The sequence below is a fragment of the Hibiscus syriacus genome, unplaced genomic scaffold (assembly GCF_006381635.1).
Source record: "Hibiscus syriacus cultivar Baekdansim isolate YM2019G1 unplaced genomic scaffold, ASM638163v2 tig00110328_pilon, whole genome shotgun sequence".
In the NCBI taxonomy this organism is placed as follows: Eukaryota; Viridiplantae; Streptophyta; class Magnoliopsida; order Malvales; family Malvaceae; genus Hibiscus; species Hibiscus syriacus.
In genome coordinates this window covers 4,503,323-4,575,411 of record NW_024062685.1, presented here as the reverse complement: position 1 = coordinate 4,575,411, position 72,089 = coordinate 4,503,323, and the positions used below count along the sequence as shown (strand labels likewise).

Here is a 72,089-nt window from a genome sequence, read left to right as displayed (position 1 = left end):
TATCACTTGTATCATTCTTATATTCAAATCGTTTTTCTTATAATCACATGTTCATTCTCTTCTGTCATATACCACATGTATGTGTAAACATATATCTCATGTCATATAACACGTATCACATATTACATGTAATCATGTAGATCATTTCATATTGCTTATATCATTTCTTATTTGTTCATGTACGTATGTCATATCTTATTCATATATACATCATATAGCACATAGAATAACATATTAGACATATCACCTAGTTGATATCATATTTTTCATATATCCATGTAGTTCAGTATCATATATCACATATACATGTAATCATATAAATCTTGTCACATATAATAACATATGACACCTATACTCATTTTCATGTACTCATTCACACCTAAGCATCATATCAAATAACATTTTAGGAGTCACTTCTTACCATAGTAACTCTGTCATTGGTTCATCACAAGCCAATGTTTGATCAAAAATATAAGTACAAATAAATTGCACTCACTTAGCCTTGCTTTGATTCGATCCTAATTATTTGATTGTTCTGGAACTTGTTTAGGCTCAATATCTACATAAACATAAATTCTGATACGATTATCACAAGCCTAAACCTTACAACTTTATGTTAATAACTTAAGCTAGTTTAATGAACCAAAATTTCATTTTAACTTTAGGGGTGTATCGATGCACTATGGGTGCATCGGTACACAAAATAGCTTCGAAATTCCAATGCATCGATGCACCTTCAAAAATTATCTTAGTGCATTGGTACACACTCATAGTGCATCGATGCACCTGCCCAGAATAGACTATTTCATCCGAAAATCATCAACACTTTACCTAAAATATTTTGTATAAAATCCTTATTATGCTACTAAATTCATCTATAACAACTTGTTGAAAACATTTTGATATTTCGATAGAATTATTCGAATATCAAAACATTACTCCAAATCTTTCAAAGATCATTTTTAATCCTTACTCAAAGTGTAAAATTAAGTTTTAAACTTAAAACAATTTCAAAATAATTTTACAAAGTATTTCAAACCATTTCAAAGCAAAAAAATTCAAGATTGCTCAGAGCGAACCGATTCCCCCGAAGGGGGTACCGATTCCCCCTGAATGGTTTGGCTCCGAGAATTCCAGTATGCTCGGAGGGAACCGATTCCACCCAGGGGGTACCGATTCCCCCCTTGTATAACGGTCGAAATATTTGAATTTTAGGGAACCGATTCCCCCCACGCTCCAAACTGTTTTATTAATTGTTTTCACACTAAAACGACTATATTATTTTCTCTAATCATCCCCAATGTTCAGAAGTAATTCAAGGTGTATTTAAGCAAGCTTAGAAGCCATTGATCAATAACAAGAAACATCAAGCAATTAGAATCAAGAGAGAATCAAAGAGAAAGCATCAAACCTCAAGTTTGAGCATTTCAAGCCTATTTTTCATTCAATATTCATTTTGCTTTCAAGAACACTTATTGTGCTCAATTGTATTTATTCTTGAGTGTTCTTTCTTTGTTCTAGAATTGTGCAAACATATTTGCCTTGTGAGGTTTTTCTTGTAAGTTTGCAAATTTGTATTTCTCTTTGAGAAAAGAGTGTTCTCAAGAATTGATGTATATTCTTGAGGGAGTTGTAAGGTTATCTCTTTGGCCTCAAAAGAAATAACAAATTAGTGAATTTGTTGGAAAATCCTTAGTGTGGATAGCTAAGGTAGTGGACGTAGACTTTGGTTGATAAAGTCGAACCACTCTAAATCGCTGTGCAATTGCTTCAATTTTCTGCAAAAGCTTTCACAAAAATTTTTATTGCCAATTCACCCTCCTCTTGGCCGATTCAGTCAATCGATTAAATCAACAATTGGCATCAGAGCCTAACTCATTTGAAGGTTTAATCGCCTCTTGAGTCGATTCAGGAAGAGTTATATCGATAATCAAAGTCATCAATGGGCTCCGCTTCAAACTTCGACTCCGGTCTCGATTCGATGCCCGTCAACAAGCCTCATTTCTTTAATGGAGCTAACTATGCCTATTGGAAGAATATAATGATGTACTTCATTCAAGCAAGTGACATGGGAGCATGGAATGCTGTAGAAGAAGGATACATCAAACCTCTCACTCATCCAAGGTTGTGGAGTGAAGGAGAGACAAGAATGTTCTAGCTCAACTCCAAAGCCATCCATATCATTTTTTGTGCTCTTGGACCAGATGAATACGAAAGAGTTTCATCGTGTACAACCGCCAAAGAAATATGGGACAAACTTCAAGTCACTCATGAAGGTACCGATGAGGTAAAGAAATCTAAAATTAGTATTCAAATGCATAGCTATGAAAATTTCAGGATGAAACCAAGTGAAGATATCAAAGCTATGACGGATAGATTTTCAACGATTTTCAATGGTCTTAAATCATATAGAGAGATCATTTCAAATGAAAAGCTTGTGAGGAAGTTAGTCTACTCCCTCCCAAAATCGTGGCAATCAAAGAAGACGGCAATCATCGAGTCTAAGGACTTAACGTCCTTAACTCTTGAAGAGCTAATTGGGTCACTCCTCACTCATGAAATGATGCTCGAAGATGAGGTGGACCTCGACAAGATTGACGAGACACTAAAAGAGAAGGAGAAGAAGAAAAACATTGGAGTTGCTCTCAAATCCACAAAAGATGAGAGTGATTCGAATAACGATGATGATGACGAGAAATGGCATTGTTTGCCAAACGGTTCAGAAAAATGATGAGACCTTATCGAGGAAGAAAATTCAAACGAAATGAAGGCCTCAAAAATGAACCGAAAGAGAAGGACCCAATCATTTGCTACAAATGCAAAAAGTCAGGGTATGTCAAATATGATTGCCCACAATTAAAGAAAAAGTGTCAATCAAAGAATAAGCACAGGGCTCATGTGGCTACATGGAGCGATGAAGAAAGTTCCGATAAAGAGGAACAAGAAGTAGCTAACTTGTGCTTGATGGCATTTGGGGAAGATTCTAAGGTAACCTCTAACTCATCCAATTTTGATGATTTATCCTATGATGAGTTATTAGAGGAATATAATGGGTTGGCTTCGGATTATGAGAAATTATTTTTAAAATATAAAAATGATGTTTTAAAATTGAAAAATGAAAACAAACTCATATCCAAAACCAACAACGATCTTGAAAGTAAAATCAAAGATTTGCAAATCAAACTAGAAGAGTTTGAAAAGAAAAATTTAGATTTGCAAAATTTACTTTCAAAGATCAATGATGATCTTAAAACTTCTTTTGATAAAGTTGGAACAAAACATTTTGAAAAAGGTGGAAATTCAAAATCCAACTTTGTTAGAAAAAGTTTTAGAAACTACAATCATAGAGGTCCCCAAAGAACCTCTAATGGAAAAATCGTTAGAAGTATGTGGGTTCCTAAAGAACTCATTACTACTAAAGATAAAAATATCCTACACAAATGGATACCTAAGGGGACTAGGATTTTGGAAACTAATGAATATGGACCCAAAAGAATTTGGGTACCAAAAATCAAAAATTAATCTATGTTTGTAGGGAAAGGAGCATTGCTACAAGGCACGGGAAACAAATTCAAATTCATGGTACCTTGATAGTGGATGCTCAAGACACATGACCGGAGACAAAAGCCGGTTCATTGAGCTTAACGCCAAAAATGGAGGAGAAGTGACTTTTGGAGACAATTCAAAAGGTCACATTGAAGGTATTGGTACAATAGGTAATACCTCTTCCATACAAATTAAAAATGTTTTATATGTGAATGGATTAAAGCATAATCTATTGAGTATTAGTCAATTATGCGATAAAGGATTCAATGTCTTATTTGAATTAATGGTTGTAAAGTCATTGACATTGCATCTAATCGGATTATGCTTGTTGGTCATAGAATAGGAAACATATACATGGTGCATTTAGATTCTTTTGATATGACTAATTTATGCCTAGTTGCTAAGGATGAACATGATAGTTGGTTATGGCATAGGAGACTAGGACATGCTAGTATGAGTGTTTTGTAACGGTTAATTCAAGGAGACCTAGTAAGAGGGTTGCCTAAGCTTAAATTTGATAATGATAAAATCTGTGATACTTGTGCTAAAGGAAAACAAAAGCGAGTTTCTTTTAAATCCATTAATGATGTATCAACTAGTAGAGTTTTACAATTGATCCATTTAGATCTTTTTGGGCCAACTAGAACTACTAGCTTGGGTGGAAAACAATATGCATTTGTCTTGGTAGATGACTATTCTAGATATACTTGGTTCTATTTTTAAGTACTAAAGATGAAGCATTAGAACAATTCATCACGTTTTCAAAAGTAATCCAAAATGAAAAAGGTTACTCTATAACTAGTGTTAGGAGTGATCATGGAACTGAATTTGAAAATCTTGGATTTACTGAATTTTGTACCTCTAACGGTATTAGCCATAATTTTTCAGCACCTAGAACCCCTCAACAAAATGGAGTTGTTGAGAGGAAAAATCAAACTTTAGAAGAAATGGCTAGAACCATGCTTTGTGAAAATAATTTGCCAAAATATTTTTGGGCGGAAGCCACAAATACCGCTTGTTATGTTGTAAATTGAGTAATGATTAGGCCAATTTTAAAGAAAACTCCATATGAAATTTTCAAAAATAAAAAGCCTAACATTAGTTATTTTCATCCTTTTGGATGTAAATGTTTTGTTTTAAACAACGGTAAAGAAAACCTTGGCAAATTTGATGCTAAAAGTGATGATGGAATTTTTCTGGGTTATTCCTTAAATTCTAAAGCCTATCGTGTATTTAATAAAAGAACTTTAGTTGTAGAAGAGTCTATACATGTTGTTTTCGATTATAATCCCCTTCCGAGGAAGGATTCTTATGTGAATGATGATGTAGGTGTTATAAATACAAATGACGTTAGACATGACGTTGGAGAACCATCATCAAAGGAAGAAACGAAAAATGAGGAAACTCATGATCCTCTTGAGAATCCAACCATTGAAGAAAGGGAATTATCTTATCCAAGAGAGTAAAACTATGTCAAGGATGGTGAAATTATAGGTGATTCATCCAAAGGGGTAACAACTCGATCTTCTCTTAGAAATATTTGTAATTATGTTGCATTTATCTCATGCATAGAGCCTAAGAATATTAAACAAGCATTAAATGATGAACATTGGATTATGGCTATGCAAGAAGAGTTAAATCAATTTGAGAGAAGTAAAGTATGGACATTAGTTGAAAGGCCTAGTGATAAATCTACTGTAGGTAATAGATGGGTATTTAGGAATAAGCTTGATGAGAGTGGTAATATAGTGAGAAACAAGGCTAGACTTGTTACTCAAGGGTATACTCAAGAAGAGGGCATAGACTATGATGAAACATACGCTCCCATAGCTAGGATGGAAGCAATTAGAATGTTATTAGCATTTGCATGTTTCAATGAATTTAAATTATATCAAATGGATGTTAAAAGTGCATTTTTAAATGGTTTTATAAAAGAAGAAGTGTATGTGGAACAACCTTCAGGTTTTGAAGATTCAAATTTTCCGGATCATGTTTTAAAATTGACAAAAGCTCTTTATGGTTTAAAGCAAGCTCCTAGAGCTTGGTATGAAAGATTGTCAAATTTTTTAATTGAAAAGGTTTTTCAAAAGGAAGGTTGACACTACATTGTTTTTTAAGCATAAAGGTAAAGATTTATTAGTAGTTCAAATTTATGTTGATGATATAATATTTGGTTCTACAAATGATGTTCTTTTCCAAGAATTTTCTAAGCTAATGCAAAGTGAGTTTGAGATGAGCATGATGGGGGAGCTCTCATTTTTCTTGGGACTCCAAATCAAGCAAAGAAAAGATGGCATCTTCATCAATCAAGCTAAGTACGTCAAAGATATGCTCAAGAAGTTTGGACTGGAAAATGGGAAACCTCATGACACTCCAATGAGCTCTTCAACAAAGCTTGACTTAGATGAAGGAGGTAAATGTGTAGATGTTAAATTATATAGGTCAATGATTGGATCTCTACTTTATCTAACTGCAAGTAGACCGGACATTATGTTTAGTGTTTGCTTATGTGCTAGATTTCAATCATGTCCTAAGGAATCACATTTACTAGCTGTTAAGAGAATCTTTAGATACCTTAAGGACACTCCTAGTTTCGGACTTTGGTATCCTAGAGACTCTAGCTTTAGCTTGCATGCTTTTTCTGATGCGGATTATGGAGGATGCAAATTAGATAGGAAAAACACCTCCGGTACTTGCCAATTCCTTGGAAATATGCTAATTTCTTTGTTTTCAAAGAAACAAAATTGTGTTGCATTATCTACCACTGAAGCCAAATACATTTCAGCTGGTAGTTGCTGTGCACAAGTTTTATGGATGAAACAACAACTTTTTGATTATGGAATTGAAGTAGGTACCATTCCTATCAAGTGTGACAATACTAGTGCTATTTGTCTCACTAAAAATCCCATCCAACACTCTAGAACTAAGCACATTGAAATAAGACATCACTTCATTAGAGACCATGTCACTGAGGAAGATGTAGTTCTAGAATTTGTTGATACTTTGCACCAATTAGCGGATATCTTTACAAAACCTTTAGACAAGGAACGATTTTGGACACTTAGGAGAGAATTAGGTTTGGCCAATCTATCTTCACTGAGTGTTTAAAATAATTTTAGCACTTTTAATAATAAATGAAAAATGCTTATAATAGTAATTTTTGATTGCATTCACTGCTATTAGTTAGGGGGAGTTTATGATTCTTGATGAAAAATTAATTTTATGTTTAAATATCGTTTAAAGATTAATTGAATTGTTTGAACATGATTAATTTTCAATATATGAGTTGCCAATACCACTAGAGGAAATTAATTTAGCATTTTAGGTGTTTAAAATCGGATTTTAGCATTTTGGTGCAGAGGGAATCGATCCCCCCTTGAGGGAACCGATTCCCCCCACAGGGGAATCGATACCCCCCTGGGGTTCTGGTTAAACACGGGCAGAACCTTTATTTTTGTTCAAAACCCTATATTTTCTTCTTTGCCGCCAAACTCTCTCCCTATCTCTATTCTTGCCTCAAATCATCGATTTTAATCGGAATTCACTTCAAATATCATCTCCTAAACTTGCAATCATCATTAAAATCGTGCAAACAACATCAAAATCCACTCAATCTCATCCTTCAAGGTAAAATTTTCTAAACTCCCTATTTTATTGATTTTGAGCATAGGACTTGTTTTAATTAGTTCTAGGATGAACTTTAGATCGGGCATTGATTGTTTAGTGATTAGAAACTAGATATTACAACCAATTTCATCAAAAACACAAGAATTTTCCAAATTTTTTAAATTTTCGAAATTAAAAAAAATGTCAATTTTCAAATTATTGTGTTTTGATTAAATTATGTTGTTGTTATGAAAACTATACATATATTGTTTCTCAAAACCATATTTTTCAAAAGTTTTTTTCAAAATAAAAACTTTGCCCATTAGGATTGATTTAGAGAACCTTGAAATATTGAGGACTTAATTGAGTTTTGGGATTGATTAAATTGCATACATGTGTTTTCTAAATTGCGGGTTATCAATTCTATTCCGATTTCCTAAACCATATCAAATCCTAAACGTGCTAGGTCATCATCTAGTCGCTCATACCGTCAACCAAATCCACCTCCAAATCCTCCTCCTATTCCAATTTCTAATCCTAATCCCATTGATCCTAATTTGACTATCCAAAATTCGTGTTTCAATCATCATGGTCCTAAAAATCATCGTTTTTGGTATTATCAATATTTCGACTCTTACAAAATCCGGGAAGAACGTATTCCTTCTCGTCAAGCTATGTTAGCTATCAGTTTTAAATATCTTCCTCTTTTACAAGAGTGGAAATTTGATAAACTCTTTGACCTTGAACCCATCATTTATCATCAACTTGTTCGTATTTTCTATTCTAATGTCGTTTGTGTTAAAAACCAAACTGAAACCGAAACCATAGGAATTCGTTCCTACCTCCTAGGACAATTCTTATATATTGACTCGGCTTACATAGCCAATACATTCGGACTAGATAATGACGGTATTTCAAATGAAAAATAGGTTTTAGGATCTCGTTATAAAAGAAGGGATAGTGCAAGTGTCTTAGACCTTCATGAACGTTTTCTTCATCTAATGATTTCTTGGTGTTTCGACCATCTGGAGGTCGTTATTCTACTCTTAGAGCCTTAGATCTTTGGTGGTTACATTGTTTCGAAAACAATATTAAAATTAACCTACCTCAGATTATTTTTGCTGAAATTGTTGAAACCGTAAATCTTGTTCCTAACAAGAAACTCTGTTCATCTCTTGTTTACGGTTGCATTTTGAGTAATCTGTTTTCCAAAGCTGGGCTTAGAGTCAGTCTAGATGTTGTTTTCCCCTTAAGAGAAACAAATTAACCTTCTTTCCTTAACGAGAGCGAGATGGATTAAGGATAAGGAAACCGATGAATGGGTTCGATCTTCTGCAAATACTCCGGGAGCTAGTTCTTCTCAAGCTCCACCCGAAGCTGACGAAGATCTCGAGCTTGAGCAATTAATGCGAGACATCGATGAAGCCGAAGATGAGCCTGAGCAGCCCGAGGAGCAGCCCGAAGAGCAAGCACAACAAACGCATCAAATGCCTCGATATTTCCAATCCTTTATGGAGACATTCAATTTTCGATACGCTACCATGGATTCACGCTTTTCTTCTATAGAGTCCAACTTATCTAAAATGGGAGCTCAACAATTAGAAATTCTTCGGGAGATGCGTGCAAACAATGAAGCAACCAACGCGCTTATTAATGACCTCACTAACGAAATGGCCGCTATGCGAGCTCGTTTTCCTCCTCCTGATCCTGATATGTGATTCTATGTTTTGCTTTGAACTCCAAACTTATTGTTTTAACATTTTGAATATTTTGGAATGTTTGAATTTGTGGATTGATTGACTTTGAATTTGTTTGGATTTATGAATGGTTAGAAATTATCTATTTGGTGTGATTAAATTTATTCATTATTTCATCATTTATTTCATGATTAGATATATGACCAATTTTGCCATTTCACATTAATTATGAATATTGATTATGAAACTAATGGCTAACGTTTCTCTTGCTTGTGATCTTAGCAGCTTATATTATATATAATCAATTGGCTAAATGATTTCAAAACCTTGTTTAAATTCTTTAAAATGTCTTTTTGATTTAACAAAAAGGGGGAGAAGTGTTAAATGTGTTTTTAAATGATAAATGGGAGAAGTGTTAAAGTAAGGGGGAGTAATTTCAAAATCTTAAAATTACTAAAATGTTTTGTTATATCAAAAAGGGGGAGATTGTTGAAAACATTTTGATATTTCGATATAACAAATTAAGTTAAATGAATTTTAAGTTTTTCCAAATGATTTTCTAAGTATATTCGATAAAATTATTCGAATATCAAAATATTACTCCAAATCTTTCAAAGATCATTTTTAATCCTTACTCAAAGTGTAAAATTAAGTTTTTAAACTTAAAACAATTTCAAAATAATTTTACAAAGTATTTCAAACCATTTCAAAGCCAAAAATTCCAGATTGCTCAGAGGGAACTGATTCCCCCCCAAGGGGGTACCGATTCCCCCTGAATGGTTTGGCTCCGAGAATTCCAGTATGCTCGGAGGGAACCGATTCCCCCCAGGGGGTACCGATTCCCCCTTGTATAACGGTTGAAATACTTGAATTTTACACTTAGGGAACCGATTCCCCATAGGGGGTATCGATTCCCCCCACGCTCCAAACTGTTTTATTAATTGTTTTCACACTAAAACGGCTATATTATTTTATCTAATCATCCCCAACGTTCAGAAGTAATTCAAGGTGTATTTAAGCAAGCTTAGAAGCCATTGATCAATAACAAGAAACATCAAGCAATTAGAATCAAGAGAGAATCAAAGAGAAAGCATCAAACCTCATGTTTGAGCATTTCAAGCCTATTTTTCATTCAATATTCATTTTCCTTTCAAGAACACTTATTGTGCTCAATTGTATTTATTCTTGAGTGTTCTTTCTTTGTTCTAGAATTGTGCAAACATATTTGCCTTGTGAGGTTTTTCTTGTAAGTTTGCAAATTTGTATTTCTCTTTGAGAAAAAAGTGTTCTCAAGAATTGGGGTATATTCTTGAGGGAGTTGTAAGGTTATCTCTTTGGCCTCAAAAGAAAGAACAAATTAGTGAATTTGTTGGAAAATCCTTAGTGTGGATAGCTAAGGTAGTGGACGTAGACTTTGGTTGATAAAGTCAAACCACTCTAAATCACTGTGCAATTTCTTTCAATTTTTTGCAAAAGCTTCCACAAAAATTTTTATTGCCAATTCACCCCCCCTCTTGGCCGATTCAGTCAATCGATTAACTCAACACAACTTTAACAAATTCCTATCATTCCAATACCTTATAATCTTCCATATTTCATCCAAATTCTTAAGGCTAAGAATCATACCAAATTTTCCATGTTATCCAAACTTTGATTTAACACTTATAACTTCTTATTCACACCTATGACAAGTCAAATTTAGTTTCAAATTCAACTTATCAACTCTTTTCCAAGAATTCACTTAAAACCTCATTTTCTTTAATCTTTCATAACTTCTTCATCTTTTGATTTTAAGATAACTTAAGCTTAGTTATCATCTAATGATCAAAACCTCACTCTTAAAATTAACAAATAATCAACAAAGTAGAAAACTCACCTTTGCTCTAGCTTGAGCACGTTGGAGAAGAGAAGAAAATGAAGAATGAAGAGTGAAGAGATTTATGGAGAAATCTCTCAACCTTATCCCCATATATATCATTATCTTATTCATTTCTAAGTTAAATGACCATTTTGCCCTTTAATTCCTTTAATAATTACTAACAACTTTTAGGAAATCTCCACATAAATCATTGAACTATTCAACTATTCTACTTTTATCACCAAATTCTGAAATTTTATAATTTAGTCACTAACCCAGTATTGAGGATGTTACAAAAATATTTACAAAAACAAATAAAATTTTCAAATTTTCAAATTTCAATACTTATTTGTAAATAAAATAATTTTTAAAAAATCGTGGCACTCATCATGCCCACATGGCGGGTTCCAATTTGATTTAAAAAATTCAGTCTGTTGCCCAAGGGCTAATTTTTAAAAATCCAAATGGTACTCGCAATGTGGCCATGACGAGCCCCGTGATTTTTTAAAATATATATATATATATATATATTAAAAGAACTTGTCATACCCACATAGCGAGTTTCAAGAAATATATTAAACAACAATTAGGTTCTACTGGACCACAAACTTGGATCCATTTAAAACTTTTCTGGGATAACTCGCTAGGTGGACATGACAAGTTCGTTAAACACTTTAACATTTATCGTATGTTCCAAAATAAATTTGGAGTAGGCTTATTTGACCAAATAAATAATCCAGATAGATGATTGGCCCAATTTTACTTAAAACGCAACTCAAATAAAAACTATACCCTATATATTTCCCTGTCAGGCACCATTCAGACTATATTTCTTGATCTAACACCCTTTACAGTAAGGCGCACCCCTTGCAACGCGCTTTACGCTGATCTAGCGCCACGTGGGGTAAGGCGCTCCCCTTGTAGCGCGCCTTATGCTGACATTGATACACGTGTGTAAAGCGCGGCCCCTGGGGCGCGCCTTACACCGCGTAGGGTTATAGTGCGGGGCAGGGGCCGCGCTTTTCAATTATCACATGCTCAATTATCAGACATGCATAATGCAAGGTGCGGTGCAGAGACAGCGCCTTGTATAATTTACCCGAACTTCTCGGCTTTAAAGCATCCTCTCTCGGCTATAAATAACCCTCTTCCCGTAAACTCTCTCACAATTCCCTTTCAACCGAGAAATTAATACAACAATCCTTTCAACCAGTAAATAACACTCGGCAACCCTCATATCTACCTATGTGACCGAATCTAGCCTCTACTAAATACGGCAATACACGGCTAGGTATCACTAACTTAAGGTTTCTAATAAAAGGATCTAATACACAGTCCATCTCCTAAAATAAAATACAAAAATTAATTTTTAAACTAATAATCATGCATTAAATAAATAATAAATTATTACTAATAATTTAAATTAAATTAAAACGTTAAAATGTTACCGTATCAGCAACATATCGATATATATGATTTTCATCCAAGTGAAGTAGACCGTCTTCCATTTTATATCTGCAAAAAAATTAATTAAATAAAATATTAAAAAATTTAAATACTTAAATAAATTACAAAATATTAAATATAATAAAATATACCTTAAACAGTTATAAGAAAATATAAGAGTATTTAAGAGAAGTTAAGATGATTTGATGTGATGAAAGTGATTGAGAATGGAGTATTTACATGGAGGGATGAGGGTGTGAACGGCCGGGGTAGGTGAATAATTAAACGCGCGCCGCGGGGGCGCTCTTTAGACACGTGTATTCATATCAGCATAAGGCACGTTTAAGGGGGCACACCTTACCCCACGTGACACCAAATCAGCGTAAAACGCGCTGCAATGGCGCGCCTTACTACAAAAAATGTTAGATCAAAAAAATAATCTGAATAATGTCTGATAAGAAAATATATAGGGTATAGATGATATATCGAAAAAACGCCGATTTTTTGTCAATATACTAAAGAAAATACGAATAATACAAGTCTAAACTAAATAATGATGGTTCATGGTAAGTGTGGACTAGTCTAAGGCTGAGAGTTGAACGTGGACTATTCCAACACATTTTACTCCACAAAATGGCAAACTACATTACTCGAGGGACCCATCCCTGACTTCGGATTTTACTGCTCAGTCACACGCAAATTCATTACCATGATACACAAGTCCTCTAAATTAGGGATATATTGTGATTTGTGAATGTTTTTTTTAGGGAAATATAAATTATAGAAAATTGTTTCGAAAAATAAGGAAAATGTAATATTATGTGGTAAAGTCATTTACAGCTGAAAATAATTTTGGTTAAATGCATAGCTGTCGATGATTTTTTCCCCAATATCTCTTTTATAATTTTAGAATTAAATTATACAGATATTAAAATATAGCAGTTAAAATATGATTTTTTAAAAAATATCTCATTAAAACTAAACAATGAATTTAATTAATTAATTGATTTTGTTGTTTGAACTATAATTATATTATAAATTTTTAAAAGGTTATGATTATATATTTGAGCGTTCGATTAAAATGATATTTTAATATATATATTTTTTTAGATATGCATTCTGATAAAGAGTTCTAGACATCTTATCTTGTCCTACTTGAAAAATATTATTTTTGCTTTAAATTTAAATTTGTTATTATTGATATTTTTTAATCCATCAGACTCAAAAATTTTGATTATTATATATAGAAAATATATCATTATTCGTAAAGATTCGATATGTTTAATTTTACTTTAAAAATTTAGAAATTTTATTATAATCACTGTAATTTTAGTTTTCTTTGGCTTTGGATCTTAGGGTATAAAATAAAAGGTAAATTACACCAATCATCACTGAACTTTATTATCTCTCCTATTTCACTCACTGCATTTAAATCCATTCAATTTTCTTATTGAACTTAACATAATTAGTATTTTTTGCCATTCAACCATTAAATATTTAACGGTATTAAAACGAAGCCGTTTAAAAAACAAAATTTTCACCAAATCGACTTTATTTTGCATCTATATAACATCTCATTTATAACGCCATATAGTGAGTTAACGGCTGAGTAAACAAAAATGCTAATTATGTTAAGTTTAGTGAAGAAATTGAATGAATTTAAAGTACAATAAGTGAAATATGAGATAAGATAAAATTCAGTGATGATTAGTGTAATTTACTCTAAAATAAAATCAGAAACAAAGTCAAACTCACTCGAAAACTATCACTGGCTCGGCTCCAATGACAAGTTAAAAACAAATAAATATTATATTTTACGTGAAGCTAAATGCAGATTTTATTTTAAACTCTTTCAAAAAATTATTGCCTCTCAAAGTTTTACAATACAATTATAGTCTAAACAATAATGTTCTTAAATTTTTTTAACTCTATTTTATTTAGGGTAAATTACACGCTTACGCATTTAACTTTATTCTCTCTCCTATTTCATTAATTACACTTTTAAATTTTTTCCAATTTATTCACTGAACTTTAGACATTAAATTTTTTTATCACTCAACCGTTTATTCCGTAATGGGGTGCTTATGTAGTTTATTTTAATAATAAAACATGCCACATTAATAGGACATATAATTAAAAAGATAAATTACATGTTTACTCACTGAACTTTACTCTCTCTTATTTTACTCACTATTTTTAATTTTTTTCAATTAATATACCAACATCATAACACCGTTAGAAATTTAACGATCGAGTGACCAAAATAGTTCAATGTATAAAGTTCAGTGAGAAAATTGAAAAAAAATTAAAAGTATAATGAATAAAATAAGAGAGAGAGTAAAGTTCAACGAGTAAGTGTAAAATTTTCCTTTTTATTTAAAGGGATAATTTCTAAAAATTTTCATTTTAATCCCTATACTTTTATGTCTTATAACTTAGTTGTGACACCACCAACATTATTTATTTAATTTAGCCAATGATTTATAAATTATTTGATATTATATATATGACTTTTACATTTACATATATTTAATAATATAAGAAAACAAAGAATCTACAACTCTATAATTGGGAAAGCAAAGGAACAAAGGGTTGGCGTGGTCGACACTTAGCCTGCAAAGGTTGAGCCTTAGGCATGGTGAGCCCAGGCCCTTCGGTTAAATCCACCATCTCTTCTCCTGTTCTCTCCCACTCAAAGCATTGTATCAGTGACCCCAATGTTAATCCTATCATCCGCATCGCTAATCCTTCTCCGGGACACCGCCGTCTCCCCGCTCCGAACGGCATCAGCTTGAAACCGGTGTTCGATGGATCCAAGCCCACGAATCTCTCGGGCTTGTACTTCGTAGGCTCCTCCCAATTATTGGGATCGTTGTGTATGGCCCATGCGTTCACCAGCAACATGGTTCCACGCGGTATACGGTATCCCCCGATGACGCATTCTTCCGATGATTCATGAGGTACTAACAATGGACCGACTGGCTTCATTCGAAAAGTCTCGTTGATTATGCAATGAAGATAAGGAAGATTCGATAAGTCCGATTCCTCGATCAGTCGGTTATGCCCGACAACGGTATCGATTTCAGCTTGAGCTTTTTTCAGAACATGCGGATGATTCAAGAGGAGAGACATTGCCCACTCTAATGTGCCTGCGGATGTATCGGTTCCTGCAAGAAGTAACACCTGCAACATTTTTCAAGATCCAAATTAGGGCATTGTTTGATGAAAGAAACTAAGAGCAAACTCATTCAAAAATATCAGCGAAGAACTGAGTGTTATTTTCTTAAAGATTTTAAATTTGAGGATCTGTATATTAATGGCCAAGAAAAATTCTGAAGCGTATAATCAAACCCAAGTTTAGAAAAGCTTACTATCATGAGACTTCTAATAGTTTCATCCTTGTACATTTCAGGCTCTTGTTCTTGCAACGACAACATGACTTCAATCATGTTCTTTTTCTTGTCTGTGGATGCACAACTTTCCTTGCCATTTTTCATGTTGATTCGACATTCATCGATCAGTTCTTGTGTGAATGTGTCTCTTCTTTTAGATAAGTTGATCATCCTTCTCTCTGTGTTTCCCAACCACTTCATCAACGGTAGATAATCACCCATGTTTGATGCGCCGGCCAAAAGAAACGATTCACTCATAATTTCGCGAAACCGGGTCCCTTCCTCGACGACCTCGACATCGTCTCCGTAATATCTTTTTCCGGCAATCATCCGCATCATCAAGTTGACCATCAGCTCGAAGAGTCTGGATTTGAGATCCACCGTCCGATCTTGATCCTTGAACAGCTTACGAAGAAGCAAACGGAGTTCATCGAGGCGTGTGGCGTAAAGCAACTGGAGACAGTTGCCTGAAAGAAGTTGAATCGCCGATATACGCCTCAAGTTCCGCCAATTTTCGCCGTAGGAATCCCAGATAAGGCTAGTATAATTATAACCCATATGCTTCCCGTATAAAAGTTTGGGGCGGTTGGCCAAGATAATATCATTTTTCGTAAAGCACTCCTCGGCCGCCGATGCCGATGAGACGAGCACAACGGGACGTGAACCAAAGTGAAGGAGGAGGACGCGGCCATGTTTGGCGGAGATTTTGGCCAGCGTGCGGTGGAGAGGCTTCTTCAGGAGTAGATAAAAGTGGCCGATGAAGGGTAAAGTGGGAAAAGGGGTGGGAGGATGGTTCTTCAACTTGTGGAATAAGTGGAGGGTGATGGAATAAAGAGCTACAAGGAGAAGAATTTGCAGAAACATGGCCACTAGCTTTGGATGGATTTATTTATTTTCATGTTTTGTATGGAAATGGGGATTATATACATGTGGAAGTGGAAGTGGAAGGCTTTCCTTCTCCTTCCATTCATTTTAGACGCTTGAATTTGTACGTTTCTTTCCCTTCCAGATCTTCAACCCTAACAATGGGATAAGATTAATGACTTTCAAAACTTTTATTTCTTTATTCTGTTTTATTTCTTCATCTAGCAGACTTGCCTTCAAATCAAATTCTTTATTCGTTTATAATGAAGTTCAAACCCTAAATTATCGTCTTAGTATATTTTAATACTTAAATTTTAATTTTTTAAAATTAGATTTAATATTTACTTTTCATTTTATTTTAATATTCCGTCGTTAGAAAAATAAAACATTTAATATCTAAACTATCATTTTTAGTTTGTTTCAGTACATAAATTTTTAAACTTTTTTCAAAACTTAAAATTAAATTTTGTACGGGTACTAAAATAAATTATATTTTTACTGACGGATATTAAAATGAAACAACAAACTAAACTTAGGTATGATTTTGAAAAAATAAAAGTTTAAATACTAAACAGACTAAACTGAATACTTTAGGTATTAAAACGTAATTTGTCCTTATTTTTAGCAAAAAGTTATTTTTAATCAGCGTGTGTGGGAAGGAAGTCAAGGAGTGAACCTTCTAGGAGGTTTCCGCGATTCAGATCAACCAATAGGAACCCCAAACCAGGAAGCTTTTAGGTGTGCTGTAAATGCTTTTTTTAAAAAATTTATTATGGCATATAACCATTTTCTTAATGAAGTTTGATGCTATTGCCTGGCGGCTACAATTAGATTGATTTATTTAAGGGTAAATTACACCATTCTTTATTGAACTATATTCTCTCTTATTTTATTCATTGTACTTTCAATTTATCTATTTTACTCACTGAAGTTTACATATTGTATCATTTTGCTCACTCTACCATTAATTATTTAATGACGTTATGATGTGACACATGAATCAAAATGACATCGTTTTGAAAAACTCAAATATATTCCAAAACGACGTCGTTTTGGTGAGTAAAATATGAGAGAGAGTAAAGTTCAGTGACTTATGGTGTAATTTACCCTTTTTCCTTCTCTTCTTCATTTTCTCTCTACCGACCACCACGTCATTTTCATTTCGGCCACCGTCGACCACCGTAGATGGTGGTCGTTTGATCCCAAATTTCATAGGTCGATTCGTCTCGAACCCTTGAGTCTGAATTTGGTGGTTGTTTCACTGGAAAATGTTCTAAAACCCGTGAATTTGGACTGAAACGTTTCGGATTCCTCACTTTCAATCTCAAGTTCGTGGAATTCGGAGCAAGTTATGACAAAATGGAGGTAAGATTTAGACTCAACATGTCAAAACGAAGTGACCTATCCCATTTTAAGACCAAACGGCCACCATCTACGACGGTCGACGCTGGCACCCGACAACCTTCTATTTTTATTTTATTTTTTAATTATTTTATATTAAATAATAATAATAAAAAAGACCACATCATCATCTGTAAGAGAGAAAACGGTCGAGTGAGCAAAATGATTTGATTGTAAAATTTAGTGAGCAAAATAGAAAAATTGAAAGTACGGTGAGAAAAATAGGAGAGAAATTAAAATTTAGTTAAGAACTGTGTAATTTACCCATGATTTAAATATTATACATTGTGATAATAAGACAAACTGGATTGAAATTTTAGATATTCCAGAAGATTTTTGACTTCCAACGCAAATGTGGTCACGAAACATACAACAAACATATAGAAACTTCAAATGGAATCCCAGGATAATCGTATTTTATTTAAAAATATATATATAGTTTAAATTGTTTTTTTGTCAATTAAACATTCTCTTTATAATTTTATATTTCTAAATTTTTAATATATTTCTTTAAAAATCATATTTCTGACACAAAATTTTATGTACATCTATATTCAAATATATATTATATTAATCGGTGTTAATTTTTATGTTTGATTGTTCCAAGGCCCAACCCTTGACTTTAGTATTTGGTGATTCCTCCGTCAATTTTGCTATGGTAAATGACTTTTTTAACCAAAATATTCGATTTATAAATTTTGTTCATAAAATATCGACAAATATTATTTATAAAGTATTGAGTTTAATCTGGAGCACAATTATAGAGGATTGGAGAGGCCATGGTCTCCCAAAAACATAGAAAAAATTATAGGTTTTATCAATCATATTTGTTTTGTCTATTTTCCTTCTCTAATTTAAAAAAACATAATATATGTTATTTTTTCTTTATTTAATTAAGACGAGATTACCATGAGTTAAGTGTCGTTAACTATTTTAATATAATTACACATTTGATCTATATTATTTACATATATTTTTTTAATTTTATCTTACTTTTAATAAATTAAAACAAATTTAATTATTATATCACATGTGATGTTGAAAAATTAACTTTATTTTAAATTTAATATATTTATTTTCGGGAGGGTGACGTTACCCTCTGTTTAAAAGAAAACAGAGCAACGCAAAATTGGTGCTAGAGGGATTTGGAAATTGGTAACACGTGACACGAACCAAACGATCTCGGTGGTAAAGAATTTTTTTTATTTTTTGAGGTCTCATGTTTGAGTATCAAGAATGCTAGGGGTCTGAGTGCTCAATATCAAATTGTTGAGAGTTGTCTTTGAACATATATTGCCTTATACTTACATCAAATTAATAAAAAATAATAATGGTAACACGTGGCACAACACGTAACACTAGTGACACATGACATCATTAGATTAAAGATTAAATTTATTTTGATTAATTAAAAGTATGACTAAATTTAGATAATATGTAAATAATAGGGACCAAATATATTATTATCCCAAAATATCATGTCACTTAATTTGTTAATCGTTAACATTAGTTAACCCGTAGTGACCACATCTTAACTAAATAAAAACGATAGTGACCTTATCTTAATTAAATAAAAAAAGTAACCATATATTATGTTTTTTGCAATCAATGAGAAAAAATGGACAAAACAAAAACATAAGTGATCAATAATGTAGTTATCCCAAAATTATCATTAATTTTCTTAAAGTATTCTCAAAATATAAATTATGTTACACAAAATAACAATCTGAGACAAAATCAGACATGAGGAATTAAAATAAAAGAAGTTAAATTTTTTATAGACGATAAAAATATATAAAAATAAAAAATACTCCATTTTATTTGATTGATCAATTGATCGGAAACAAATGAAGTATGTCACTACATAGTTTTCTTAAGAAAAATTTTTTGGTCACTCCTTAGGAGCTCGAATTCATTGGTTGTCTATATGCCAAGATACAACAACTAGATGATCAACTACAGTAGCACAACTACAAAGATCACGAACTATCCTTATCTTCGCCTATTACCAAAAAACTAATGGAGAAAAACTTTTCTACTTTTAAAATTGTGTGAGACTTAAACTTTTCTGATGTGTTTAACCTAGTAGGTTAACACAATATTTATAGGGGATTTCCAAGAGAGATTTACTCAAATCAAATATCTTTTAATATTCAAATCTAAACAAATAATAATATCTTTTAAGCTGAAATATTCAAAAGATATTGAAATCTTTTACTATTCAAACTTAAATAGATATTATTTTGATTTGAAATATTCAAAAGAATATAATTATCTTTAACATTCAAAGTTAAAGAGATAATAAATACCTTTTAATTTGGCATAATCAAAGAATAATAATCATACTAATATTCAAATTAAAAATATCTTTTAATTTATAATATTAAAAAGGAATATGAATTTAATTTAAATATTAAATCTATCAAAGAAATTTACTTTTTTAACAATCCCCTACATGAATGAAATTGATGATTTTATCAAAAACATTTCGACAGATGTGGTGATAGACTCTACGATTGATAGTTTCATAGGATAGGTAAATTCCTCCTTTTAATCTTCCCTTGTGACAGTATATTTACTTTACTTGCTAAACAATACACGCGATGTCCTTGAATTATTATATCGTTTGTGTAAAGGATGATATACTTCACACAACTACCCTTCTGACAAGAATTTTAGTTGCCATGGATATGTCATTGAAGCCATGAACATCGTCTGGTTTTGAAAATTTGAAAGAACTATGTTGGATAGTCTTCTTAAAGTGGCCCCACTTCACTCTCACGTAGGAGACCTACGTTGGTCGACTCACCTAAACATAATGGTCATCAAAAGATTTTCTTAGACTATACCAATTAGATCATTGTTTACATCATAGGAACAAACTTGGGGTAAAAACTCCTACAATGATCGTACATGGTTTATGCAATTATGTTGTCCCTTTGAACCTAGATCTTGAGATCTCCAGTTAACTGGGCAGGGTTTTCTTTCACAAAAAGCCTTTAAATTTTATGGGCTTTATAGTCTCATTCTTTTAGATATTTTATCAACTTGATTTCGATTTAATCCATTGGTTAGCGGATCCGCGATGTTATCCTTTGATCTTACAAAATCAATAGAGATAACTCCATTTGAGATCAATTGTATAAGATATTATGTCGAAGAAGCATATCTCTCGACTTACCATTATACTTGAAATTCTATGATAGTCACTGTATATGCATAATGTGGGAACATGTTTCAACCATTCAAGAATATTCTCTAAGAAATTCCAAAGTCATTCAGCTTATTCTCCAGAGTAATCTAGAGTTACAAACTCAGGTTTCATTATGAATCTGGTTATAACCGTTTTCTTTAGGATTTCCATGACACGACTTATCTTCCCAATGTCAAACATATTCACTTGTGTCGTTGATATCTTGAATATCAAATTCCAACTAGCATTAGTCTATCATTCTAAGATAGTAGGATATTCAAAGAAAATACAATCCATCGTTTATGACCTCTTTTCATTTGTTTTGGTAATATGGCCATTATCTACTCAAGACACCCCCACATTGTCAAGTATTTGTTGGAAGATTTTTTACCTTTTCATAACCCATATGGTGACTTGTTTACTTTTCTTATCTTGGGAATCTTATTTAAAATGTAATTAGTTGATAGAACAACTTCTCTCTCCACTATATGTTATGTGACAACCCAAAACTTCTTAGCATTACATTCATTATTTTCCTTAAGGTTCAATAAGTGAAGTCACTTCAGTAATAATATCGTTAATAGTATAATGATGTCACTTCATTAATAATATCATGTTGTGCACAATGATTTAACATATTCACCATCACTATCACTTCTTATCATCTTAATCTATTTATTAAGTTGATTTTCAATTTCATATTTATAGAAAACAAATTTCACTATAACTTTGTTTTTGCTTTTTTAACAAATACATATAGCAATACTTTTGCTATCATCAATTGAGGTAATAAAATATTTATTTTTCTTTATTTGTGTTATTATTATGAATTTTAAGAAATTGACCACCAAAGTTTCCTTAGTGTAAGATCTTCTGTTTCGTGTTTTAGGTACAATGTCATCCATATTTCTTTTATCCATATTATAGATTTTATACACTTTATATATTGTATTTGATAATCCATTCATGATTTAGTTCCAGCATAGGAAATCATATAGCTCATAAGCTTTAACAATAGTAAATAACGTTTATTTTATCCTCTCTAATACTAAGATGATCATTCAAATAAAACAACATCTTATGTTGTCACATCTTGAAATTCTATCTATAGAATTTTACAAGTTTCTCATTGTGACTCATGATCACCGACAATCATGATTTCATTTAACATACGAAATTAGAATTGATAATAGTTCTAATAATAAATTGAAAACAAATTCTAGTTTATTATATAAACAAAATTTAGTTAGAAACTAAATCAGTAACAAAGTCATTAATTTCAAACGATTTCTATTATAAATAGTAATCAAATAATTTTGTTAAGCGACAAAATTAAAATCTCAATTGATTTTAAATACGAAATCAAAAATTTTAATAAAAAGTTAATTCTCGTTTATTTTTTATTTTGTTATTGGATAGAATCAATGTTTTGAAACAACATCATTAACAAAATTTACATTCACGATAATTTATGTTAAATAGTTTTGTCCACTATGAGATTTTAACAAATATGTTAACACGATAAGATAAATCCCAAAATAAATTTATTTACTATCTCGATTTTCTCAAAATTTTAAAATCATCTCAAATTAAGAAAAATAAAGAATAAGATAATAATATATCTTAAGATTGTTACATAAAATAATGGTCCTAGAAGAAATAAAACATGAGAAAGTAAAATAAAAGAAGTTAAACTTCTTAAAGGCATAATGAAAATATATAGAAATAATAAATACTCTTTTTGTAACACCCTAAATTCTGGGCTAGTAGTTTGGGCTTACCCAAGAGGTATGTGGATCTCGTAGAGTTCGTAATTAAAGTTTTTGGATCGAGTGTTGGCTTAATTGGTTATGAATTGGGCCCAATTTATCATAAAAACATGATTTTTTTCATAGTAAAAAGATGAGGAGGGACCAATAGTGTAATTTTCTCATTTTTAAAGAGATGATGGCTTTTATATCTTCTTTAATCTTTTTCTCTTCAGTTTTCTTCCTTCTTACTTCTTTTTCACTCTAAGTTCAATATCTAAGGTTAAGTTCCTTGAGCCATTTTATGTTCACTTTAACCTTCAAATTTGCTCATAATTGTAATACCCCAAAAATTTAGACAAAGACCAAAATGGAAATTTTAAAAGTTTGATGGTCAAAGTATAAAACTTGGGAAAAATTAGGGAATTAAGTGATAAATTTCCTAAAAAGATTTTTATTCCATAAATGATGGTTTACTCTTGAGAGTGGAGTTTTATATAAATCATATTTTTGGAATTTGAAATTTTTGTAAAGAAAAACTAGAAAGGCTTAAAGTCCGATAAGGAATCGGTATTTCAAATCGAATTTGAATTTAAAAAAAAATTGAAAGGATGTTATAAATTGGCTGGAAATATTATTTTAATACTTTGGATCAGAGAAATTTGGTTTGGAAATATGCAATTTTTCAGATTTAACCGAAACAGTGAAATTTAGTGACTAAAACGCAAGTTTTGAAAATTTCAGGGCATTTTCGTAGGTCAAAGTCAAATTAAATTATATTTGACTTTTTAATATCAGATGGCTTTGATTTTGGAGATTCATTAAGGGTAATAATGGAAATTCTTATTGAATGGAATAAAAAATTTCATTATGATATATTATTAAGCATGTGTTGGATTAATATATCATAAAAATCAATCATGGAAGAGGAATTTGAGCTTCTTCTTCTTCCAAGAGCCGACACTTTCAAGCAAGAAAGGTAAGCATCTTAAGTTTTAATTTTGAAGCTAATTCTTGAGAATTAGACTAAGTGTGGTTAGGAAAAATATTCTACTTTCAATTCTCTACATTTTGACATGAATATTACTAGGGTTTCATGTTCAAATTTATCTTGAGTTGATGAAGGGGATTTTGATTCTTGTGTTTTATGGGTTTTGAAGAGTTAAGTGATTTTAAAAAATTGGTTGTAAGAATTGATGAAGAACCTAAGAATGAAGTTAAAGAAAACAGTTTGGATTTTGATTCTGGCAGTAGGTTCGAAAATTCACCAGAAAATATATAAAAATAATTTTGAGGTTATTTTTATATATTGTGTTCATATATGGATTTAGTTTTGTTTAAAATAAATGGGGATCAATTTCAAGTTGTATACAAATATATATGAATTTTTAACTGAGGAAAGGTCAGAAAAGTCGGACAGCAGAATTCTGTACAAAACAGATTCTGTTGGTGAACTTTGAAAATTCACCATAAATTGTACAGAATGAATTAGAAGGAGTTTTTATATGGATAGATTTGTATTCAAGTCTAGTTTTTAACGGAAGAAACGGAATTGAATTCCAGTGTCTATATAAATACAGAAAATGATTCTTTTAGGGTAGTGCGAGTTGTCTGAATTCTGGAAAATTAATGGGTTGTTGTGTAAGAGTTGTATAATTGATGTACTATGCTGGAAATTGTTGTTAGGGAATTGAAAATGAGTGTTAGATGTGAAATTGATTATTTTGGGAAGATTGAAATGATTGGTGATTTAAGTACAACAATTGCATAGTTGGGGTACTTAAATGTATTTATGCTTTTGTAAAAGCATTTGAATGGAAATAATTTCAATTTTGGAATTATTGGTATTAAGAGTTTAAGTGGTAAAATGGTGAAGACCATTTTGAGTAAATTGAAAAAGTTGGTTCCAATGTTAAAAGGAATTAATAAGTACTGAATTATTTGGTGGAAATGAGTTTGAAGTATGCTATGGAATTATTTTGGGATATGGTTATGTTAGTACAATACTAACATATGTATTATCATAAATTTGTGATTTATACAGATCATGGTTGATTTTAATTGAAGCATGTCAAGTATAAAAAGGGTATATTGTGGACATTAGTGAGGCACAAATATTTTGAAAGATATAAAGTGTCAAGGTGAATGCAATATATGCATGAAATTATACATGGATGTTTTATACATCATCAGGAAGACTTGCGATAAGTCAACCTTGTTTTATCAGCATGATATTATACCATATTTTTTATAAATTGACATGACATCGATATGTCAGAGTATGAAATTATAATGTATTGATTTTTGGAAAATGTGATATTTTACCATGAATGCTATTTCGGGTATGAACTGCCCCATTGTTAAATATTGATAATATATTTTGCCATGGATGGATCAAATAAAATAGACTGTATGCCCAAGTAAGTCATTGAGGGACAGGGTATAGTTGGCATGCCATAGAGTATAGCAGCTGCAGGTTTATAATACACTTCGGTGTATATGGTGGGCACGACCTTATGTGTAATACACTTCGGTGTATATGGTGGGCATGACCTTATGTGTAGCACTACGGTGCAAATAGTACTCGAATACCCAGGGTCCTCAGGGTTGTATATTGGGCTATTGTCTATGGTTTATGGTTTATTGGTTAATAAATAGTAAGTTTTGCAAATAAGCTTACGAGTTATTGGAATGAATGGCAAGTATTTCAGAAAGAATATTTTTATATTCAGTTATGATATTTTTATCATGGTAAAATTATGAATATGCTAATAGCATGGTTTTATGGCATTGGATTTGAAATCTAAATTCATGCATGGATTATATTGCACTATTTATTGTTTTAATTGCCTCACTAAGTTTATACTTAGCGTGTGATGATTTTCACGCGTAGGTAAAAAGCCTGTAATGGAATAAATAGTTCAAAGTGACATCGAGCATCGGGGAGTATATTTCAATATCAGTAAGACATCCTATTGTGAAATTTTGAAATAGATAGTGGCATGTAATTAATAATATTCAATTTATTTTGTTGAATATAGTTGGAAACAAAAATAGAATTTTTATAGTGAGGAAATGTTAAGTTTTTATAAGTTAATATGTAATTTTCGGAAATTACTGTAGCATGAACAGTGACCACGTTTTTAAACAAAATTTCCAGATTGTTAAAGGGGTACCGATTCCCCTGCTACAGGGAATCGATTCCCCCACTGTTCATTGTTCGGGTATTATTCACTATTCATAAATAAAAATATTTTGAATTAAATTGTTATAACGAAACGTAATTTTATATAATATGATATTTTATAATATCATTTACTATTTTAAGAAAATAAATTTTAAATCGCTTTTGAATCGTAAAATGGTTTTAGAAATTCGGATAACATCTATAATATGTATATGTATAATTATACGGGTTATGGGTGTTACAATAATCCCTCCAACAACCTTATTTTGAAGATTCAAGCTTTGAGTTTCTTATTTTTCCAAGATAAAGTGGGTTTTATCATCCAAGTCTTAGAAGAGAGTGGTAGTTAGCTAAAAGAGCTTTATTTGGGGATTTTAGCATAAATGTAGTGTATTTCTATTCTTTTATGACGTTAAGGCTTTCATAATCATGAAGATTTGTTAAGATTTATGTATTTAAGCATTTTATGGTTTATTATTGATTCATGCCATAGATGACATTTTCGGTATAAACATGTGTTTTTATGGTACTTTATGACCATAAGTAGCTTCCCTAATGTTGAAAATATTTTTATGTTTCGATATAACAATCTAAGTATAAATGAATTTTAAGATTTTATAAAGATTTTTATAAGTATATTCGATTCAATTAATCGAATATCAAATTATTACTCCAAGTCTTTCAAGATCAATTTCAAACCTTACTAAATGTGTAAAATTGTGTTTTATACTTAATATATTTATGAAACAATTTTCACAAAGTCTTTTGAACCGAAATCAAGCCTAAAATCAATTTTTCAAAGGGATGCACCGATGTACCAATGAATAAATTGAACATCGAATGCAGTTTATGCATCGATGCACTCTCCATACATCGATGCACTCAGGTTTTAATGAAAACATCGAATGCATTTTATGCATCGATGCACACACCATGCATCGATGCACTTAGGCTTATTCAAAACATCGAATGCATTTTATGCATCGATGCACACTTAGTGCACCGATGCACTAAGTGTTCCAACGGTCAAAATATTTGAATTTTACACTTGATGCACCGATGCACCTTGTGTATGCATCGATGCACTAATCATCCCCAACATTTAGAATCAATTGAAGGAGTATTTAAACAAACTTAGAAGCCATTGATCAACAACAAGAATCAAGAATTAAGAGAGAATCAAATAGAAAACATCAAACCTCAAGTTTGAGCATTTCAAGCCTATCTTTCATTCAATATTCATTTTTCTTTCAATAACACTACTTGTACTCAATTGTATTCATTTTTTAGTGTTCTTTTCTTTGTTATATAATTGTGCAAACAATCTACCTTGTGAGGATTTCCTTGTAAGTTTTCAAATTTGTAATCTTCTCTTTGAGAAAGAGTGTTCTTAAGAATTGGGGTATATTCTTGAGGGAGTTGTAAGGTTATCTCTTTGGCCTCAAAATAAAGAACAAATTAGTGAATTTGTTGGAAAATCCTTAGTGTGGATAGCTAAGGTAGTGGACGTAGACTTTGGTTGAGAAAGTCGAACCACTCTAAATCGCTGTGCAATTACTTTCAATTTTCTGCAAAAGCTTCCACCAAAATTTTAATGGCCAATTCACCCCCTCTTGGCCGATTCCTTCGATCGATTAACTCAACAATTGGTATCAGAGCCTCACTCATTTGAAGGTTTAATCGTCTCTTGAGTCGATTTGAGAAGAGTTAAATAGATAAAGATGGTGTTCACTTCCGGTTCATTCTCCATGGAAGAATCCAGACCAATTGACGTGTCTCCTTACTTCAATGGAACAAATTCTCGTCGTTGGAAGAGTTTCATGATGATATTTATCCAAGAACATGATATGGAAGCTTGGATGATAATCGAGAAAGGATATTCCTCTCCTACGAAGAAGGCAAAGAAGTGGAGTAATCAAGAACGGAAGAAAACTCAACAAAATACAAAGGCTATGCACATGTTGTGTTGTGCAATTGATCCTAATGTATATAAAGGAGTTTTTTTTGTTCAAATGCCAAGGAGATGTGGAATAAGCTTGAGGAGATCTATAGAGACAAGGAAGAAGAAGAACCAATAAAAGTGGTGTATCTATTAGCTCTCACAGAGCCAAAGGTATCTTCTAACTCAAATAAATTAAATTCAAAATCTTTTAATGAGTTACAAGATGCTTATGATGAATTATTTTCGGAGTTTGAGACCATGAACTCCAAATACAATAAATTGATTTCTAAATTTATTACTAAAAATGATCTTCTTTTGAAAGCTAAAACAGACTTGGAAAATCAAAATGAAATGTTGAGAAAAGAGTTAGAGCTTTAAAAAAATAAAATATGAAAACTTTGAAAAAGAAATTTTCAAATTAAACAAACTTCTTCTAGAAACGAAAATGGATTTTGAAGATCAAAATGAAATCTTGAAGAAGGATTTAGAGCTTTCAAAAATGAAATTTGAAAGTATTGAAAATGAAATTTGAAAGTATTGAAAAAGAAAATTTTGATTTGAAAGTTAAGCTTGAATTTTTAACAAAAGAAAAAGAGATCATTTTAAATAATTCATCTAGTTCAATAATGACAATATGTTCACATTGTCATTATCATGGTCATACGGAACACACTTGTCCTTTAAAGAAAGGAAAACGATTTAAAATTAGACAAGTATGGGTTCCAAAAGGAAAAGAGGCATTGAAACTAATGTTCAAGGATCCAAACCAATTTGAATACCAAAATCTACTTAAATGTCTCTTGTAGGTGTGTGTGAGCAATGGTGATGAAGATGATTATTCAAGGTGCTCTAGCCACACATGAAAAAGGAATGGGTAACCTCTAAACTTAATGTTTTTATTTTATTTGGTTGCTCATTTAGTTTATGAATGCATGAGGCTTTAAATGCTAAATAATTCTAAATGATTATGTTTTATCTCATGTATGTTGAAAAATATTGTATGATGAACATAGTAATTTTTGGTAACGTTTTATAAACTCTAGTTCATCATATTAATTTTTGGTCAAAATTATTTTTAAAATGTAATTGATATCTCTTTAACAATTGATATCGATTTTTCAAGAACTTTGGTTTTGCAAAACTTTGACCTTAAATTTTTCTTAATGGTTATGCATATTTTTTAAAATATTATAAAGTTTTAATGCATAACATTTTCAAAAACTTTATGCATTGCTCTTAATCTTGATAATCAACATTGCATAATGTTTTGTATGTGAATGGATTAAAGCATAATCCGATTAGATGAATTTGACAAAAGATACAACGTCTTATTTTTAAATCAAGTGTTTGCAAAATTGATTGACATTGCATCTATTTTGATTATGCTTGTTGGTCATAGAATAGGAAACATATACAAGGTGCATTTAGATTCTATCAATATGACTAATTTATGCCTAGTTTCTAAGGATGAGCATGATAGTTGTTTATAGCATAGGAGACTAAGACATGCTAGTATGAGCGTTTTGCAACGGTTAGTTCAAGGAGATTTAGTTCGAGGGTTACCTAAACTAAAATTTTGATAATGATAAAATATGTGATGCTTGTGCTAAAGGAAAACAAAAGCGAATTTCTTTTAAATCCATTAATGATGTATCAACTAGTAGAGTATTACAATTGATACATATAGATCTTTTGGGCCAACTAGAACTACTAGCTTGGGTGGAAAATAATATGCATTTGTCTTGGTAAATGATTATTCTAGATATACTTGGGTTCTATTTTTAAGTACTAAAGATGAAGCATTAGAACATTTCATCACGTTTTCATAAGTAATCCAAAACGAAAAAGGTTACTCTATCACTAGTGTTAGGAGTGATCATGGAACTGAATTTGAAAATCATGGATTTACTGAGTTTTGCAATTCCTCAACAAAATGGAGCTATTGAGAGGAACTTTAGAAGAAATGGCTAGAACCATGCTTTGTGGAAATAATTTGCCAAAATATTTTTGGGCGGAAGCCACAAATACCGCTTGTTATGTTGTAAATCGAGTAATGATTAGGCCAATTTTAAAGAAAACTCCATATGAAATTTTCAAAAATAAAAAGCCTAACATTAGCTATTTTCATCCTTTTGGATGAAAATGTTTTGTTTTAAACAACGGTATGGACAATCTTGGCAAATTTGATGCTAAAAGTGATGAAGGAATTTTTTTGGGTTATTCCTTAAATTCTAAAGATTATCGAGTATTTAATAAAAGAACTTTAGTTGTAGAAGAGTCTATACATGTTGTTTTCGATGATAATCCCCTTCTGAGGAAGGATTCTTGTGTGAATGATGATGTAGGCATTATAAATATAAATGACGTTGGACATGACGTTGGAGAACCATCATCAAAGAAAGAAATGAAAGATGAGGGAACTCAAGATCCTCTCGAGAATCCAACCATTGAAGAAAGGAAAGTCTCTTACCCAAGGGAATACAACTATGTCAAGGATGGTGAAATAATAGGTGATCCATCCAAAGGGGTAACAACTCGATCTTCTCTTATAAATATTTGTAATTATGTTGCATTTATCTCATGCATAGAGTCTAAAAATATTAAAGAAGCATTAAATGATGAACATTGGATTATGGTTATGCAAGAAGAGTTAAATCAATTTGAGAGAAGTAAAGTATGGACATTAGTTGAAAGGCCTAGTAATAAATCTACTGTAGGTACTAGATGGGTATTTAGGAATAAGTTTAATGAAAGTTGTAATATAGTGAGAAACAAGACTAGACTTGTTGCTCAAGGGTATACTCAAGAAGAGGGCATGGACTATGATGAAACATACGCTCCCATACCTAGGATGGAAGCAATTAGAATGTTATTAGCATGTTTTCATGAATTTAAATTAAATCAAATGGATGTTAAAAGTGCATTTTTAAATGGTTTTATAAAAGAAGAAGTGTATGTGGAACAACCTCCTCGTTTTGAAGATTCAAAATTTCCAAATCATGTTCTTAAATTGACAAAAGCTCTTTATGGTTTAAAACAAGCTCCTAGAGCTTGGTATGAAAGATTGTCAAATTTTTTAATCGAAAAAGGTTTTTCAAAGGGGAAGGTTGACACTACATTGTTTTTAAAACATAAAGGTAAATATTTATTAGTAGTTTAAATTTATGTTGATGATATAATATTTGGTTCTACTAATGATGTTATTTGCCAAGAATTTTCTAAGCTAATGCAAAGTGAATTTGAGATGAGCATGATGGGAGAGCTCTCATTTTTCTTGGGACTCCAAATCAAGCAAAGAAAAGATGGCATATTCATCAATCAAGCTAAGTACGTCAAAGATATGCTCAAGAAGTTTGGACTAAAAAATGGGAAACCACATAACACTCCAATGAGCTCATCAATAAAGCTTGACATAGATGAAGGAGGTAAATGTGTGGATATTAAATTATATAGGTCAATGATTGGCTCTTTGCTTTATTTAACTACTAGTAGACCGGACATTATGTTTAGTGTTTGCTTATGTTCTAGATTTCAATCATGTGCTAAGGAATCACATTTACTAGCTGTTAAGAGAATCTTTAGATACCTTAAGGACACTCCTAGTTTAGGACTTTGGTATCCTAGAGACTCTAGCTTTAGCTTACATGCCTTTTCTGATGCGGATTATGGAGGATGCAAATTAGATAGGAAAAGCACCTCCGGAACTTGCCAATTCCTTGGAAATATGTTGATTTCTTGGTTTTCAAAGAAACAAAATTGTGTTGCATTATCTACCACTGAAGCGGAATACATTTCAGTCACTAGTTGTTGTGCACAAGTTTTATGGATGAAACAACAACTTTTTTATTATGGAATTGAAGTAGATAATATTCCTTTCAAGTGTGACAATACTATTTGTCTCACTAAAAATCCCATCCAACACTCTAGAACTAAGCACATTGAAATTAGACATCACTTCATTAGAGACCATGTCGCTAAGGAAGCTATAGTTCTAGAATTTGTTGATACTTTGCACCAATTAGCGGATATCTTTACAAAACCTTTAGAAAAGAAAGATTTTGGACACTTAGGAGAGAATTAGGTTTAACTGACCTATCTTCACTTAGTGTTTAAAATATTTTTAGCACTTTTAAGAATAAATCAAAAATGCTTATAATAATAATTTTTGATTGCATTCTTTGCTATTAGTTAGGGGGAGTTTATGTTCTTTGGTGAAAATTAACTTTATGTTCAAATGTAGTTTAAGGATTAATTTTATTGATTGAACATGATTAATTTTCAATATATGAGTTGGCAATACCACTAGAGCTAATTAATTTAGCATTTTGAGTGTTTAAAACGGATTTTTGTGCTTAATGCATCGATACACTTAACAGTGCATCGATGCATCCCTTTGAATGTGCATCAATACACCATGAAGGTGCACCGATGCACTCCTTGAATGTGTATCGATGCATCCATCGGGTTTTGATTAAAAACCTTGTTTCTCTTCTTTGTCTCAAAACCCTCAAAACACCTCTTTACCACCTCTCTCTCTCTCAACTCTCCATTTGTCTCAAATCAACGTATTTTTGATGGATTTCAATCGTTCTTCAACTCTAAATCCTGCTTATATCATTAATTCGTGCAAAACAACATCACATTCCTCTCAAATTCAAAATTTTCAAGGTAATATTTCAAAACCTCTGTTTTATTGATTTTTGAACTTAGAACTAGTTTTGAATAGTTCTAGGATGAACATTATATCGAGCATTGATTGTATTATGTTTCTAAACTAGATTTCACAATCAATTTCGTCAAAAACAAGCAATTTTTCAACATTGTCTTTGAATTTTTGAAATAAAAAATACTATTTTCGAAAATCATTGTTTTTGATTTAATTGTATTGTTTTCATAAAAAAAAACTATATGAATTATAATATCTCTAAATGCTATTTTCAAATAGTTTTCAAAAACTTTGCCTATTAGGATTCGGTTTAGAGAACCTTGAATTATTGCAGGTTCAATTGAGTTTTGGGATTGATTATTTTGCATACATGTGTTTCAAAATTGCAGGTTACATTTCTAATTCCGTTTCCTAAATCATGTCAAACCCAAATCGCCCTGGGTCTTCATCGATTCGTTCAAACCGGCCTCTCATTCCTCCTCAAAATCCAAACCCGAATGACCAAAATATTATAAGTTCTTGTTTTAATATGCCTGAGCGTCGTAGGGATAAACTCTACCATAGGTATATGAACTCCTTCCAATCTTATAGAATCAGGGAAGAACATATTCCTTCTGTTCAAGCCATGATTGATATTGACTTCGAATACCTTCCGATTCTCAAAACATGGAAGTTTGATAAACTGTTTTCCCTAAAACCTATCGTCTATCATTAGTTAGTCCGCGTTTTCTACTCTAATGCGGTATGTATTCAAAACGAGACTCAATATGGGACTATAGGAATTAGATCCTATCTTTTTGGACAATATATTCATATTGACTCCGAGTCTATCGCTTCACATTTTGGGCTAGATGACGATGGTTTATATAATGAGAAAGAAACTGTGGAATATCTCTATGTTCCAAATGCTAGTGTTAGTACTCTACGATCTCATCACGATCGATTTCTTCATTTGATGATCTCTTGGTGGTTTAGACCATCCGGAGGTAGGTACTTCACTCTTTGTATTAGGGATTTATGGTGGATGCACTGTATCAAGAATAAGAACAAAATAAACTTGCCACACATTATATTTAGTGAGCTAGTGGATACCATAAACATTATTCCTTCAAAATATGACGAAACATTAGTTTATGGATGTCTTCTTAGTAACCTTTTTCTCAAACTCGGTCTTAACGTCTCTCTTGACAATCTCATTCCTCTCTAAAACCAAATCAATCTCACATCGTTGAAGAAAGCTGATTGGAAATAGGACGAGGAAACTAGTCAATGGGTTTATCAACCCTCTAAGCAAACTCCGGGAGCAAGTTCTTCACGAGCACCTCCTGCTCCTAGCTCTTCTCGTGCCCCTCTTCCTCCTCCGACACCAGCTGCAGATAATGATCCCGAGCTTCAAGGATTATTTCAAGACATTGACGATCCCGACAATGCGCCAGCACCACAAGAGGATCAAGTGCCACTATATTTTCGTTCATTTTTTGAGACATTTGATCTACGGTTTTCTTCCATCGAATCCCATTTGACTGCTAACAGCGAAGCAGAGAATCATCGCTTAGACACTTTAGAAGCTCAACAAATGGAGTTTCAACGGTAGATGTTTGCACGTATGGATGCTCTCTCTCTTGAGATGCAAGCACGATTTCCTCCTCCTCCCGATCCTCCGATGGAGTAGATTTTTCCTTGTTATGCTTTCTTGGATTTAAAACTTGGATTGATTTTGATGTTTCTGGATTATTTATTTTGGATGATTTAATGTTTGGATTACTGTTTTGGTTGTTTTGGCTATAAGAACTTAATGCATATATGTTTAGTTTGGTTTGAATTTTCTTATTTTTGCATCATTAGACATATATGACCAATTTACCATTTCACATTTGATATGAATATTGATTATGAAACTAATGGCTAATCTCTCTTTTGATTGTGATCTTAGCAGCTTAATCTTATTATTAAATAAATTGGCTAAATTTTTTTAGAGTCTTTTTGATTTAACAAAAAAGGGGGAGAAGATGTATCATAGTAAGGGGGAGTAATTTTCAACTTTTCAAATTGATTTCAAAAATAAATTTTTTAACAAATCTTAAAATTACTCAAGTGTTTTGTTATATCAAAAAAGGGGAGATTGTTGAAAATATTTTTATGTTTCGATATAACAAACTAAGTATAAATGAATTTTAAGATTTTACAAAGATTTTTATAACTATATTCGATTCAATTAATCGAATATCAAATTATTACTCCAAGTCTTTCAAGATCAATTTCAAACCTTACTAAATGTGTAAAATTGTGTTTTATACTTAATATATTTATGAAATAATTTTCACAAAGTATTTTGAACCGAAATCAAGCGTAAAATCAAATTTTCAAAGGGATGCACCGATGCACCAATCCATGCATCGATGCACCAATGAATAAATTGAACATCGAATACAGTTTATGCATCGATGCACTCTCCATGCATCGATGCACCAATGAATAAATTGAACATCGAATGCAGTTTATGCATCGATGCACTCTCCATGCATCGATGCACTCAGGTTTTAATGAAAACATCGAATGCATTTTATGCTTCGATACACACTTAGTGCACTGATGCACTAAGTGTTCTAACAGTCAAAATATTTAAATTTTACACTTGATGCACCGATGCACCTTGTGTATGCATCGATGCACTGAAGCTCCCAACTGATTTTATTAATTGTTTTCACACTTAAACGGCTCTATTGACTCCACTAATCATCCCTAACATTCAGAATCAATTGAAGGAGTATTTAAACAAGCTTAGAAGCCATTGATCAACAACAAGAAACAACAAGAATCAAGAATTAAGAGAGAATTAAAGAGAAAGCACCAAACCTCAAGTTTGAGCATTTCAAGCCTATCTTTCATTCAATATTCATTTTTCTTTCAAGAACACTACTTGTACTCAATTTTATTCATTTTTAGTGTTCTTTTCTTTGTTCTAGAATTGTGCAAACAATCTACCTTGTGAGGATTTCCTTGTAAGTTTGCAAATTTGTAATATTCTCTTTGAGAAAGAGTGTTCTCAAGAATTGGGGTATATTCTTGAGGGAGTTGTAAGGTTATCTCTTTGGCCTCAAAAGAAATAACAAATTAGTGAATTTGTTGGAAAATCCTTAGTGTGGATAGCTAAGGTAGTGGACGTAGACTTTGGTTGAGAAAGTCGAACCACTCTAAATCGTTGTGCAATTACTTTCAATTTTCTGCAAAAGCTTCCACCAAAATTTTAATGGCCAATTCACCCCCTCTTGGTCGATTCCTTCAATCGATTAACTCAACACCTAAGCTTTAACACATGATTTGAGATCAAACTATGACCTTTAAGATGACTTTTGAGTGTTTCTCGAGCTTAAACAAGGTAATTTTAGGTTCGAATATTGATACTAAATGAACTGGGATATTTTTAGGCATTTTATACAGGGAGTATCGATACTATAAGGAGCAGTATCGATATTTCAGCCCTGGTATCGATATTGAGGGTCTCAATATCGATACTAAGAGAAATTTTAACAAACATATACTTTTTTGTATCGATACTTATGGGGTATTGATACTTGGCTTAGGGGGTATCAATATTGTATGTAGAGTATTGATACTACTCATTTCATATGGTCAGATTGATATGGCCCATAGGAGTTAAGGACGGCATGTAATTAAGGAACTTAGCCCGTGAGGGACATAAATGACAAAATGTGCCTAGAAATACTCTTAGAAGTGAGTTACCACCGAAGTAACAATATTAGGTGAAATACGTCCAAGTATCTGCTTTCGAACACATAGCGAGTAACTAATAACAAAAGGTCATTATAGAGGAGGTACCAACAAGCGGTATGATTAATTAATTAGATTACGAAATAGTGAACTTGTGTGTAGTGCAAGAATGTTAGAAAGTGGTAGACGTACAATTGTCCTTCAATTTGAGGTTAAATTGAGGGAAAGCATAATGAAAACGATTAGAGTGACGCTACTCAGTAATGAACTCAAGTCAGGTATCGGGCTTGCAAGTAATACAACCAGTGAACAACAGAATCAATAACTGTCATAAAATTATGAAACACATAGAGACTTATTTAAAAGATTGGAATGACTAAAATAACTTTAGGTGATAATAACCTGAAAAGAGAAACTTAACAGACTAACATGTATAACAAACTAATAAACTCTTGCATGACGTTTTAATTGAGAAGACGAACGAGATATTTGCTAGTGAGAGGATGACCTTACTTTAGTATGTCGAGTTATGCTAAAGTGTGACAAGGCTACCTCAGTTGCAATAGTAGGGCAATGTTAGTGGTGTGTAGCTAAGCTACCTCAGTTGCCCTTGTGAGGCATTGCCAGTGTTTTGTGGCCTTGAGCTCTCAGTCATGCATGTGTAATTGCATTTTTCCAGTAAATCAAATATTCTTAGAGCTTGTCTTGACGACTATGTGAGATCGAGCCAATGCTTTAGTTGAGCGAGAATTGTACCGATGTTATGTGATCATCAGGTCCCTGTTTATAATCTACCTGATTGATATGTGAGACTAGAAGATCATTCATCAATTTAGTGGGAATTTTACCTATGCTATGTGATTATCGAATTCCCTAAGTTAACTAGTATCACAAGGATATTTTAGACCAAATACTAGCAGTGTGTCATATTCAGATAATTCATAATAGTGTGTCATGTTTCGCATTCAGATAATGCACAATAGTGTGTCATGTATCGCATTTAGATCATGCACAACAGTGTGTCATGTGTCGTATTTAGAGAATGCACGACAATTACAGTCATTATGGTTAGAGACTCGTTAGATGTGCACTCATGGTGAGGCCCTTAGCAGAGAATTGAGGGAAGCATGAGAAATCTACTTCAGTGATAGAACAATTGAACCTTAAATAGGTAGCACTTGATTATGATCATGCATTCTTGTGTTTATGAGACTCATAATGATGTTCTAGATTAGCGATTATACTGTTGTACTTTATAAGCTCAACGTTCAGATGTTTTTCATTTGCATGTCATTAGTTTAAGCCGTTCGTTGAGCACCGTCATAACAGAACTTCCAACACCTCTTCCAAAGTACTGTCTTATATTAGTGGGCATGTGTATTCGTAGGACCCTTATTTTTTGTATTCAGATTTATAACTATAAGTTTGTATTATTTTGGTTTTAAACTATGTGTCACGAAGCTCCAATTTATAAAAGTATTTTTTTAACTATCATGTATGTCTATTATGGTACCATTAAATACATTTTGAAATAAGAATGAACATATTTTGAAATTTAGTGGTTGCCTCAATAGCCCAACGTGGCACCTAGGCCCAATTGGGATTAGGATGTTACACCTTTTTTTGATTGATCAATTGAACAGAAACAATTGAGGCTTGTCATTACATGATTTCTTTAAGATAGATTTTCGGCCATTCCTTAAGTACTTGAGCTTATTGGTTGCTTGTCTCCTAAGATACAACAACTTGATGATCAACTACAATAGCACAACTGCAAAGATCACGAACGATCTTTGCCTTCGCCTATCACCAGAAAACTAATGGAGAAAAACTTTTCTAATTTTGAGCTCGTGAGATTTAAACTTTTCTATGTGTTTAACTTAGTAGGTTACCACAATGTTTACATGGGATTTCTAAGATAGATTTACTCAAATAAGATATCTTTTAATATTCAAGTTCAAACAAATAATAATCTCTTTTAATTTGAAATATTCAAAAGATATAGAGACATTTTACTATTCAAACTTAAATAGATATTATTTTAATTTGAAATAGTCAAAAGGATATAATTACCTTTAATATTTAAAGTTAAATAGATAATAAATACCTTTTAATTTGACATATTCAAAGAATAATTATCATACTAATATTCAAATTAAAAAAATCTTTTAATTTGTAATATTCAAAAGGAATATGTATTTAATTTAATATTAAATCTATCAATTAAATTCACTATTTTATCAGTAAATTATAAATTCAAATTATAAAAAATCACAAACATTTTAATTTAACTTATTTTTAAAATATTAACTCCTCCAAATAAAAGCTTCAAAACTAATAAAACATTGAAAAGATAAATTTGATATATATAATATATATTGATAGATTTAATTTTATTTTTGAGTTTTCATTTTAATGTTATTTTTTATTCTTATTTTTCAAATCATGATTTTAAAAAAAAATAAATATGACTTAAGTACAATACAATATTTGTTCAAAGATGACTCTTAATCTTTTAACGTTGAAGGCTCATATCTCTGGCATCTATGGTGCTCAAACCTGGATCCTCAAGAAATAACAACAATTCCTTTACTAGGAGATCATTTGTGCAAATCACGACTCTTTTCGCTTTCTTTTATTTTTATAATATTTTTAAATAAAATAAATTTGTTAAATGAAATCAAAATTTGATCTTCTTCATCAATTTTTTAGTCAATAAAATTTCAAAATTTTCATATAATATTTAGAATAATTGTGCATTAATTTGTTTAATATTTTATAAGTTTCTTTTGCAAATAGTCAATATCTGATAATCTAATTTTTTTATTTTTTTAATAAAACTTTAGTAAAGAACTTATAAAAAATATTATAGATCTATATTTATTATGTGAAATCAGGTATAAAAATACAATTTGATAAATAAAATTACTGTTTTAATTATTTTTTATAATTGTCCAAAGTAAAATGTCTAGCTCTGAGTTTATTGTTTATAACAGAAAACCCATAAATAATAAGGTTAGCGTATTGAAAATTTAATATTTTCAAGTCCCTCAAAAATGTTCCACTAATATAATTTAAAAGACTTTGTACCTCGATATTTGAAGATACTTTATATAATTTAGAGTAAACTATTATACATCAATTATTAAAATCTTTTTTTTGATAAATCCGTTGTTAAAATTTCAATACATATTATTGTTCATTCTTCCGTGTTTATACCCAATGTATATTATATAATACGTATAATTAATTTTTGGGTTCAACTAAAATATTCATGGTCAAAAAATCTAACAACCCTCTCAATATTTATATTTTTTAATAGTCAAATTCATCGATACTTTTTTCAATTTTTGTTTTATTTTTTTTTTCATTTTCATGTTTATCAAACAATAAATAAAAATATATAATTCTCTTTTAATTTTTTAATTTTTTATCAAAAATAAAGAAATTTTAAGGTTTGTTTGGATTTAGTAAATATTGACTATTTTTATTTTCATTTTCTTAGAAAACAGAAACCGTTGGAGAAAATACGTTTAGTTGTAAAATTGAAAAATTATTTCTGGAAAATGAAAATAAAAACAAGTGAAAATAGGAAAACATAAAAAAAGATGTTTTTAGTATTTTTGTTATAATTATTTTAGAAATTTAAAAATAAGAAAACATGATATCAAAAATTTTAACTTACACAAATTTAAATCATTTTAACAATATTTTTAACAATATTTTAAAAAATTGGATACCAAATGCAATTTTACTATTTTAGTTTTGTATTCAAGTTTTCATTTATATTAACCAAACATGTTTTCTAAATTTCAAAAAATTGAAAATAAAAATATTTTTGAAAATGAAAATAGGAAATAGGAAATTTTTTCTAGAACCAAACAGATCCTTAAATTTTCATCTTTCCAAATTTTTTTTGTACTCTCCCCAACAAAATGTTAATTATAAAAAAAATCAACTCAACAGCGACAAATCTTCAGCATTCGTGCCTGTATCCACCATATCCCATCTTTCAAATTTGATCTGAATAACTGTGCATCTTCTCCCATTTATTATAGCATTGAGAAACCATGTTCAGACACTTGTGTTTCCCCCCAATTCTCATCTCCATTTTTAATCAAAATTTATCACTTCTCAATTCCCAAGTTTATGCTTTCAAATTGCTTAAACCTAAAACCCTGCTTGCCGATTTTAAGTAATGTTAAAATCTGGGGTATCAGCTTTCGCCACAATCAGTGAGGAGCCAAACACCTTGATTTTTTGTTTGAATTTTCATATATAAGTTTTTTACTTCAGTAGTTAGATGGAAGAAAATCATTTTATGCGACGAGATTTATGGATGATGTACGACGACATGTAATTTTGAGCGACAACGTGCGATAGCAAAGGGACAGTTGATATGTAAGAGTCCAATGATGGATTCAATAATGATATATGGGATTTAAGGATTTGAGCCAAGAGATTTTGAAAATTTTAGGAATTTTGATATTCTTTAATATATAATATATATATCGATTTTAATTTATTTTTTAAAATAAATTTAAAAATCTTAAAAATAATGTACATGTCAAGCACTGATTGGATAATGAATTTTTAACATTCATTCACGATTAGACACTTTAAATGCTAACTTTGAGAAGTTAGACAACTACATTGATTAAAGAACTTTAGACACCTAAATTTAACCAGAAGTATAATTTAAACACTTATTTATGAGATGATACTAGTGCACTTACAAATTGTTCCAAGTAAATATGAACACAAAGGAGAGATTTAAAATGAGATTTTGAAAAAGTAGAGATTTCACATTAGCTTTAAAACATTATTCATTACAGAAAAACAATATCAGATAACAATACAATTATTAACTGCTCCCCATGGTTTTGAAGAATGTAGAAAGAAGAGGCGAAAATTACAATTATCATAAAATATTCTCCCACTAAAAGTTAAAGATACAGACATGGATATCTTACGTTCCATTATACCTAATGGGAAACATGAAACGCCCATGTATAAAGGTGCTTTATAATCACTCGGCTTTAGACTCAGGGCAGGCTGTTTCGTACAAGCTATAAATAAGTGTAGACTTGGACATCTGGGGCTCTCTTTCCAGAACTGCAATCACATCCTTAACAGAAATAGAACGAGCCACTCGGGTATGGGGCGTGAGAATCATACCCTGGTTCCGGCCAAATTTCTTGCTTCCCCCTGTTGAAAGAAAGTGAAATAAAAACAAATATGTGATAACTTTGGAACGGACGTAATCCACACAAGTAAATATATGACATTTTGGAGCAAGCAGTGCAGGAATGATTTAATCCAAAAAGAATCACTAAACTCTAAGGCAAGCATATGTTGAGCAGTTACATATAAATACATTTGCTTTACACAGTTGTTCAAATGCTAGGAAATGACTGTAACAGATAGAACTGTTTATTGCTATCAGGTTTACTAACATGTATTGCTTGTATAGTTTACTCGAACCAGTTCCATTAATAATGCATAGTAAGAACCAATTGCGATTTTCTCAGATGTATACCAACATTCATGACTGTCATCTAATTTAACAGTACACACCATGAACCTTACAACCATACTAACCAGTTAAATGTATAAAATTAAAAATTGAGAAGATATCTGGCCATGAATCAAGCTTACCAGATGCATGAGGACTGAGCGGACCCCTTTTCTCAGATTCTTGATTGTCCTTTGTACTTTTCCCAGATGCAGATGAAGGCCTGTTATTCACATCTTTACCTACCTGTGAACCAGATGCTGCATCCATTCCCCCCTCACGTTTCTGGCGAGCTTGCTCAGCCATAAGTTGCCATTTTGACAGCATGTCATCGCCTCCGACAGCTGCGCGTGCAGCAAAATTTGCAGCAGTGGTCCTCATCTTGTCATCCTCCTCCTTGTTTACCTAAACACTACCACAGAGTTACTCCTCTTATTTAGAAGATTAAGAAGCATATAATGTTCGGAAAAGTACTCGTTGATAATACCTTTACTACTTTTGTTAGAGTGTCATCTTTCTCCTTGTCACCATCAACAGCAGTATCAGCCTCAGGCTGCAACCACATATTTAACGTATACAGTGTTAAGGAATAAATGATACAGCACACCCAATCTTATGTATGTCAGTGCATTGCTGTGCATTATCAGTTCCTTGTTTTTAATGTACTATAGATAAAACAGCACCCACTTCATTAAGTTTTCGGAGCTTCTCCGCCTCAGCCTGCTTTTTCTCCCATTCTCCCCTAGCATTCTGGTTCATCATCATAATTTGCTGTCGGACATCTGAGGTAATTTGTGTCTGGTGCCTAGGCTTCTCAACATCAACACGCTACAAGACATTCATTCAAATTAGAAAGATATAAACAAAATTCATGTTAACTGAAAGAAATCAAGGCTGACCTGTTTCGACAGTCTGATTAAATTGCATATGAGCCCACGCATTCTTTCCTCCACACTCTAGAGGTTCAGATACATGAGGAAATGTATAAACTGAATATAAAGAAAAGGGCCAAGAAGCTAGCATCTCACCAGGGACAAACATCGTTCCACATCATTGCTTATATTCTTCAAACCACTTTTGGCCACTGCAAGAAGACAAAGAAAAACAGATATGATTATTGCTTATAATGAAAAGCAGAATGTAAATGTACTACATTGAAGGACTTAGGACAAGGGAGGTATAAAGAATATTAACTAATTTCAGCCAATTTTTTCTGCAAAGGGGTTTTCTTCAAAAAGAGTCTTTCTTCTTCCTCTTGCACAACCCTTCTAGATGCTTCAGAAACTCGACTCTCATCCTTGGGGCCAGACAATAGCTGCTCTTCTTCTTCCTATTTAATAGCAGAAGTGCAAAACATAAAAAGGATGCGACTTTTTATTTTAGGGATTTCATAGCTACTTAATAATTATATTCAGGCAGAGATGACTATAAAGAATCATACCCTGAGATTGACTCCACTAACAGCAGTGACATCATTTAGTTGTTCAATGCTCTGATCTGAAAATGCTGCTGACACTTTTTGCTTCTTGCTGTAGGAACCCATTGAATATGGATAAAAAAATGATTTAATAGGTTAATATCAAGAAGGAATCAAATGGTTTTCAATTGATCCTTGATAACCATTCCATGCAATCAAGCAACAGAGAGTTAATTTAACCTTGACGGTGCTGGTGAGGAACCAAGACCTTCCAGTGGTTTCTTCTGTCCAACAGAAGACCTTTTTTGTGGGTTTCTTGCATTGACCCCAGCTGCAGCAGGCACGGATGTATTTCTAGAGCCCATCTGATAAAAAAACCCAAAAATTAGAAAAAAGAAACAAAGTCATGAGCATGAGCTTCATTGGGGAAAACACAAAACTACATAAATTTCAAAAATGTTGATAGAGGTATATAAATTTCAAATAAGTGAACTGAATAGAAAGTGAATTCAAAATCAAGAATATGCCATACATAATTGCATGTTTAGACGACCCTGTTATGTAGCTCCGATTTTGGAAGTTTGCCTACTCTACTGCGAAGTCAGCAACTAAAGAGCTAAATCTAACAAGTCAGCACAACAGCTCATGATTCACAAATTCATTTTCCATCAAATTGATCATACATCACAACCATGTGTATAGGCACTTCATAATTGAAAGAAGGCATCACTCTAAGATGGAAAATACTTTATGCAAAAAAATTCATGCAGACTTTTAAAACAAAGTGGTAGGCATCACCAAGAGCTTCCAGAATCATCCATCAAGTTATCACAATGGGAAAACATAGATTAAGATGAGAATACTGGTACGTTTGAATCCATTTGTGTTGTGATGGAAGGTGTTGAGAAGCCAACTCTGGAAGATTGCTTCTCTCCAGGCTCATCTCTTGGAGTAGTTATAACTGCATTTCCTTGTTCTACTAGTGTAGTCGACACTCCCTGGGTGGCAGAAAAATGAGGTCTATGCTGATCAGCACCTTGATCAACAGAATCCTGTTTCACATATGCCGCTGATGACAAAGGGCCAGGATTCAGCTCCTTACTCGTTGAGGCTTGCCAAGAACTGAACCACCTGAAAAGTGAGAAAGAGATGCACCCTGCAATCTATTTGGGTCATTACTAGAGTTTTGGCTCTCAAGCTTAGGCCCACTCATCATGCTCATGGCCTGGGTTGATCCTCCAACAGGATTCGGTCCCATGCTTTGATGATGTGCGATTTGCCTCATTTGTGAATCATGAGGTTGCAGCTTTAGAGTGGAAGCTGAAGTATTAACATTTGGCCCAGAATATGTGTGATAATTATTACTCCCATACATGCCAAATGTATTTTGTGGGAAATTCAAGTGTTGTTGCTGTTGCTTGTTAATTCCTTGTGCCGGAATTGATGAACGTCCTCTTTCTTGATTCACAGTGGTTGAACCAGAGGAAGAAATTTGGCTACCCAGCATTCCAAAGCGAGAATCTGATTGGCGATCCAGCTCTTGAGATTTTTTAGCCTTGTTTTCACCAGACAAATAACTTGAATTAGCCTGCATGGGGACTGCGGGAGAAGGGGCCTGAGTTGAATTGGCAGGAGAATTAGGACCCTTTTGGTGCAGCTGAGCTAATGAATGTGGACCAGCAAACTGTGTGGCACCACCAACAGATGGCATCTGCAGAGCAGGTGGCCGTGCTCCAGTATGGGATGGTAGCGGGAACTGATTGGAACTTATCTGAAAGTATGGATATGGATGTTTAGCTTGTTTTCAAAATTAACTTGCAATCAACTAAAGCATCAATTTTTACTTCAATAAAACGGGAGATTTCAGCTGACCTGCGCTTGTAACTTGTTAACCGCCAACCTCAGCATCTGGTCTCCTACAATATCTCTCATGTGCCTGACAAATCCGTCTTTTGCAATTTCATTTTTCTAACAGATAAAGCCAGTAGAAAAATCAGGGGGGAAAAGAGACAAAAAGTCCATTCTACATATTGTGCGCATTACTAAATAATTACAATAGTTGCAGCAAAAAAGCCAGTAGAAGTCCACCTTTAGTTTACCATACAGTGTATGAAGCTGCATGGCTCTGTCTTTATCAAGTTGGGGCACTAAGGCAGGCAACAACACAGCAAATGGAACTTGTTTTCCTCGATTCATGGGACTATTTGGCTGCTCTGCTCCACTGGCCGATTGATTACTCGTCTTCTGTAATTTAACATATTGTGATTCATTGTCTTGATTATTGTTTCTCTCAGGTTCATGTGGGGTAGGACTTTTTTCAGTAGTCTGAATCCTAATCCTTTGAGAAACCTGAGCAGGAATTTGATCAGCTACTCCTTGTTGGCTATCATCTTGGAGTTGTTTTTGTTGCGGTGGTAGACGATTATGCTCCTGCTGAACATCATTTGGCTGTTGTAGTTGTTGCTGACTCCCAGTAACAACCGATCCCTGTTGCTTTTGCTCAATCTCAGATGAAGTCTGATGTTGCTGCTGTGCACTTTGAAGGACTTGTTGATTTTGGAAGTTGGTATTCCCATCTTGCCCCGGGTTTGACCATTGTGCAACTGACTGACCGGAAGCAGGATTGCTTCCTTGAGACAAAGCTGCTTTATTTTTCAATACGAGAACAAATAATAGCAAACATTCAATGAAATTCTCAGGAGAACCAATTCATAACCAACAAATTGCAATTATTAACACAAAGGTAAGCGAATGAAAATCTCAATTAAGAAACTCTAACCCTTAAATAAACAAAGTACTGAATTCCACTCTTAACTAATACTACTCATGAAACCAAATCTAGTCTCTTAGTCTTGCAAATTAGAAGTCAACTAAGAACGAAAAGTAAAAAAGAAAAAAAGATCATACCAGTACTTGAACCCGACTGCTGAGAAGTCGACGCGTTTCCTTCAATATCTCGATTCAACGCGGCCTGGAAAGCCTCAACGTCTGCTCCAGAATGCATAGAATCGTCCTATTAACATTGTTTTTAAAAACAAAATTGGAAAGTATATTAAATAACCTTCACTTATTACGAATTCTATTGCAGAGTAGAAGAAGAAAAACCTCGTCTTCTTCAAGGAGCTTTACTATGGAAGGGTCCATCACAAGCTATACCGGCTTTTGTTGCCTCTGCCTAGCCGACCGGTAGCGGGAATCGTTCAGCTTACCCGATTGTTGTTATGCACAGTGATTCGAAATTAAAATTACACATTGAAAAAAAAACCCGATATTGAGAAGAAAAAATTAAGAGAAGTTCACAGAGGGAGAGAGTAGTTTTTGCAGTGAATCGAGAAAAGTTGTAAAGCGTTTACCGACTTGGTTCTTAGCTTATAAATACTCTAGGATATAAGTACAACATAGGTCACTAAACAATGTTTAAAAGTTCATTTCAATCATTAAATGTTTAAAAACTACAAAATGATCATTAATTTTTTTGAACGATAATTAAATTTATTATATTATTAAAAAATAATTACTAAATTTTATCAATACCTGAATATGGAAAGCAAATCAGACTTATTATTTTCAAATATTCCAACATAATTAAAAAATCAATTTTGAGTTTTTTTCTCGAGTTAAATTTAAAATATGTAAATTAAATCCAAGTAACTTTCTAACTCACATGTCTAATAACTATATATTTACTCAAATAAAACCAACAACAACAATAATTTAAGAAGTAGACATTTAACATTTTATCAGTCTGTGTTAATTAACTATAATTTTTGTAATAATTTTGAATGATTATAAGGTATCATCTGTTTAAAATATTCATTAATCTATTGTGAGTGTATACAAACCTTAAAGCGTAATATAAATATTATACAAAAGCACAACAAGAATTGAAATCAATATAAATAATTTAAAAATAATAAAATCTTTGCAAGCATCTCCCGTTACCATTTTTTCTTCTCCAAACCTTTTCATGCACCGATTTTTTATTCTCTCTTTTTAATATAAACCACTGCTTAAGGAAACCGTAAGCTTGATTTCTACTCTGATCCCTTCATTTTCAAGCTATCTCTAGAAACTCATCTTCTGCAACGGCACTAAAAGTTATAAAGTTGATTTTAAGGTAGGTTTCTACAATTTCGTTGGATTTAAGATTTGCATGTTAAGCTGATGATCATATACTAAACGACAAAACCTATGAATGTTGTTTGATCGATATAACTGGTATGTATTTTTTTTCTGGTAAGTTTACCCAAAAATCACAAAAAAAAATTATTTACTGAAATAATACTTTTTTACCAATATTTACTGAAACAGCATCCTTCGAGACAAAGCGCTTTTTTTTTACAAAAACACCTTACGCATATATGGCTAAGGCGTGTTTTACCAAATGCGTCTTATGCTGATTTGGTAATATATGTGAAGGCACGTTTGTGTAGAACATGCCTTTACCCATGTATACCACTTCAATTTCAGGTTAGGGTTAAGCGATTTAGGGTTAGGATTCTTTAAATAATAAAATTGTTTTGAGTTAAAATATAACTACTAAGATATTTGATTTTTTATATTTTAGTTCCTAGTGTACACCATTTAATTTTTTTGCCTTAAATGAGTAATCTTGATATAAAATTGGAGTGATAGTAATGTAGATATTACAATTCAGAACAATATAAGTTTAGATATTTTAATTTATAACAATAATATATAAATTTAAGAGATTGTGAATATAAAATGTTAAAAGAATAAAATTAAATAAAAAATAAATAAAATCATTAATATTTATATGATAAAATACAAATAAATTATATAAAATAAAAGATTGAAAATAAAATAATATAAAATACAATACCAAAAATTAAAATAACATAAAATTTAATATATGAAAATACAATTAAGTAATAATGATACACGATTGAGAGATGACAAAAAGATAGACATTTCCCTTTGGTTTGAGTTTCAACAATGTCCACATCTTTTAGTTTTTTTGACGTCTTTCGAATATCTATATCATAATGAATTCGAATTGATTTTGAATGACCTGGTTCCCTTAATAAAATCGGATCTGGTACAATTGTAAGTAATTTCGAATCTCATTCGGATCTTTTTCATTACTTATGAGAGAAACTCAAATTCACCTTAAATACTTATGAAAGCTGATAGACGGGATCAACATAACTTTTGTAGTCCAAATGAGAATGGAATAAGTTGTTATGACATTGGTGCATGGATACTTTAGAGTTTAAAAAAATACACTCACACCACTTTTTTTTGTAGATTCACTCTGAAAAAGTTAGATTCAATTCATTCTAGAGGTCATGACATCTCCAACACATGAAATAATTAACGGGTACGAGAAAAATCTATTACCTACATCCATTTGATGTTACAACTTTCTATGTTATTAATCTTGGGTGATAAATATGGTCGTTTTGCATCTAATTAAGAGTTTGTCCATCGAGCTTGCAAAAAGCTTAACTAGACAAAAATATGTCGTTTTAACATTTTCGATAAAAATTACCGAAAACATTATTATTTTTACCTAAAACATTAATATTTTTAATATTTTTGATAAAATATCCAATAATAATAAAGCCGATAAAAAAATAATATTTTAAGTAATGTATTACCAAATCCGGTAAAACATAAATAATAATAAAATGATAGAAATAATAATATTTCTAATAATTTTTTTATCATTTTATTAAAAAATAATAATAAAACCATATATTTAATTGTATATTTTCCATACCGAAGACGGTGAGTCAACAAGTAGCATATATGAGTACTTGATAGAGATACTTTTAGGGTGACACGTTGAAGATTTCCTTGATTCCACTTCACCTCCCCTTGGTTTCTGTAAGGTTTGCATTCATCTATGGTTATCCTTTTCTTTCTTACTATTTAGCTTTGACAAATTGTTTTTTTTATTAGTTATGTTATTTTTTTTGGATTTTTTTTTGTTTTTGGATCTAATTTATTCAGTGATAATTTCGAGAGCAATATGAATGCATTCTACCAGAAAGTTTAGGACTTTGGGTTCCCAGCCATCGTATTCCCTGTATGCTCCCCAATATTCTTCACAAACGGGAAGGCAAATCGGGTTCAAGGAAACAAAGAAATCATGGGATGAAAGCTAACAGGAGACGGACAGATCTTCAAAATTGTGTTATAAATTTGACATGGGTTAACGTTTCCATCTTTGCTTTATCTTCTCATTTCTTGCTAAATTATTTCACAATTTAATATTGTGTTATAAGTTTGACATGGGTTCAAGTTCCCACCTTTACCTTATCCTCTCAATTCTTGTTAAGTTATTTCTCAGTTTAATGTTGTGTTATAAGTTTGACATGGGTTCATCACTCCTGTTGATGGTGGTAATAATGGAAACAGAGTTAAAAAAAAGTGGTCTTACCGGAGGAGACAATCACCAGAAAACCCAAATCAAGGTGACGACGGTGGTAAATCAGGAGGCAAACAAGAAAGTGTGATGGAGAGAGAGTAAAGAAAGTTGGGGAAAGATTGGGATACAGAGTGGAGAGAGAAAAGAATGGCGTTGGTATTGGGGAGGAGAATGGATGGGTATTTTCTGTATTTTATATAGTATTATTTTTAATTAATTTTTATTTATTACATAAAAAACTTATTGGTGATTTTTTCAATAAATCATCTTATCTATATTTATTTCTCTATCGGATATCCTTTCATCTTTATTTCTCGATCTAACACTTTTTGCAGAAAGGCGGACTTATGCACCGCCTTATCTTGATGTGGCGTCACACCTTCTGCCACGTAGGGTATGACGCGGTGCATGGGATGCGCCTTCCTGACAGACTGACACACGTCAGAATAGCGCGGTGCATGGGCTCGTCTTGTATAATTGTATCCGTACTTCTCGGTTTTAAAGCGTTTCCTCTCAGTTATAAATAACCCTCTACCCCATAAACTTTCACACAACAACCTCTCAACCGAAAACATTAAACAATAATCCTCTCAACCCGTAAATATCACCCGACAATCTTTTATATTTGAAAAAAATATTGTATCATTTGTTTTCAATTAATTTTTGTGGTTGTAAAATTGGAAAGCAGTAGCATACGTCGAAATATTTTTGTCGATACGATAATAATATAAAATTATATTATTTAAATTATTTACGTTTATGTGTAAAACTTTTATTGTGTTATATTTTAATTCATATTGTTTATTTAATTATGCTTGTTTCAGGGTTTTTTTTTGCAGACATAAGATTGTCTCACTTTCAAACTTTAAGAATGACGCAATTTAACTATTGTTTATTATGATGGAGAAATTCGGGAAGATGAAACCGGCATTATTTTCATATCAAATCATTATGTTAAAATATCCTTCAAGAGAAACATAACTCTTGAGGAGCTGATAACAAAGATTTCAATGAAGGTTCATGTTGGAAGTATAAGAAGAATGTCGTCGCTTCAGTACATATTTCTAACATCATTGTTTCCGTTAACTTATACAGTGTTCGAACTATCAACAATGCTGATGTTGAAATGATGGTTGATTCTCAAAATCATTATTCAGATGTCGATACGGAGATATATGCAAAGTTTATTGAAGTACGTGTATTTGGGGTCTGTCATTAAGCTCCCACTATGGGCTGACTGAACAAGCTGATCAAGTTGACATACCGACTACAGTAATATGTAATGATTTTAATGCCATAGTGGGAAATCCACATCATGGTGTCGTCCATCAACTTCAATGGGGAGACATTCATCAGCAACACTTTACGATCTGTACCGAGATGGGTTCATGAATAATCCGTATGGCAACATCGCGTCCAGTTCAAGGGGAAGGCATTCATCTACCAATTTCTTTGACCTTAATATGGAGATGCCCTCGATGCAACAATCTGTGCAGTTTCCATTTGACACGATGACTTCAAGCTCCAGGTGGAGGCATTCTACTGCGAGCTTTTTCGATCTCAATGTCGATATGCCTTATAGTTTAAGGGAAAGGCATGCAAGTAGTAAGTTCTTCGACCTAAATGTGGAGAGCATGAAGGAACCACCATCTCCACCAGAAGAACCGCTTCGTGAGCCAGTGCGAATGGTGCTGAGATGGACTATTTATTCACTCATAATCACCACAATTCAACTCCGATGATGATGATGTGGATAAGTTCCCATAAATGTCCCACAAACTGGACCTCCAACACACTGTATGAAGTTGAATATGGTGCAATGTACGGGCTAGAATTTGAGGATATACCTAATCCCGGTGACTATGGATTTTACTCATCAATAAATAATGGTGAGTTATCTTTAGGCATGGAGTTTTCAAGCAAAGAAGAAGCGATGGCTATAAAAAATTACAATATCCGTAATTCTGTTCAATCTAGAGTCGTCTGCTCTACGAAAAAAATATGTATGACGCTGTGTCTGACTTGAAAACGGATGCAGTTGGATGGTTCGTGTATCAAGGAGGAAGAGGAAAAACAATATATGAGAACTAACGGTATACAACGGTCCGCACACATGTTGTGCTAGAGGGATCAAATAAGATCATCCCAACTTGGACTCTAAAGTGATCTGTCAAGCCATCATGCCCATGGTAAAAGCAAGCTCCCATATAGTTATTGTTATGTTGATTTCAGCTATACAATCACAGTATGTGTATTCTGTCTCATACAAAAAACATGGAAGGCAAAGCAGAATCCCATTAAAAAACTTCACGGCGAATGAGATGCATCTTACAATGAACTTCTAAGTTGGTTTAGGGTGGTACAGAGGTTGAATCATGGGATAATTATGGACTTCGAAACCTGCCATACATACCATAATGATCGAGTTCTTCGTGATCGATGTCAATTCTACCCGGTTTTTTGGACTTACCCACAGTGCATTAATGTTGTCAAATACTGCAAGCATGTGGTCCAGATTGACGGACTTTCTTGTATGGAAAATACAAGCAAGTATTACTATTGACAATTGTCCAAGATGGTAATCGCAATATTCTTCTAGTTGATTTTGCCCTTTTGAAGGAGAAGATATATATTCTTGGGCTTTTTTCCTCCAAAACTTACGTTCACATGTTATCATGAGGAAAAAAACTATGTCATTGCAGATCGCGGAGCTGGGATCAAAGCAACAATGGAGTCTTTGGGTTCAATGTGGCAACACCCTTTGTCCAACATAGGTATTGTATCTGACACATTGATGCGAACTACCATGGAAGTTCAAGAAGAATGATGAACGCCAATTACTTGTGCACATGGGTAAGTGAAAATGCTGTAGTTTTTTTTCTTTCGATCATTTTCATTTTTAAAGAAACAAAGTTAGTAAGTTCTACATTTTATGCTCAGGTTACGAACTACTGCCTCAAACATTTGAATCTATGCTTCAAGATTTACGGGTGAAGAACGAGGAATGATATGATTACATCAGCCTCATCAATAAAAAAAGTGGACAAATGCATATGATGGTGGATATCGATATAGACACATGACGACCAACTTAGTTGAGGCAATCAATTCGACTTTAAAGGGTGCACTTCACTTACCTGTAGCAGTTTTGGTAAAAACTACATATTTTTTGTCTGGGGGCGCTTTTTGCAAAGCTCGGGGGACAAGCTCAAACATGGATGCAAGGCGGTCATGTCTATCACCCTATATTAGTTACAGATCTATAAAAAAATTACTGCATCAAATGGAATGTTTGTAACAAGCTTCTCTAGAACGCATGAATTGTTTCATGTCACAGAGTGTCGCGACCTCTTCAAGGGATTGAAGCTAACTCGTTAAGAGTGAATCTACGGGACAGATGGTGCGACTACGGGTTTTTTCAAGCTCTGAAGTATACATGCTCTCATGTGATAGCAGCTTGCTAGTATACCTGTCAAGACTATAATGTTTTGTAGATCTCGTATACCTACTATCAAAATGTTTAAGGTATATGAATTTGAGTTTCCCCATAGGTAATGAGAAAGACCCTAATGAGGTTCAGAATTATGTTCCGATTGTACCAGATCCGACTCGAATTTATTGTGATATGGATATTCGAGAAACATCTAGACAAGAAAAAATGTGGGCATTGTACAAACCCAGGAGACACTAGAAGAACATTTTCACTTCTTTTGTCATCAAGTTATCATTGATGAGGAACTGATGTAGTTGTTGTTTATCAAATAAAAGTTCAGACGAGTTTAATTCACATTTACTTAAAGTTAATGTCATTTGATAACCACTTATTAATTAAAAAAACAATACAAGAAAACGGATTCTACGTTAGCATTATATGTGATTATAATAAAAGAGATAATAAGTGATAAACTTAAAAAGTTATCGAACACAATTATTAAATTTTATCAAACTAATGGCAATTTGGTATTTGAATATAATTTTAAATACAACAAACTTTTAAAAGACAAATGTTTTTGATACATATTTACTACTATTATTATTATAAAAACAATTAAAAAGCACTAAATGATCATTACCGTTCGCTTGAATTAAGTAATAAACAAAATTAACAAAATAAATTAAGTTTTAAATGGTAAATAAAAAAAATTACAATAAAGAAAGTCCAATAAACAAGTAAATACAAATATAATAAAATATAAAAAACTATTGATATCTGCGATGCGAATATGTTCCGCAGGGCGTGGTTGTCTGTCTCGAGGAGGATTTCTTTGTATAACTAGTTCATACTCCTCACTGTCATCATCATCGTCGTCGTCGTCAGGAGCAGATACATTTTTGTTGATGAGGAACTGATGACGATGTAGCACCTCCATAGAATAAGGACCCTGAAGATGTATGACTGACTATCCTACCGCTCATAGAAAACTGGGAAAACTTAGAAAACACAGACATCGATAAGTGAGAAAACTGTACAGGAGGGGTCTATGCGGCGACCATCGATGATGAGGCTGCACTCGCCAGATAACCAAAATATGAACCCCAAGTCGGATATACAAACATAGAACCATAATATCCTCCAAGAGGGGTCATAAACTCTATAACGGTGGTGGATGTGACATCTGATAAGGAAAAAGCGACGACATCATCAGATATGACTACGGGTGTACGTCGTTATAGACGGTGGTTGTTGTGAAAGTTTCGGTGGTGCAGCCGACGATGAACCGGAAGCACCTGCTCTCCGTCAATGAGTCGAGGGACGATGGGGTTGTGACGGTGCATGTCTATGTCGACGTCGATAAATGCTCCGTCCTCGTGCATCATCAGAAAGTAGAAATGGTTTCCCGTTACTATTGAACCACTCATAATAACCATCTGCAACCGTCAAATGGTTAACATAAATGGGTTCTCTATTGGGAATGCACCGATGTCGATCCTCTCATATCATGACCCACTCATAATGCTTCACTAGCCAATCTATATAAGTCTTACCGCGTCGATCTGTATTATGCAACTGGTTCATATTTCGAGGTGCTTCCGGAATTGGTTGTACAAAACCAAATTGTCGGAGCACACGATCAGTGTGGTGCCACTCGACAATCGCATAACAGATCAGAGGGACCACCACCATCCAAACATCTAATGGGCCCCTTAACTCAGTGGGATACACATCCTCATATCATCATTACAATAAGGAGCCCATTCAAACTAAAACAAATATATATCATTCTTATCAAAATAATAATCTAATTATATAACTATAATGCAAAATAGATTTTCAAACACTTAAATACATACATTTGTGACAGCCTTCTGATCGATTAGTAGCCTGATTATTTCTAATTCATCAGGTAGATCCCGATGATTTTTCCTGTCAATAGACTACCTATTCAAGGAAATAATTTTTATTATACACTGGATAAAATGATTAATATACAAATCAGTTTTGTAATTACCTCAATAGTAGCGAGAATACAAATGAGTTCTTCACAACATGACATAAAAAGGGCAACCGATACCATGCCAAAGACTGCAATAGAATGAGACATCCGCCGATAGCATTTTTCCTGTAGTTAGTCGCTCGACACATCTCCCTATACAGAAAGCCAAAACTGTTGAGCCTGCCAGATGAAAATCGCTAAGATGCCACAACCACATACAGTGAACTTGGTTGCGCGATTTGTCTGTCATCAACAGCCCTCCTATCAGCTGCAGTATCCATGCTCGTGCATACTTTTTAACTTGATCCTCTTAGGTGTCCTCACTCAAATTTTGAAAATTTGCATCTAACCAATTTAACGGTATCCGACCACCGTTAAAATTTCGCGGACACCTCCTAGATATTCCTGGCACAAAGTATTCCAGTTACCATGCGCCATCCCTGAAATCACATCTCCATCCACCAGAAGCCTCAAGTGCATGGAAACATCCTCAAGCGTAATCGTGCACTCTCCGCAAGGAAGATGGAATGTGTGAGTCTTCGGCCTCCACCGCTCCATTAATGCAGAAATAAGGTTTGGTTCTATCCTACAATGGCCTTCATATCTAGCTATGTGACTGAATCCAACCTCGACTAAATACGACCAGACACGGATTGATATCGCTAACTTAAGGTTCTGGATAAAATGATCTAATATACGATCACTCTCCTAAAAATATTAATATTACAAAAATTAATTTATAAACTAATAATAAAAAATTAAATAAATAAATTATTACTAATAATTTAAATTAAATTAAAATATAAAAAAAGTTACTGTATCATCATAATGTCTAGATATATGATTTCCATCCAAACGAAGCAGACCACCTTCCTTTTTATAACTGTAAAAAAAATTAATTAAATAAAATATTAAAAATTTTAAATAATTAAATAAAATAAAAAACAAAACAAAATATTAAATATTAAATATAATAAAATATACCTTAAAGAGCTATGAGAGAATTTAAGAGTATTTGAGAGAAGTTGAGAGGATTTGGTGTGATGAAAATGATTGAGAATGAATGTATTTATAGGGTGTGATGGGGGTGTGAACGGGGGATGGGGGCCGGATTTAAGGCGAAGGCGCGACCCATGCATTGCACCATTCTGACGCGTGTCAGAATGTCAGGAAGGCGCGCCCCATGAACCGCGCCTTACCTAGCGTGTCGCCATGTCAACATAAGGCGTGGTGCATGGGTCGAGCCTTCTGCCACGTGACGCCACATCAGTGCAAGGCGCGATGCATGGGCCGCGTCTTTCTGCAAAGGGTGTTAAATCGGGAAATAAAGATGGAAGGGTGTTTGACAGGGAAATAAAGATGGATATGGTGATTTATTAAGAAATTCGCCCAACTTAAAATGAAACGATGATGTGGCACCTTTTGATTCGTCACTGATTTTTTTAATAAAGTTAATGTTTTGGGTAAATGGAGTAATCTTTTAAATTTCATGAATAAATATTTTTAAAAATACCTTAAGAGATAATTTGGTATAAATAATATAATTTAAGGGATAATAGGGACATTTAAGCTTAAAATAAAATATGAGGTACTCAATTAGGCTAAATAATTTTGACGCCCACGGTATTGAGAAAAAATAAAAGAAAATGATCTCTCTGAAAGCACCTTTAAAATCCAAATAAAAAAAAGTGGCAATTCCGTAATAAATGATAAATACGATGTTATTTTGTCGGCAGCAAAAAGGAGTTTGAAAGCAACTATAAGTGTCATGAACTCGGTCTTTTCCTCTCTGAGAAGTAAATGAAATTTAAATCGTCCTTCCATCTGATTTCTCTTTGTTTCTGATTTCTTTTTTAAATATCTCTACTTTTTCTGTTGTTCAATGGAGTCGGAGAAAATCATTGGGAAGAAAAAGTTGCCTTCTATTCCATCAAATTTTGTAACGCTCCTTCAACTGCAAGAACGATGGAATAAAGAGAGAGAACAAAAACAGAAGGGAAAGGAAGAGGAAGAGGAAGAGGAAGCAGAGCTTCAACAGCGAGAGGAAAGGGAAACAATTGTTGAAGAGCGAGTTGATGACGAAGTTCCTGGAAGAGCAGGCCGTAAAAAAGGGCGTTTTCCTCGATTAAATCAGGATCATGGGAAGCGTGTTGCGGAAGGGAAACCCAGTGATGAGATAATCGCCGCGGCTAAGGATTCCTACACTGAGAAGAAAGGCGAGGAATTGAAGAAAAAGAAGAAGAAAAAGAGCTGGCGAAACAAGAAAAGGAACGGGATAGGAGAGAAAGCTAGGACAGCTAACGAAGGGGAGGAAGAGAAGGGACGTGCTGGTAACGCGCTGCTGCCTACGAGTGCGGAGATTAACGAAAGGGAGGAGGAACTGCTCGGAGATGAAGCTCACGCTTCGAAGCTGGCGAGTGCTGAGAAAGAAAATGTTTACACGAGAAAGCAGCCACGACCTAGTATCATTCCAAGAACCCATGGCCCTAAGGCGGAGATTGGACGGAAGTTTCAGGCAATGTCGACGGACGGCGAGGTTACAACAGGGGTCCACGCGCCGAAGCTGGTGAGTGTTGAGGAAGAGAACGTTGAGGCAAGAATGGAATCACAACCGATTTTCATTCTGAAAAACCCTGGCCGTACGGAGGAGATTGGACGGAAATTTCAGGCGATGTCAATGAACGGTGAGACCAGAACAAGGTATGATCGTAAATACGGAAGGCAAAACGTTGATTTCAACCACCGTCGGGCAATCTGGGGCTGAATAGGACATGTTACGGAGAATTTGGTAGTCGTAGAGGGCTGAATCAGGGTAATGAAGGGTTGGTTTGGGTTAAGAAAGGGGAAGTTAAAGATCAAAAAGTCGGTGGAATTCAAAGCTCGAGTTGTTCATCAAAGAAGGAAGTAGATTGATGGGATTTGAATCATTTTGTCGTTCCTGATGAATTGCAAGGTTCTTTTGCTTCTATTTTCAAGATGAAACCATGATATTTTAGTATATTTTGCCGAGCATTTTGTGTTTTGAAAACTCCCTACCCGTTTCTTCATCTCTAATGGAATGCAAGGTTCTTACATGCATTTGCATTTGCTTTTATTTTCATGATGAAACTGTTACAATTTGGTAGTGGAAGCATTTTGCCATCAAGTTAATGCTGTGAAGTAGATGATCGAGAAATTATGACATTGTACAAACAATGCAATGATCTGGTAATGTTTGGCTTTCAGCTGATTTTGTGAATCTTTTGAGAGAGAGCCTTTTCCTTGGCACATCTTTTAGGTGATTGAATGGAGTCTAAAACGAGGGATCAATAGAAGCCGTTGTTGAATGATTTAGGAGATGATAGTTTGAGCTTTGAACAGTCGTATTATTTCCGCAATGCCTTGCATTTGTATTTTCTGGGCACATCAGGTTTGCTTTTGAGTTTTGGGATTGGCTATAATGCATTGTCCCGTTTCTTTTTCATGCGCGCGCACACACACACACATATCACTACATATAAAAGAAATCACGCCCTGCCTATAATGGGAATAGGTTCCTGATGCAATGATTTGATACCAACCTTGCTCCTCCTTTCAACAATAACAACATCGTTGTCTTCGAATTCGCAATGCTTGTCTTCATCAATTCTACCCATATTCTTTGGCAACCCACTCGATCTCATCCTCGATTGTTTCGGCGGAAACATATCCATTTCGCTCCCACGACTGGAGCTTGGAACAAATGCAGCCCTGATAAGCTCCCTTAGAACAGCTTCTTCCTTGACGTTAGATGAATATGTTGTCGATGATCTTTAACTAAAGCTCCTCGGCAACCCATGGTATTTCCCCGGGAAGTAACCGGAGCATTCCCCGTAGTCGATGCGCGAAGCACAATTGGTCAAAAATCGAATATAAGCATCCCTTGCTTTGCGCAATGCTCTGAAAGGAGCTTTCAAGCACCGGACAAGCTTGTTACGAGATTTTGGACTATGCCCTTGCTTTTCATCCTGAATGTTAAAGATTGAAGTTCTGGAGATTTGATGGCTGTTTAATGGGAAATGATAACATCAGCAAAATGGGGTTTTGGTCTAAACATGATTAATCTTGAAGAAGATTTAGGGTTTTATGGAGGTCATTAGGAAGGTTTTTGAAGTAAACAAATTATTATTATTTTCTTCTCCAATAAATAGGAAGGTGTCGTCTGTTCTACATAAAACGATCAATAGGAAGGAGATGGCGTTGGCTTTGAACAAACGAAAACATTTGGGATAAGTACAGATATGTAGAGGCCGTCTCGTTTTTAGAAACGTAACACATTTTACAATTATTGTAACTGTAATTTCCTTTTATACGATCAGCTGTATTCTTCTTCTTTTTTTCTTTTTCTTTTATGTAATTTATAGTAAAATACGTTAATACGGTTCGTTTTTGTTTATCAAGTTATCTATGTTGGAGATTAATTAGATTCAGGAAGTTTACACTGACACTGAACATAAAATAAAAAACCAATAAACATTAATTCTCAACAAAATGAATAGATGCTAAATTCAACTAGCAATATTATGGATAAAACTTGAGCTATGCCTCGATATCATTGAGAAAAATGAACTTCCATCCTTGAAGATGAGCACGGACAGCAATATCTACGTCCTCAACTGTTGTCCTCTCAAGCCATCCACCGGAATCCTCCAAAGACTTAATCCTCCAAACGCGGCAGTCCCATTAAACCCGAAGAAACTAATCAAAACGCCGCTCGCTTGTTGCTCAACCTCAAAGTGAAATGACAAGTTAATGTTTTGCAATCTTGTTAGCAAATTCTCATCCTTATTCATAAACGACCACCTTGCTTGAACTAATCCTACATCCTCATTACCCTGTAAGAATGTAACCAAAATAAATCACTTCGACTAATCATGAAACATTCTAAGATGTTAATGAATTCACTAAATTGCATTCAACTCAAAGCAGAAGCAGTTAATTTAGCAGACCTTAAAATGGGGGATGGTTTGTTTGAGGAAATCAGTGGTCGGCTGGAAATCAGCATAAAAAATGGCAACAGATTCGTAGTCTTTAACATAACTACAACTCATGGCTGGGCTTAAGATTACCAGTTTTGTAACCATGTCGAATTTGTTGATGTTGATACACGATGTTGGCACCTTGTTGTTGCCATTTATGCACTTCCTCTTCAATTAGCAGCTGAGTTATTGGATCATCAGAATCATCCGAAACTTGAATCAAAATTTTCAACTTAGGCCACTCCAATTTGCACATTGCAGCAATGGAGTGTTGGTAAACCTGCAATATGTGTATTCAAAATCAAATTCAAACCATAAACAAAGCAATGGGTTCTTTTTAAATGATAAAAGAGTTGGTCTTTGTCTTGGTGTTTACCTCTTTTTTGTTACACATAGGGATCTGAACGAGAACCATTGGGAAGAATCCATTTTCAAGAGCAGCAACAGTGTCTTCTTTGGGAATTGGTGATCACAGTATATACTAATTTCAGTTGTATTATTCGGAATGGATGTCTGAAGATATGTACAAAGTTAAAGCGTTTCTGCAAGCGGATATTTTGATTTGGTAATATTATGAGGAATATTGAATTTGCTGCTACTTTTACTGAAGTCTATGCTTTTAAGATAAACTTTGAATTACCTCCATGGCTCTAAAGTTCAAGTCTAATTTTAAAATGGGTTCTTTTGTGATATTGATTTGTTCCTTCTTTCCTTTTTCTCTTGCAACTGTGTAAAATGTTGGAAATGGTGCAGGAATAAGGGGATATCATTTCTTCCAATTGATCTTAGTAGACCTCTTTCGGACCAAGGTCCTTTTGATATTGTGTTGCACAAGGTAACTGAATGTATTTCTTAATACGTTTAACTGCCTTTTCTTAAATTTCATGATGAAATGAGAAAAAAAACAAAACAAATGGAAGGGTGCAAACAAGAACCTCTTCATGCGTGGCCTTACATTAATATGAACCATTTTATTCCTGATGCAGATGACAGGAAGAGAGTGGCGCCAGATTCTCGAGGTTGGTCCAAATCCTAGACCCTATAATTTTTGTTTTCTTTTGAGACTGATGGTGTTTTGGAATGATAGTATGACCTATGAATCCAGTTTGTTCGATACATGTATATGTATATATATTATATTCCTTTTGATGAGTGTAGGTATTGGTAATAACTAATTAGTTCTTCCTGTGCTATAGATTTTCTCTTTTGAGCTTTTAGTTGTAATAAACTTTACCTTGGTGAGCTTGTATTGATATTGTTTTGGTCCTTTGGAAATGGTTTCGTGAGTTTTATGTTGCTTAATGTTTGGAGACAGGTGCACCTTTTCTTTTTCCTGGTATGTTTATCTCCTGACCTGCTGCTTGCTTTCTTTAAGTAGCTTGTAGCCTGTATGAGCTATTTCCAAGGTTTCAATAGTTCATTTTAGGCATGAATCAAGGTGGATGCCATTCGTATGTTGCAACCAGAGGTTGATTTGTTAATCACAGGGTTAGGTATGAATTTATGAAGTATTTGACTTTGGACATAATTGGCATTAGGTATATTAAAAGTTATTTAATAGAAGTTTCCGTTTTAAGGGCTATTTTTTGCTAATACGGAAATGAATTGAATCGAATCCGTCTTACTCTCTGAGCTATAACTGCAGGAGTACAGACAAACACATCAGAACGTCCTAGTTCTTGACCCTCCGGAGGCTACTAAACATTTACAAAATCGCCAATCAATGTTACAGTGTGTCGCCGATATGAATTTATCTGAATTTTATGGTAACTATTATTTTGTTGACATTAGAACCGAGCAGGAGTTGGATTTTTTTCTTCCCCTCTTTTTTATGAAGATCTCAAAATGAACTCCCTAGCCGATCAGAATTAATGTTGAAATTTTACCATGCAGGAAAAGTTGGTGTTCCAAGGCAATTAGTCGTTAAAAGAGATGCATCATCCATTCCTGATTTTGTAGCCGAAGCTGGGTTGAGATTGCCCCTTGGTATGCCCAATTTTTAGTGTGTTGTTTTAGCGTTCTATAGGGTCCGTTTAAGTTATTCATAGTTTAATAATCTATTTGATGTCACCTGTTCGTTATGATTGAGATCTGCATTGGGAACAAAATTGTAGAGATGCTTTGTTTAGATCCTGTTCCCAAACCATGCGATTAGTTCTCAGGTTCCAGATGTGCTCCTATTTTTCATGGCAATTCTTTCTTATCAGACTTGCATTTCCCGTCTGTTTCAGTTGCTAAACCATTGGTTAATGATGGAAGTGCAAAATCACATGAACTATCACTTGCTTATGATCGATATTCTCTCCAGAAACTTGAACCTCCACTTGTTCTGCAGGAGTTTGTTAACCACGGTATGTGACTACAACATTTTGTATTAACTTAAGAGCTATACAGTTTCCAACTTTAAGCAGCAATGCTTAAATGCTGTAATGTTTTCTGTTTAATGTCCATAGGATGTGTTCTCTTCAAGGTTTTTATTGTTGGAGAAGCCATTAAAGTGGTTAGGCGTTTCTCTTTACCAAATGTAACTAAACAAGACCTCTCGAACGATGTTGGTGTTTATAGATTGCCGCGGGTTTCTCGTGCTGCCGCTTCTGCAGATGATGCAGATTTGGACCCTAGTGTGGCTGATTTGATGTCCCATCTAAGAATACCCTTTCTCCTTTGCTTCTTTCATGATTTTTCATGCATGTTCTTCAAACATGAATGTTCTATCACGTAACTGAATTCAGAATTTATTTGAAGGCATTTTCATGGTTGGCTCGAACCTCAGTTTATTGAGGTTTTCTTGTTAATTTTATCCAAGACCCTGCTTTGGACCCTGTTGCAATGTGAAACAGTGTGCAATGCCTTTAGCTTCTTTGTCAAACATTTATGTTTTTCCTTCCATTGCAGAACTTCCTCCCCTGCCCTTACTTGAAAGACTGGCCAAAGAACTTCGTCAAAAACTGGTATTTTTTTTTCTTCTGAATTTGACTATTAAATGTCTGTTCTTTGCATCATACTTATCTCTAAACAACTTTGTGTTGTTAAATGCAGGGTCTTCGGTTATTTAACCTAGATATTATCCGGGAGCATGGAACCAGGGATCATTATAAGGTCACTGACATCAATTACTTTCCTGGCAAGTCATACTTGTATTCTATAAGACATCATAGTGCCAGTTTTCTACCTGGTTTGAAGTCCATATTTCTCTTTACCCGAAGAATTTGGGTCTGCCATCCCCTTCATGATTTCCTTTACCTCTAAGGGTGCGTTTGGTTCACGGAATGTAAGATTACCAGTGGGAATGTAAGATTACTAAGGAATAGGATTACTGGAAATGTTTATTTTGTGTTTGGTTGGCTTAGCAGGAATGTAAGAATACTGTGTTTGGTTAAAGGAATAAAAGATTATTGGAATGTATATTTGATCAAATTGTCTTTATTATATATTTGTTTTTTAACAAGTTGGAAAATATTTATATATTTTCTTTAAAAAATTTAAATTCATAAAATTTATATAATTTTTTTACAAAATTAAAAATATAAAAGGTTTAATGAAAGGGTAAAATTTTATTTTAACCCTGAACTTCATACAAAATTTTAATTATAGATTTTTTTTGTAAATCTAAAATAGTTTAAGGATAATTTTGTAATTTAACATTCATAGAATTTTTATTATTCAATGACAAAAGAAGTATATTTTTGAAAGAAAAAAAAATTAAGGGCATTTTAATCCAAAACATCGGTAATCAAACAATATCTAAGGAAAAAGAGGTAATGACATTCCCGGTAATATACTCCAAAAAATCCACTATTGGTAATCTTACATTACCGGAAATGAGATTCCCGGACTAACCAAACGGGGGAATGTGAATTCCATTCTCATGAGAATCCCACATTCATGAGAATCCCACATTTCCCCGTCCAAACACTCCCTAAAGCTAAAAGTCCTTCCCTTTAGGGTGGTCACCCTAAAAAAACAAGAACAGTGTGTTGCGAGGCGTGAACCGGGAGAGAAGAGATTATAGATTTCATAATTGGGGTTTTGAATAGCATGAACTTTTTCATATTGATAAAAATAATTGCAAAAAATGGTGAGTTGCTTTACCAAATGTTTATTGCAGGGTATGGGAAAATGCCTGGGTATGAACAGATGTTTACAGACTTCATCTTGAGCCTTATGCAGCAGAATCGATAAAAGAAAAGGGAAAATGGGGGGAAAAAAAGAATGCTCAGCCTTTTGTTACTTGAATGGTGCTCCATTGACGGATAAGAGTATATGTCGGATACAGGTATATTTAATTTTTTCCAAGTTTTTCATATAATTGGAAGGTCTTCTCGTGTCAACATATTCATATATGTGTCAGCCAATCGACGCCAAAAGGGATTTTGAAGAGTTGGAGCAAACATGGTGGTAGTAATATTCCGAATGGGGATATGTTAAAAGATGACGAACTTGAAGACAGATATCAGATGATGTTAAACAGCCAGCCAATGGTGGTGGTCGTCATTCCTTGTTTAAACCATGGTTGATCACTCGGCATTTGGTGTAAAAGATCCAACTTCTTTGTCTTGTATTAGTAGATGAAGCGCCTCGATTTATTATTAAAATATCATTGAATTATAGCAAGGGAGAATGAATTATCAACATTGGACTTAAACTTAAATGCATATAGAATATTGTCATTTGATAGTTTGTTTGTAAAATTCCACATTTTAATAGAGAATGTTAGGTGGCAACAATAATTTTCATAAATAAAATTGTACAATGAAATATAAGATAGGACGAGACAATAAAAGCTTATTCACATAGATTAGAATCCATTGTGCGTTGATAATAAAAGAAAATATTATTTTCTTTAAACTTCTTGATCATATAAATTACGTCAAAAATTTCTAATAAGGCATATATTTTAATCACTCAAAATTACTAATAAAAAAAGTGTATAAAAAGTATTCTAATAACGTATAAACTTATTCAATTACTTTACATAGATGATATTTAAAAAAAAATCAAATTATTATAATAACATATAACATAAATGTATAATTAATAATTAAAATTTAATTAAAATTGATATTTATTATTAAATAAACTAATTATATAAAATGAAATTAGAAAATAAAAATGAGATGGATAAATATTAATATTAGGTGGGTTGTTATGTTGTAAGGGCCGGGAAAGGAGGCAGGCCCCAAAAGAGCTGTTACATTCTGTCCTAGAAAGGAAGTTTAACTATTACTCGTTGACATATTATAAAAAATAAGAAGAAATCAAACTATGATAATGACACCTACTGGCGCTCTTGTTCTTCACGATGATCTGCTGATGATAGTTTACGAACCCAGTTGGTGAGTAGTGTCTGAGTGAAGCCACCCATATTTTGCTGGTAATTAAACCTCGAATGTTGAACGAAATCCTTGATTCGTCGCAAGGCCACTTCAAGTGTGGATTGGTTCATGTTCGCAAAGCAAACTCGGAACCACCCCGGTTCATTGCAATGGAAAGATGAACCGGGGGAGATATTCAGCCTGACTTGGCATAAAATCTTGTTCCAGAGATGGGTTTCGGCTTGGAATGTGTTGGAAGATAACAGATGTCTCATATCAACCCAGCAGAACAAGCCGGCGTTGCTTTTCAAGCAACTGATACCCGATCTTTTAAGCCCTGAAACCAGCATCTCTTTCCTTCTCTTAAGCCTCTTTTGACTTTCCTTGATGTATTTGCTCGTGAATTTCTTGTTGGCAAGCATGTAGGAGAGCAGGTACTGAGTCTGCGACGAAACGAGTCCGAAACTCGACATCTTGGTGGCCGCGGCCACGACGGTTTGATTGTTTGAATAAATCACGCCGACACGAAATCCTGGTAAACCTAGATCTTTGGAGAGGCTGTAAACGATGTGAATGCGGCTCAAAACATCGGTGTTTCTTTTAAGGTTACTGTCCATTGCGGCTTCTAAGATGCTAATGAAACATGGAGAATCGAACACCGTGCCTGAGAACACTTCGTCGCTTATGAGGTGAATGTTTTTTTCGATGGCGAAAGTAATGAGGTTCTCGAGTTCATTTTTAGTCATTGTCGTCCCTAGTGGATTCGAAGGATTCGTTATTAAAACGCCTTTAACATTGAGGTTCAGTTTTTGAGCTCTTTCGAAAGCTTCTTCAAGTGCAAACATGGAGATTCTGAATCCATTTGAGCTGGAGCAATGTATTGGAACAATTTCTACCCCCGTCCTCCATCTTAGATCCCTGTCAAACCTACAACCATGTATATGGGGGGAAATTAATCAATCTATAACACTGAATTCACACACCATCTTTTCTTAAAGTATTTGAGTTCAATATTCGAGTACCATTGGAGTATAAACTTTATATGATTTCCAGCTTACCCAGGGTAGTATGGTGTGGGAAGAAGGATGGCTTCCCCAGGATCCGCCAGGCAAAAGATTAAAGTCTCGTTGGCTGAAGTTGCACCAGCAGAAAGCACAAGGTTCTTGGGATCAAATTTAACCTTGTTTCCTCTAATTTTTGCCATGTATTCCACCAGTTCCTATACAAGTAAAACCACCATATCAAATCAAACATGCATACAAATATAATGTAGGGGTTTTTCTCGTCATAGAAAGGTTAAAAATGAAGGGATTAATGATTATTTACATTTTTGAAAGCAGGCATTCCATGATAGTCTTGGAAGAGTACAAGATCCCTGAATACAGACTCTCCATCCTTATTCTTCAGCCCCATGACATCGGGGTTTATTCGTAGCCATGATTCCACGAGATCGAAAGAGAGCTGGAGAGAAAATACACATTTCCATTTAGTCTATACATTCTTTTTTCAAACAAAAAATTCATAAAATAGTAAAGATACTATTGGTCCAGTTAGCAACGAGGTTTAAACAGTTAAACTTCATACTAAAAATGATTCCATAAATGTATGAAAAAAGAAAAAAGCTGTCCTCGTGTTTTAAAAGGATGTTTCAACTGATTTTAGGGTAAGAATCTGGAATGCAAAAGTTAAAAAGGAAATTCTAGCTCACCTGATTCTCGGCAAGCCCCATTTGAATGATCCCTGCTGGATTTCGGACTGCATCAAATGGGTTCCTCTCATAAACTTGCCACCCCAGAAAGTAAGAGGAAACCTGTCCATGAGAATTGCTGCTAGCTCTACTAGACAACATCTTTCTGGGTTTTTGACTGAAAGAGAGAGGTTGATGTTTAGTTCTAAAGCCTTTCAAGGAAGTGAAGGATAAGGGAAGAGATGATGGGGAATTTATAGGGGAGAAACACAAGCTCCACGATCCACGATATGATTTTTTTTCTTTCCTTTTGGTTTGTATATTTGACGGTGCGTTTAATTTATTCTTTTGACCAGAGAGTGGTGGTGTTGTTGGGGTAGTGTACTCCTGGTTTATTCCCCCCCCCCCCTTTTTCTCATCATTTTGGTGGGTTTTCGTAACTCAATTTGCACTCTAATCCATTTTTATGTTAAAATCCATTATTTGTATTGCTTTTCTTTCTTCAATGCAACAAACTTACACTATATATATAAGAAGGAAAATAGACAATTTAAACACTAATTACTTGTGATTATTGATTACATCAATGATTATATATATATATATATATATATATATATATATTGTTCTGATTTAAATTTTTATTTTTAATTAATATTTAAGAATAAATAAAAATAAATTTATTAAGTAGTTTCAGTAATAAAATAGAATGTTATTTTTTTCTTCTAGAGAATCAATATTAGAGTACCTATGCATATAGTATGTATATATATTATAATTAAATTTTAAAAAATCTGAGTAATTGGTATTTTATAATTATTTAAAATTATTTATAGAAAAGATTAATAACCCTTTCATTAATCTTAAATTAGATGATTTAAACCCTAAAAGAAGATAGTATCGTACCGACATTCATAGGTCATAAACTCATATGATGTATATATTATAACATCAAGTTGAAAGAGGAGAACATGAAGCTCGTGTTAAATGAGAGACTCGTTGACTTGAAGATCAAGTATTGGGTTCCATTTAAACTACCGGTGGAAGCCACTTATTTCTGCTGTACGTCATCAAATTGCATGTTATTAATTATTCATTTCCGTTAACAAATTAAACAAAAACGAGTCCAAAGAATATAATCCAACTAATCTCCACGAATATTCTACCAATCATCCTATATCTTCTCTCTTAAAACACAAATCCTCACTAAACTTGACTTCACTCGAATCATTCCGTATATCCTTTTCCCTTTAAATTCGTTCATGAATCTGATAAACTTTATCAATTTGACACTAAAATCTTTTCCAGTCATATATCTCTTGAACTTAATAAATTTGATCAAATTACATCCTAATTTTTGAAAAATAACATAAAATAACATCTAAAATTAATAATACCCTTTTAATATTCTATCAATGTGAGACGCTAAAAGATGATTTAAACTTCATTTTCAGAAATGATGTGCTATGCTTTTAAAGTATTGATGAGAGTATAAACAAGTCAAGAAATTGATGGGAAGAAAGAATTTACAAAGAGTTACAATCAGAGGATCAAATTGTAAAAAATACAAAGTTTAATGTAACACCCCCAACTCGTATCCGACCCGGATACGAGTCCGAAGTGTCACATTGTCTTTTCAAACATTTTATTCATATAAAATAGTGAGTAATTTAAAAACTTTTATAACATTGAACTTATTCAAAACGTTTACAAAACTATTCAGAGCTTATACACAATATATATTCTTTTGATTACATGCCAACTAAAACTTTATTTATTAAAATACGTATTATTCACCTCTTTTCTGATCTGACATTTGGTAAGGAGAACTGACCGGTCTTGCTCCATATTGCTCTTTACTCTTCTCGAAACCTACGTGTGAAACAATCACACGCTAAGTCGTTGACTTAGTGAGGCATATAAACATATAATAAAAACCATAGAACATTTCATATAACAAAACACATACCTGTACAAATACTATCATTATCATTAACATATCTATCATATAATATCATACATTTTTCCAATCAATACCCATTTCATCCGATGAATATGTATTCTAAATATTTGATCATGACATTTCAATATGCATGTATCTATTACATGATAACATATATAATCATATCATGCACATACGAAACTTACCTTCTTGTACCACTTTCACTTTAAAGTTTGTATTTCAATTGCCCATGTATATTATTGAGAATAGAGGTATGTGAGTACATTGAGGTTGTGCACTAATGCTGTCACCACAGCTCGTATAATTGCACCGAAGTGCCACGTAGAATTGCACCGTAGTGCCATATAATAATGTCCATAAGGACCCCATATTATTCCTTAAGAATCATATACATATACTAGGGATCAAGTATGTGTCTTACAAGACTTCACACATGTTCCACAGAATATATATATATATCCCGAAGGACCGCGTAGAACCCTCGACTCTTGGCATACCAACTATACCTATAGCTCTCATATCATATACTATGGGCATTATTCTTATGTTTCATATCACTTGTTCCTTTTCTTCTGTCACATACTATATGTATGTGTGAACGTACATCTCATATCATATAACCTTTATCTCAAGTGCATGTAATCACGTATATCATTTCATATGGATTATATCATTTCTCATTTTTCATGTAAACACACATGTCATATCTTATTCACATATGTTCATATATACATCATATATCACATAGAATAACATATAAACTTATACAAGTATTCATGTACATACTTTCATATAGTTCGTATATCAATGCCCTATAACTTATCTCACATTATTTATATCCTAGTTTCATATATTTACTTAATTCAATTTCACATAACTTGTTACCTATATATTCTTATAACTTATCATCACATAACTCTCATAACATCTTCCTATAGCTTCATAGATCTTTACTATGACTTATATATTATATGTTCATTTAATCACTTCTGTCAATGTCTCCTAATTTATATATTATTTTCATATTGTCCTATAGGTCAATGTTATTTAACTTGTCTCACTTTTCATTTCATCTCATAAGTTGGTTATACTAATTCTCATATATTTAACTCGTGTAATTTATATCTTGTTATTATATCTTCAACTAGACCTATATCCACATGTTCATAATCTCATAACTTATATTCTTTTTCATATAATCACATATGTCTATGTCGTTTAACTTATCATTTATATCAATATCATCTATTTTATATCATTTTCTCTTGCTATCACATAAGTCCTTGCTATTTTTACATAGTTCGTGATCCTATAGTCAATTATAATAGCATATGCTTATCTTATCTAATATCATATAGTTCTTTAACTTATGTCCTATATCACATATTTATATTATAAACTTATATAATCACATATACTATTTAAACCCGTTCACCTAACTTATCACACTAACATATATTCATTCAATTCATGTAACATATGCAATACATATAATATATATACCCATTTTCATGCACTCATGCAAACATAAGAATCACAATTCAAATAACATTTTTAGGAGTCCCTTCTTACCATAGTGACTCCATCACTGGCTCATCGCAAGCCAATGTTTATTTGATACATAAGTACAATTTAAATTGCACTCACCTGGGCCTCGTTGTTTGAATCAATCCTAATCCTTAGTTTGTTCCGGAACAAGCTTTCATTCTATATCTACATAATAATACATTAATACTTATCAGTATACTGATTGATATATTCGAAACTATCACTCCTTAGTCTCAAAGAAAAGCCAATTTCATCTTTTAATGAAGGTATGCATCGATGCACTACACCATGCATCGATGCATAAATCCTATTCGATGTTTGTATTTAATGGGGATGCATCGATGCACTCCTTATGCATCGATGCATAAATCCTATTCGATGTTTTCTATTTAAATTCATGCATCGATGCACTGCATGTGCATCGATGCACCTTAAACAATTTCTGGTATTTATCATCGATGCATCGGTGCACAATGAATGTGCATCGATGCACATTGCCCAGAACTGACATTTTAGCACGTAAATCATCAACTCTTCCCTTAATTCTTCTATTTTAAGCCCCTATTTTGACATTAAACTCAATTACCATTACTTGAACCAACTTATATACATGTAAATCATCTTTAACCTCAAAATCCTATCTTCTTTATGAGATTCAAGAATCATACCAAATTTTCTATATGTTCTAAATCCAATTCTATCACTCCAAATCTCTTAATTTAACCATTGACAAGTTAAATTTAACTTCCAATTTAAGAAATGAACTCTACATCAAGTTTCACTTTTCTACTTCCTTTCTTTAATTCTTCATCTACTCCTCATCTTATGGTTTTAAGATAATCTAAGCTTTCCTTAAGCTTAGTTATTATCTAAGGATCAATAAGCAACCTTAAATTCATCAAGAATTTGATCCACAAGAAAACTCACCTTTAGCTTGGCTCTCCTACGTATGAAGAAGAAGAAAGGAGAAGAGAACTCTGGATGTTTCTCATTTCTCACGTTTATATTACCTTTAAAAGAAAGATAAAAATCTTTCTGATCAAATGACCATTTAACCCTTAACTTCTTTTAATAATTACAAAATAACCTTCATCATATATATTCAATAATAATTGAACTATTTCATTCTTATACTTTAGTCACCAGATTCTAAAACTTTACAATTTGGTCACTAACCCGGTATTGCAGATGTTACATTTAATGACTAAATTGTAAAATGTGAAAATTTGTTAGCAAAAGAAGAATTGAAATTACATATGTATTCTATAGTGGTAGAGGAGCTTATGGTTTAAATTTGATCAAAATGGATTCAAAACAAAGAATTGAATAAATAAGGAAATTAAGAAAAGTTGAAGGACCATTATATATATATATAATTAACGACGTATGATCATTATGGTTACTTGTAGATTAGCAGACTGAATGTAGGGGTGAATATTCGATCGAGTTTAGTTGATTCAAGAAATTCAAGATAGTCGAGTTGATGAGTCATATTTCAATTGAAATGTTTTTTTTATAACTATATACGATAGATACAGGG

General features: G+C 33.0%; 4 protein-coding genes and 1 pseudogene across 5 annotated transcripts; 2 read left to right on the top strand and 3 right to left on the bottom strand.

Moving 5' to 3' along the window:
- Nucleotides 1-14,658: 14,658 nt before the first annotated feature.
- Nucleotides 14,659-16,451, bottom strand: LOC120118520 (cytochrome P450 81Q32-like). The gene is made up of 2 exons (XM_039138549.1): nt 15,525-16,451; nt 14,659-15,336 (listed from the first exon to the last, which is right to left on the bottom strand). The coding sequence occupies exons 1-2, from the start codon at nt 16,407-16,409 to the stop codon at nt 14,716-14,718; spliced, it is 1,506 nt and encodes a 501-aa protein (XP_038994480.1). The 5' UTR covers nt 16,410-16,451; the 3' UTR covers nt 14,659-14,715.
- A 24,707-nt stretch (nt 16,452-41,158) lies between these two features.
- LOC120118517 lies at nt 41,159-46,532 on the bottom strand (annotated as a pseudogene).
- A 1,151-nt stretch (nt 46,533-47,683) lies between these two features.
- Nucleotides 47,684-64,301, top strand: LOC120118518 (inositol-tetrakisphosphate 1-kinase 3-like). Of its 2 annotated transcripts, XM_039138547.1 has the most exons (10): nt 47,684-47,693; nt 60,787-60,871; nt 61,023-61,055; nt 61,682-61,802; nt 61,930-62,022; nt 62,268-62,387; nt 62,490-62,666; nt 62,932-62,987; nt 63,076-63,160; nt 64,145-64,301. In XM_039138547.1, the coding sequence occupies exons 3-10, from the start codon at nt 61,023-61,025 to the stop codon at nt 64,216-64,218; spliced, it is 759 nt and encodes a 252-aa protein (XP_038994478.1). In that variant the 5' UTR covers nt 47,684-47,693; nt 60,787-60,871; the 3' UTR covers nt 64,219-64,301. The 2 variants fall into 2 exon arrangements, with proteins under 2 accessions (XP_038994478.1, XP_038994479.1); XM_039138548.1 differs by lacking the exons at nt 62,932-62,987; nt 63,076-63,160; nt 64,145-64,301 and adding an exon at nt 62,775-62,869 and having other exon boundaries at nt 62,490-62,701.
- On the top strand, nt 56,922-57,803 carry LOC120118300 (cilia- and flagella-associated protein 251-like). Its single transcript, XM_039138376.1, has one exon. It carries the CDS (start codon nt 56,922-56,924, stop codon nt 57,801-57,803), a length of 882 nt encoding a protein of 293 aa, XP_038994307.1.
- A 1,013-nt stretch (nt 64,302-65,314) lies between the features above and the next one.
- Nucleotides 65,315-67,200, bottom strand: LOC120118299 (1-aminocyclopropane-1-carboxylate synthase 3-like). The gene is made up of 4 exons (XM_039138375.1): nt 67,060-67,200; nt 66,678-66,812; nt 66,410-66,570; nt 65,315-66,278 (listed from the first exon to the last, which is right to left on the bottom strand). The coding sequence occupies exons 1-4, from the start codon at nt 67,198-67,200 to the stop codon at nt 65,315-65,317; spliced, it is 1,401 nt and encodes a 466-aa protein (XP_038994306.1).
- Nucleotides 67,201-72,089: the final 4,889 nt, after the last annotated feature.

Bases quoted from the DNA above. Each gene is read 5' to 3' on its own strand.
- LOC120118520 (XM_039138549.1), bottom strand. From the start codon at position 16,409: ATGTTTCTGCAAATTCTTCTCCTTGTAGCTCTTTATTCCATCACCCTC. The intron at 15,337-15,524 runs GTAAGCTTTTCT...AAAATGTTGCAG, and splicing joins CTATTAGAAGTCTCATGATA to GTGTTACTTCTTGCAGGAAC.
- LOC120118300 (XM_039138376.1), top strand. From the start codon at position 56,922: ATGGAGTCGGAGAAAATCATTGGGAAGAAAAAGTTGCCTTCTATTCCA.
- LOC120118518 (XM_039138547.1), top strand. From the start codon at position 61,023: ATGACAGGAAGAGAGTGGCGCCAGATTCTCGAG. The intron at 61,056-61,681 runs GTTGGTCCAAAT...CTATAACTGCAG, and splicing joins AGTGGCGCCAGATTCTCGAG to GAGTACAGACAAACACATCA. The intron at 62,023-62,267 runs GTATGCCCAATT...CGTCTGTTTCAG, and splicing joins TGGGTTGAGATTGCCCCTTG to TTGCTAAACCATTGGTTAAT.
- LOC120118299 (XM_039138375.1), bottom strand. From the start codon at position 67,200: ATGTTGTCTAGTAGAGCTAGCAGCAATTCTCATGGACAGGTTTCCTCT. The intron at 66,571-66,677 runs GTAAATAATCAT...TTACTTGTATAG, and splicing joins GAATGCCTGCTTTCAAAAAT to GAACTGGTGGAATACATGGC. The intron at 66,279-66,409 runs GTAAGCTGGAAA...ACATGGTTGTAG, and splicing joins CCCACACCATACTACCCTGG to GTTTGACAGGGATCTAAGAT.